The sequence below is a fragment of the Rutidosis leptorrhynchoides genome, chromosome 10, assembly GCF_046630445.1.
Source record: "Rutidosis leptorrhynchoides isolate AG116_Rl617_1_P2 chromosome 10, CSIRO_AGI_Rlap_v1, whole genome shotgun sequence".
Taxonomy (NCBI): domain Eukaryota; kingdom Viridiplantae; phylum Streptophyta; class Magnoliopsida; order Asterales; family Asteraceae; genus Rutidosis; species Rutidosis leptorrhynchoides.
In genome coordinates, this window is record NC_092342.1 from 49,910,363 (window position 1) to 49,982,451 (window position 72,089).

The 72,089-nt window shown below is 32.9% G+C and overlaps 2 protein-coding genes across 5 annotated transcripts; one reads left to right on the top strand and one right to left on the bottom strand.

Moving 5' to 3' along the window:
* Positions 1-5,881: 5,881 nt before the first annotated feature.
* On the top strand, positions 5,882-10,545 carry LOC139872139 (uncharacterized). 4 transcript variants are annotated; one of them, XM_071859959.1, is made up of 8 exons: positions 5,888-5,936; positions 6,067-6,127; positions 6,218-6,537; positions 7,584-7,787; positions 7,896-8,102; positions 8,749-9,550; positions 9,841-9,892; positions 10,306-10,545. In XM_071859959.1, exons 1-8 carry the CDS (start codon positions 5,907-5,909, stop codon positions 10,316-10,318), a joined length of 1,689 nt encoding a protein of 562 aa, XP_071716060.1. In that variant the 5' UTR covers positions 5,888-5,906; the 3' UTR covers positions 10,319-10,545. The 4 variants fall into 4 exon arrangements, with proteins under 4 accessions (XP_071716061.1, XP_071716060.1, XP_071716059.1 ...); XM_071859960.1 differs by lacking the exon at positions 10,306-10,545 and having other exon boundaries at positions 5,882-5,936; positions 6,067-6,102; positions 9,841-10,155; XM_071859958.1 differs by lacking the exon at positions 10,306-10,545 and having other exon boundaries at positions 9,841-10,155.
* A 951-nt stretch (positions 10,546-11,496) lies between these two features.
* LOC139871749 (major pollen allergen Ole e 10) lies at positions 11,497-31,762 on the bottom strand. The gene is made up of 3 exons (XM_071859482.1): positions 31,351-31,762; positions 11,839-11,869; positions 11,497-11,731 (listed from the first exon to the last, which is right to left on the bottom strand). The coding sequence occupies exons 1-3, from the start codon at positions 31,760-31,762 to the stop codon at positions 11,578-11,580; spliced, it is 597 nt and encodes a 198-aa protein (XP_071715583.1). The 3' UTR covers positions 11,497-11,577.
* Between the last annotated feature and the right edge of the window lie 40,327 nt (positions 31,763-72,089).

Here is a 72,089-nt window from a genome sequence, read left to right on the forward strand (position 1 = left end):
GTTTTTGCTTCCCCCCGATTGGTTACTTCCCTCTTGATCCTACCACTATATATATATATATATATATATATATATATATATATATATATATATATATATATATATGGAATAACCAACCATGGTTGCTACTGTGAAGTCGAAATGTTATGCACTGTCGGTACTGGGTAGTATTTTGTTTGTGTAAGGATTTATTAAATTTCTTTTATGTTAATGTTGAGGCCTGTATGGTTTAGAAACCAAGTGGACATGTTTGTGTAAATCCAACTTACATAATTTAGTGTTTGTATCAATTCTTTCACTGTTTTGTGAAAGATTGTTATTATAAAAAAAATCTGCCCAAGCCAATTAATTCACCTGAAAATCTTTGAAACTAGTCCGGTCCGGCCTGCGAGATGCGGCGGGTCTTTCGGCCCGCGTATTAATATTTAACGCAGTTTTATTTACAGGAGGAAAAACGGCTCATGTGTTATGCATCGTTGTTGATGTCGTCGTCTTTAGTGTTTTTTAAAATTTGTTCGGTTCAAACGTAGTTAGTTTCTTTTTGTTGATAAAATTATTTCGAGCCTGATGGTGTTGGCGAAAAAGTTTAACTCGCGGGGAGCAGGAAGATACGGGCTGTCGTTGTGTTTGGCGTTTTTTAAAAGTGTCAGTTTCGAACGTAGTTAGTATCGTTTTGTTCATAAAATTATTTCGAGTCTGACGGTGCTGTCGGAAAAAAATTTAACTCGCAGCGAGCGGGAAGATACGGGTTGTCGTTGTGTTAGCGTTTTTTTAAAAAGTGCCCGTTTTGAACGTAGTTAGTTTCGTTTTGTTTGTGGAAATATTTCGAGTTTAACTGAGTGTTTGGTGAAATTTAAATCGGAGTGAGGAGAAAGATACAGGCTGTCGAAGGGTTCGGGTGAACTTTGTATTTTAAGTTAGAGAATTGACAGTTTACTCCCCTGGAGTACAGGGTATTTTTTGTAAGTGTGCAAAAGTTGGGGGTGTTTTTCCTTTTTTGGGTTTGATTTTGGTTGATTGTAGTTTCATATGGTGGGGTGGCTAAAACGACCACAAACCCCACCACAATTAGTATATGTATGGTGTCGTCGTTTGTAGTGTTTTTTAAAATCTGTTTGCTTCAAACGTAGTTAGTTTTTTTGTTGATAACATTATTTCGAGCCTCATGGTGTTGGCGAAAAAATTTAACTCGCGGGGAGCAGGAAGATACGGGCTGTCGTTGTGTTTAGCGTTTTTTTAAAAAGTGTCTGTTTCGAACGTAGTTAGTATCGTTTTGTTCATAAAATTATTTCGAGTCTGACGGTGCTGTCGGAAAAATTTAACTCGCGGCGAGCGGGAAGATACGGGCTGTCGTTGTGTTAGCATTTTTTTTTAAAAAGTGTTCGTTTTGAACGTAGTTAGTTTCGTTTTGTTCGTGAAAATATTTCGAGTTTAACGGAGTGTTTGGTGAAAATTTAAATCGGAGCGAGGAGAAAGATACGGACTGTCGAAGGGTTCGGGTGAACTTTGTATTTTAAGTTAGGGAATTGACAGTTTACTCCCCTGGAGTACAGGATATTTTTTGTAAGTGTGTAAAAGTTTGGGGGTGTTTTGCCTTTTTTGAGTTTGATTTTAGTTGATTGTCGTTTGATATGGTGGGGGCGGCAAAACGACCACAAACTTCACCATTTTGAGTTTAACGGAGTGTTTGGCGAAATTTAAATCGGAGCGAGGAGAAAGATACGGGCTGTCGAAGAGTTCGGGTGAACTTTGTATTTTAAGTTAGGGAATTGACAGTTTACTCCCCTTGAGTACAGGATATTTTTTGTAAGTGTGCAAAAGTTGAGGGGTGTTTTGTCTTTTTTGAGTTTGGTTTTAGTTGATTGTCGTTTCATATGGTGGGGTGGCCAAAACGACCAGAAACTTCACCGCACTTGGTATATGTATAATAAATAAATAAATTACGGAGTAAATATAAATATAAATAGAGACATAAATTGATGTTCAAGGGTAAGTCCCCATAAACTCTATTGAGTAAAAGTCTAGGTAGATTTTTTTTCCAAGGCGTGTCCCATCAATTAAATTCCTCAGTGTTTATTTTTTGTTGTTGTTAAAATAAAAATACTACAGTATTAAAATTAAAAAATTTATATAAATTAGAGATGATTCTCAAACACCACTTTTTAATCAATGTACACTTTTGTCTCATAAATTTACAGTTATGGTCCTTAAAAATTTAGGAAGTTGAACTTATATTATTATTATTATAAGTATAATTAAGTGTAAAATAGGTAATTAAGTGTACATGAATCAAAAAATAGTGTGCGAGGATCACATCCCTTCATCAGTAGATGAATGATCCTATGAACCGATACAATCAAACCAATCAAAAGACGTCTCGTTAAAAGTAAACATGCTAGAACCACAAACGATATCTAGGTTTAGCTAACTCTAACCGAACCACACGAAACAACAACAACAACAAAACTCAATACCACAATGAGTGGTGTATGGGGGAAGTGAGATGTAAACAATCCTTCATCTATCCTAGAATAAAGACAAGTCATTTCCCCACCCAGAGTGAAAACACTCTCAAGAGTAGAGAAAGTCATCCCTCTCTTTATTGGACGGATAAAGAGATTACTTCCGAGAGGACCTCCGGCCTTTAAATAGGAAAAAGTTTAAAAAAAAAACAAAAATACTAAAATAAAAATAATAATAATTGACGCCATGAAAATGGTAGAATCAAATTTCCATGGGTTTTAAATCCTGCCTGGAATTTAATTTAGGCTCTAAGAGTCAGTCAAGTCGCCAATAAATCGACGATTGTTGTCGACTCAATAGAGCCGGGCAACCGAACCACACGAAAATAACCCCTATACCAAAACGAATGACGAGCAAATTACTAAGTGATGATCTTAAATTCGAAATGAGGGCACATAACAACTCAATAATCATAACTATAAGCCAAAAAAAAAAAAATAACCATAAACCATATGACTAAATTAAGCGGCCTTGGTACCACGATTTGGATTTCTTTCGTCTGGTCACGACGACATTCTATCAACATTATCAATCCGAAGTTCCAAACACCTATTTAACAAATGGTTACATGAATTAAATTAGCAAAGCAATAAATAAAAGCAAATAATACATCCACCATTAATGAAATTAGTAACAAATCACTATTAGGCCAGTTTTAACCATGCATGTAATGTGAATGCTAAAAGAGTACTTTATGGTCAAAAAAATGTAAATCTGTGACAAAGTCATTATTTTACCATGAATAACCCCAAATGTTGAATGTTTGTGTTAAATGGGGGCTTGATTACTCGAAGTTTACGCTCTATGGCGGTCAATGTACTCGTTCATAGGGGGTTTCCTCGTTAATTAAAAACAAAAATAAAAAATTTGTATGTTCCACACATTTTTTGATTTTTTTTTATTTTGTATAAATATATAATAAAAAGAATACATTAAATAAATAAAATACATATTAAATATAACAAAGACATAAATTAATATTTCATTAAAATTAATCATTGCGTAAAAATAGAAATAGTAAGCTATATAAATAATTTTAGATTAATTTAAATAATAATTAAAATATAATAAAATCATACTACTCCATCCGTCCATAATTTTTGTCAATCATTCCATTTCGAGATGTCTTAAATTAATTGTTCATTTCCATAAATAAAAAGGGAAGCTTAAATCAATTATGACTTTAATATACGTGGATATGATTAAAAAAAAAAGGTAAAGGTATAGCTAAAAGTAAACCGTATAGTACAGTATTTATATGACATTTTCCTAAACTGCGTTTTTTTTGTTTGAGGACGATTAATATGAAATGAAGGAGTATTAAAAATAAATAATGTGTTAAATAAAATAAAAATATTGGCCTAAAGAGTTGTTTTCGACAATAAAAAGATGAGCCGTGTCTTTTAACCAACATTCTTCTTCTTCTTCTTTACACTTTAATCCTATAACTCTTCTTCATCTTTTTTTAAGTTGTAGCCTCCATTTTATTCTAAAAAAACTATAATTCAAAGTCCAAACAACAAAGGTCAGAAATGCTCAACAAATCAAAAGGCCACGTTGCCATAACGATATTTATTTTTTCATCGGACGGTTGACTGACGCTAACGCACTGTCGGCATCATGAATGACGCTGCGTTAGCAGTGTTTCTCGACGCCAAAATCGCCACATTACCGTTAATTTTTGATTTTAACGCTGCGTTATTTTCAGTCTTATGACGAGAATGAGCCTGATTTGTCAAAGAGCTTAGCAAATTTTTTATTTATCTTTTAATTAAAGTTACCGACAATCCTTATTATAAAGAGAAATAGTGTAATTTGTCAATTTGAGTAATTTTCTCCTTTAATAATCTCTTTAAGTCTCTTTTGTGATGGACAAGTTGTATTGTATGGTATTCGCTAGTGACATAGCATTATTAAAGTATTTTTATTTAATGTACATATTATTGTTGCAAAATATGTGTATCGGAAGGGACATGTTAGCTCTGTGTTGACTTTGTCAACCCATCCAGCGGCCCCCGGTAGCCCACTGGAGCCTGGCGAAACACCATCACCAATTACCCCACAGCATGCCAGGCCCGAAATTCGAACCTGCATTGTTATTGTTGCAATCTTCGCATGCGTGGGACGAATGGATCATTTAGGCCCGGTAAAAATAGTTTTTGATCCAATTATTTGAAAAATCCTCACTTAGTGGGAATCGAACCCTCACTTCACCTAAGTGAGTGAGTCATTTACCAATTAGGCTATTGGCCATCCTATTTAATGTACATATATTTGTGTACATGTCGAAATTTTTACTACTATGAACTTAGCATATTGGGTCCACAATATCAGTCAAAAACAGTCCACGTGAACTAAACGACAAAAAGTTTCCCCTAAACAAATCATTACAACACCGCCATTCTGCTCTGCTAGTCCTTTTTACTTTTTTCAGCTAGCCGTAGACCGTACTAGTAGTAGTAATCCCCCGACCACCATAAATCAACCTCCACATTTTTTCCCAAATTTTCAAACCCTAAATTACTCTCTGTTTCCAACCGTACAAATTCTTCATCTCCTTACACAATTTCGCGCTAAAATCACAGGTATCATGATCATCTTCATCCAATTGTGATCATTTATATCATTTTTTTTCTCGTTTTATGATTGAAGTTTATTTCGGTAGCGCTAAATTGATTATTGTTTATTGCTTAGCGTATTATTTTTCTTCATCAGATATGTTACCTAAAACTATTTTGTGTTAACTGTCCATAATAGTAGAAATTTTTATTTATTACAGTAAAATTCTAGTAATATAAGTTAAAATTATTGCATGTATTGAACAATATGTACGTATTTATTTATGTATTAATCTATTTATTATGTTGAGATCAATGGTTGATGATCTTTTGTAGATTTTAGGTTTATGCAGTACTGGTTCCTAATCTGTGGATATTCATTTTTAGGAAACTATTATTACAGATGTACTATTTTCCTTGTAAAGGATATGACACGGTACAAAATTTTTAAAAGAATTTACCTTTGTCATTTTCGGTAACGTGATTCGTTTTAAATGTTCGTGTTAGAACCTGCTTTGACACTTAGTTAGCGTTTGTTGACATTCATGGTAGTGGACTAGTTAGTTCTGTTACTAATTGGAGTAATAATTGTGTGAATCTGCGAATTAGGAGTACCTTTTGATGTAGGACGATGAAAGTATAGTATTTTTTTACATTTAGTATGATGAAGCTTTCCAAAGTTCTTACACTGTTCAGTTAACGAATATAGATTCCGAAAACAAGTAATACCTTCATTTTTGGTTTTCTTTATCAGATGAGCTTCTTAGTTAATCTTTAAGCATTGCATTTTTTCTTTTTTGAGATCGTTTTAGGAAAAAGCTATGGATGACCTCTGGGACCCGCCTAATTATCAGGGTTTGTATCTACCTTTATCAAGTTCATTATGTTTGTTCTGTTAAGGTTTCTGTCTATTGAAGTGATCATAATATGATATTTTTCATCATTTCATACTGATGTATCATGTAAATTTTTCGTTGTTTTTCAGAAACTGAAGAGCCTAATTCATTCTGTCTTGCTTATGGTGATTCACTGTCTCATCACACTATGTATTTTTTTTTTTTTTTTTAAATTTCATGAAATTAGTGATTTGAAATCAATAGTTCCACATATTACAAACATCTTCAATGAACTTGTAGATATTTTAGAAGAGACGGCTTTAAATGAGACGAGCTGCATACAAGTTCTCAGTATTTTGATGGGCAAAGCAGATGATGACGTCATCGAACTTGAAGAAGAGCTTATGGAGCTAGTGACCCAACTAGCATGCGCAGATGAAGAATTTTCAGATATGTTCTGTACATCGCTAAGAGTGAAGAGTGATTTCCTTGATCAATCAATAAGGAAACTAAAAGATGGTGCTCATGATTTTTCATTATCAAGCAGGGAACCAGCTGAAAGCTTAGATGATATGCTGAAGTCTCTTTTCTGCTGTTACTCACAAAAGAAAGATCAACAGGTCAAGAATTTGGAACTTACTAAATCTATTGCTCTTCTATCTTTCAATGGACCTCAACCTTTTTTTTTTCTTTGCACTCTGCAGTGTCTCAATACCATTAATTAATTGCATATTATAATTTACTCTGTATATAGTCTATTCCTAGATTTATTCCTTGGGCACGTGGAGTAGGTTAGGTAAATGATAGGTCAGAACAAGTACTGGCTGGAACATGTAGGGTTGGTTGACATGTGAATTCTTCTGTCCATTTTTAGCAATAGTTTATGCATTTATTACAATTAGAAAACTGTCAGTACGTTTACTACACACAAATGAATCAGGAGACCGTATGTAGCGACATTACATTTTGAGCAGAGTTGACCCATCTTAACCTTTAGGAATAAACCATAACAAAATGAGACATTTATAAGTTAATGGGTTGAAGTTTTTTTATATTTATTGTTGGAGTCAAGAATACTTACATATTAGAGGATACCCCAATCCTTACTTTGTTATTTTTTCTTTTTGTGAGTAGCTTTGAGCACTGCCATATAAACTTCACTAGGGCCATAACTTTTAAAAGGTCGGAAATTAATGGAATTACGTGGTAAAATTTTATAGTGTGTTACATATGTATGTGTAACACATGCATACACGGTATCATTGTTCCTTGTGCTATATATACATTAAGGCTTGCATCATATAGAAGAGAAACACAATATTTGTTTCTGTTACTATTTCTCTATACTCTGGTAGACAAGTTGCACTGAATCAACACATTTGTGCAAATATTCTCTCTCTTCGCATGCATAGCTGCTAGCTAACAAACTTACTTTTTCTCATGAAATAGCTTTATATGCACAAACTTACTATAGTAGTCATGTTTTCAAAATCTTTATAAGACAAGTTACATGATGCCATCTTCCCTTTCTAGATGTAGTAGGTTATTGTATAAAGGATCTTTTTTTATAACGATTGCACATTAGCTATTCTTGGTCGATATCACCTATATTAAATGCTTTTATCTTGAAGAGATTTCGTTCTTTATGTTTTCCCTTCAATATCAGAAGTTTGCAGATAATACCTCTGTTGCTTCATGTTCCTACCATCAAGTGCACTCAGACGAACTATCCAGGAACAATAAACAAAACAGTGGTTCTTCAAACGCCAATCGTATGGGGAAAAGCACAAACTTGGCTGTCACTCCATTGGAGAAACGTATACTTTCACAGGCCAAAGTTAAGGTTGAAGAACCGAATGCTGATTACCCTGTAAGGGAACTTTCTCGTTTAATAATGCTTTTTCTCATGCTGAACCTTTATTCCTTCTCCCTTAGTTGATACTGCGTTTGTCATTTTTGATGTGATTCTTATATGCAGCGTATGACTCCCGTGTCCGAATATACTTCTGGACATTTTAAGCGCTCCATGCTGGACAAGAACTCAAAATGGAACATAGTTAAAATAAAGAGCCCTATTATTACGACCGATGTTCCAATAAATATGACTGGTAGATGCAAATCTATCTGCCAGAAGTCAAAAACCAAGGGAAATTGGAACGATCAGCTAAAGATGGTCAAGTCCCAGGTAGTTCTTTGTTTTAATTTTATAAGTTATAGATAAATGCAATGAAACTATGCTCTAGAATAAGCTGGAGGATTATACAATGTAAATTACAAATACACCCCTGCATTATAGGCCAACCAGAAAGCTTAGTTCAGTGATCCTTTTTGCTATTGGTCTTAATTAATCACATTTTGCACGGACTTTATACCTAAAAGCTACCAACATTAGTGAACTTTCTTGGCATAAGACCCTTTAGTTAAGGCTATCAGGTTATTTAGGTCCAAATGTCCAATTACCATCTTCATTTTTTTTAATTTTAAGTTTTAAATACCATTTTTGTAATCTTCAGCTTCCTAATAAAGAAAACTTTATAGTGAACCTTATATTCTAATGATGCGTAATCAAACATGTGCTCTCAGCTCTATAGCAATTGGTAAAACTGCTTCAACGTCAACGTGTACTGTAATAAAAACAAATCAGTATCAGCACACAGTTCGACTTCTGATAATCTGTTCTGTCCTGTATAAGAAGCTGTACTTTAAGGACCTTAATTAGATATTACATATGTGCTACTAGTTTCACATTGCGTTATTATGTGGATTATAAAGATCTTAAGTAGATATTATGAATGTGTGAAAGTAATTCGTTTGATCTGATTGTGTGCCAGCCCGATGATGATGAAAATATAGACTACACATCCAATTGTTTGGTAGAAGTATCTCAAGAGACCAATGCGAAGCAAAATAATTCCGACGAACTCGGTTTTTATCATGGTAACCCTAATCCAGAAGATAACCAAGAACCAAAAACGTCATTCTCTCAAACTCTATGCTTGGTAGATCCATCTTCGAAACCCAAAACGAACCAAAATGGTACCAAAGAACCGGGTTTTTTTCATGGTAATTCTGACCCGGAAGACAACCGAGAACCAAAAGCAACATTTTCTCAGAGTCCATGCTTGGCAGATCCATCTATGAAACCCAAACCGAAGCCAAATGGTACCAAAGAACTGGGCTTTTTTCATGGTAAATCTGACCCAAATTACCAAGAATCAAAAACCTCACTATCAAAGAGTCTATCTTTACTAGAATCATCTCAAAAACCCAAATTGACAGACAATATTACCAAACAACTGGGTTTTTTTCATGGTAACTATAATTCAAAAAATCACCAAGAACCAAAAGTCTCACTTTCAGAGAGTTTATATTCTACCAAGACTTACAAGAGGCGTAAGCAGAGACTTAGTTCACCATTTCAGATAAGTTCAAGCTCAGTAATATTACTAGAAGAACCCAAACCATTGGCTATAATTGATGTTGATGTTGATGTTGATGTGAGTAACTTGCATGATATGGATTATTATACAGTAGAAGATATGAAGGTTATTGCTAGACAACGAAATTTGAGAGGTTATTCTAAGCTTCGCAAAGCAGAACTTGCACACGTACTAGGAATTAAGGTTACTGAAGGTATGTGCCAAGTTTTGATTTTGATGGAACTTTTTATTTTTTCTGTATAGTGTATATAGAATGAATGCTTTAAAACTTTATAAATAAAGCAATTTAAACTGTTTTATACAATAAAAATACATTTTGGGCAAGATTTTCACCTGTTCAACCTGTTATCCTTTTAGATCTATCAATTTTAACCTGTTAATGAGAACATAACCCAAATCAACCTGTTGATAAGTAAACAGGTTGAAGTTGCCACCTTAGATTTATTACATCATTATTAAGACTTGGTTTGCATTTTGATGCAGGAAGAAGGAGGCAGAAAAGAAAGGAGACACTGTCCAGTTCTAAAGATAAAGGGTGCGCCGTAGATATTGTTTCTTGATGTTATATACGCTTCTTTCATTAGTCCTGAAAATGCTTATACATACATACTGCTACACAACTGAAACAATGAATCAATACTACAATTGACATGATACATATTGCTTAAACTCATAGTTGTCAATATTACTCATTCTCTAATACAATATATATAGTTGCTATTATCAGACTGTAGTGCGCACAGATGATTATGTTTATGTGCAGTTGCTTTGTTTCCGCTCATGCATTTGTAGTTTGTACCATAAAAAGTTTCTATATTACGCGTTCTCGTTGTTTTGTTCAGAATATTATCAAGATTCTCTGATAGTAATGCACATTTGTATAGCTTATAAATGAATGGTACTTGCATGATATCTGAATTCACTGTGATTTATAGCACTTTTTTTCAGGTATAAGAACTAGCTGCTGGTGTTTTAAGTGGAAAGTAAAATTGTAGTGGCAATGAGCAGTGAAAATATTTTTGGGAAGTGACAAGAATGGTAGAAACTTTTTTTTTTTGGGTAGTATACAAGTGTGGTATTATAGAATATAGTAACACCCAAAGGTAATCTAGAATCAACTTGTGAACTAGATTAGTAAGGTTGTTAACTATTTCATTCCTTTTTGAACTATGAAACTAAACTTTTGTTTCAAAGGGTAAGAATATCAACTTTCTTTTCTCTTTTGACTGGCATCCCTTTGTCTCCCTTTTAATTTTCTCCTAGCTTTTTCGTAGCTTACAATATATTTTCTTGTAAATAAAGTTTCATCTAATACTTATTTTAGTTAGTTGCGATTTACTTAAAATCAAGAGTTATCTAGTTACATTTAATAACGGGTTTGAAAAAGTATGAAGTTGACGCTCGTAAAAGTTAACCAGACATTATCCTGGATATAGCGATATAGCGGAGTAACTAGGGTCCCGCTCCAAATGAGCAGGCGGGGGTCAAGGAGAAGTCACCCCTCGTAGAAAAACACACATTCTCTAATATTCTAATTTGTGGTTTTAATACCAAAAACACAAATTGTCATTCCTCCTGAACTATCCCCGTGAAGATTTCATAGTACCTTGACAATTGTTGAGTTAAAATACTAAAGGTGTTTAAGGGATCAATCTTTTCATACCATGTTTTCTAACAAAAGTTTCTTTCTTTGTTCATGAACATCAAGTTTCTTTCTTTGTTCATGAACATCACTTTTCAAATGCATCGGAATCATATATCGTATTGAAATGTTTTCTCATCATATATCGTATTGAAATGTTTTCTCCCATTAAATATAAAAAGATGTAAAATTTGTCTAAAGACATAAGTTTAAATTGCTAATGATTTAACAGACGCAAAATAATTGATGAAAAATTGCAACACAATACACTTGTCATGTACATTTTTATCTGTTTGTTAGGCATATTTAACATTTAACATTACCCTTTATAATTAAACAAAATACTAGTTAAACTAATACTGATATATGTTGACCGATTGCTAATGAGTGTACTTACGATATCAAACTTCATACGTCCAGTCTAAATATTCGATTAAAATTAGATGCTACAGTTGAAGTATACGTATAATCTACTTACAACTACATCTACATGGGTATAATCTACTTACAACTACATCTACATGGTATAATACATACATATCATATGTTTCTAAAAGACATTCAATTAAGCACGTGTTTTAGAAAACAGTACATATGAATAAAATTTGGATGTTTATAAGAGTTACAATTGATAAATGGGCAGGGGATATAACACTTGAAGGGACGGAGGGTCCGGACCCGAAAACTGTAGCTCCACTTGAATTTGTGGTATTTAAAATGGATGTGCTTGTGCTGCAATATATTAATTATTAAGCATAATTATTATAATTAATATAATAATTACTCGAATTTTGACATTTATGTTCCCTTTTTATGTAAATAATGTTAGAGAAGTTTACCTGGTTGCCAGGAATTGACATGTAGTAGAACCTGCGTCAAAGTAAAGTAAATATTTTATAAATAAAGCCAGTGATAAACTAGTAATTGTTATAATAATAATAATAATATAGATATGGATAGTCAATTTTGGTGTATACATATAGTCAATTTTGGTACACAAAGTATGTATTTTTATATTGAGATTTTAGGCTATAAATACTCATGAATGCAAGCATTAAACTTGCACCATTTCTCACACTTACAAAGTGTTTCTTTCTTTCTCTCCATTATCATCTTTGTTCTTACACTTCATTATTAGTATTCTAAATCAAGAATCAAATCACTAAAGGTAGTTATAAGCCTACTGAATTATAACATCAAGAATCAAACCACTAAAGGTAGTTATAAGCCTACTGAATTATAACATCAAGAATCAAACCACTAAAGGTAGTTATAAGCCTACTGAATTATAACACGTTATCAGCACGATAATCTTAATACTAAATATGGTTGGCTCTGCCACCAAAATGATATATGGTCGGTTATACCACCAAAATGATATATGGTCGGTTATACCACCAGAATGATATAGGTCGGTTATACCACCTGAAAAAATATATGGTCGACACTGTCGCCAAATTTTCATTTATGTTTACTAATATTTATATTTTTGTTATATAACATTTATTTATGATTGCTTACACATGGTCGACACTGTCACCTACTTATCATTTATGTTATATTAAATTTATGTTTAATGTTTATATACTTATGAATATAAATTGACTCTAATTTATCATGATGTTTGTTTTAATTTTTGATAATAGAAAATGTCGAATCTGGAAAAGCTTAAATTTACTCCTTTAGAATCAACTGGAAACAACTACATGCCATGGGTTATAAAAGTAAAAATGCATCTTAAATCAATGGGCATTCTTGAAACCATAAATGAAAACAACACTTGTTCTGAAAAAGAACAAGCTACGGCATGTTGCTTTATTCATCAACATATTGATGAATGCTTACAAAATAATTATGTGACTGTAGAAGATCCCCATGTTTTATGGGAAGGTCTCAAAAGCAGATTCAATAATCAAAGAGAAATTTTACTTCCAGCTGCAATGGAACAATGGAGAACATTAAGGTTCCAAGACTTTAAGAAAGTAAATGAATACAGCTCAGCTCTGTATAATACATGTTCACAACTTAAATTCTGTGGACATGAAATTAGTGATGCAGACATGATGGAGAAAACTTTCTCCACAATGAATGCTGCAAACATCACAGTGCAAAGAAATTTGAGAATGCTAAAGTTCAAAACATATCCTGAACTTAATTCATATCTCTTAGTTGCAGAGCAAAATGATGAGCTATTAATGAAAAATCAGCAATCCCGTCCTACTGGTACACTTGCAATCCCTGAAGCAAATACTGCAAATAATTATAAACAGGGACAAGGACGCGGGCAAGGTCGTGGTTATAATAACCATCACCATCATCATGCCAAAAGCCATAACTATGGTAGAAACCATCCTTATGGTAATGGTAATGGGCGTGGACGTGGTCGTGGTCGTGGCCGTGGTGGTCAAAGAAATAGTAATCCACGAAAATATAAATATCAACCACAAAACAAGCCCATTAAACAAGATGTTGAAGAAAATTCTTCTAAAAATTCTGAAGAATCTTGCTACAGATGTGGTAGAATGGGCCACTGGGCTAATACTTGCCGAACATCTAAACATCTTGTTAAGATGTATCAGGATTCGCTGAAAGGTAAAGAAAAGGAAGTAAATTTTGTGGATAATATTGATCCAACAGTCACTGAGAAACCATCTGATTTATATGAAGATTTCTTGAATGTTTAAGTTGTGTGTCTTTTGAAAAATAAACGATTTAATATCGTCTGTCTTTGTCATTATGTTTGCTAAATGTTTCAGTACTATCTATTTGCGTTTAAAATATTGTGTAATATTAATGTACTCACTATTTATTTCTTATATATGAAGTTCAATATGAATTTTGCTGGAATACAACATCAATCAAGTGGTGGAGATCTCTGTATAGCAGACAGTGGAACTACACACACTATACTTAAATCCGAGAAATATTTTATTGATCTAAAACCAACGGAAGGAACTATACATACAATATCAGGACCTGCTAACTTGATAAAAGGGATAGGAAAGGCAAATTTCATACTACCAAATGGTACAAAATTTTTAATAAATGATGCCTTATTTTCTCCCAAGTCAAGCAGAAATTTATTGAGTTTCTCCGACATATACCTTAACGGGTATGATTATCAGTCAGTGACAACAGAAAATGAGAAATATTTAAGTATCACTGACAAGAGTCATGTGGTTGAAAAACTGCCAAGACTTAGTTCTGGATTACATTATACACATATAAATGTACCAGAAATACATATGGTAGTTAACGAAAAATATATTGATCCTGGTGTATTCAGTTTATGGCATAACAGATTAGGCCATCCAGGATCAACAATGATGAAAAGGATTATTGAATGTACTCATGGACATCCACTAAAGGATAGAAAAATCCATCATGATACAATGGTTCCATGTACATCTTGCTCTCTTGGAAAATTGATAACTAGACCCTCACCACTTAAGGTTGAGAAAGAATCACCAATGTTTCTTGAAAGAATTCAAGGTGATATATGTGGACCAATTCATCCACCATGTGGACCATTTAGATATTTCATGGTTCTAATAGACGCATCTAGCAGATGGTCTCATGTTTGTCTGTTATCAAGCCGTAATGTGGCATTTGCAAAATTTCTTGCCCAAATTATTAAATTGAGAGCTCATTTTCCTGATTACACCATTAAAAGGGTGAGACTTGATAATGCTGGTGAATTTACATCTCAAGCATTTAATGACTATTGCATGTCTATAGGAATTGTTGTTGAACATTCTGTTGCTCATGTGCATACACAAAATGGTTTAGCCGAGTCATTGATTAAACGTTTACAGTTAATCGCTAGACCATTGATAATGAGAACAAAACTCCCTGTATCTATATGGGGTCATGCAATTTTACATGCTGCTGCATTGATTCGCATCAGACCAAGTGCAAGTCATAAATATTCCCCCCTACAACTTGCTTTTGGTCAAGAGCCAAATATTTCCCATCTTAGAACATTTGGTTGTGCAGTGTATGTTCCAATTGCGACACCACAACGTACAAAAATGGGTCCTCAAAGGAGGTTGGGAATATATGTTGGATATGAAACATCTTCAATATTAAGGTATATTGAACCTATGACAGGTGACGTTTTTACAGCACGTTTTGCTGATTGTCATTTTAATGAAACATTGTTCCCTAGATTAGGGGGAGAAATGAAAAATAAAGAAAATGATGTTTCATGGTGTGAACCTCAATTAAAGTATCTTGATCCTCGCACAAAAGAATGCGAGACAGAAGTTCAAAAGATAATGCATATACAAGAACTTGCAAATCAATTGCCTGATGCATTTACAGATACAAAAACGGTGACAAAATCATATATACCAGCAGTAAATACTCCAGCTCGAATTGAAATTCCAAAAGCTGGCAATAACGTCACTCATGAATCTTTGCCACGTCAGAAACGTGGAAGACCAATCGGTTCAAAGGATAAAAATCCTCGAAAAAGAAAATCAGCTGATAATGAAGTAAAAGAAAGTGTTCAAGAAGAACCACAAATCAGTACTCCTACTGCAGAGGAGATTGATGATGTCAATACAGAAATTGCAATCAATTATGCATATTCAAAAATATTATGGAACCGAAATGAAATGAAAAATCTTGATGAGAAATTTTCATTTAATGTTGCATATGACATCATGAATAATGATGATGATCCAGAACCAACATCTATGGTTGAATGTCAAAATAGACATGATTGGGCTCAATGGAAAGAAGCAATACGAGCTGAATTAGAATCACTCAATAAAAGAAAAGTTTTCGGATCCATCATTCTCACTCCTAAAGATGTGAAACCTGTAGGATACAGATGGATTTTTGTCCGAAAAAGAAATGAGAAAAATGAAGTTACAAGGTATAAAGCTAGACTTGTAGCTCAAGGTTTTTCTCAAAGACCGGGAATTGATTATGAAGAAACTTATTCTCCTGTTATGGATGCAATTACTTTTAGGTACTTAATCAGTCTGGCAGTTTCTAAAAATTTAGAAATGCATCTCATGGATGTTGTGACTGCTTATCTATATGGATCACTTGATAGTGATATATATATGAAGATACCTGAAGGATTTAAGGTACCAGAAGCATCAAATGCAAAACCCAAAGAAATGTATTCGATTAAATTACAAAGATCTTTATATGGGTTAAAACAATCGGGACGTATGTGGTATAACCGATTAAGTGATTACTTGATAAGCAAAGGGTATACAAATAATCTTACTTGCCCTTGTGTTTTCATTAAGAAAACAACATCCGGATATGTGATCATAGCTGTTTATGTTGATGATCTTAACATCATAGGTACAAATAAAGAGATCCATGAAGCCATTCAACTTCTAAAGAAAGAATTTGAAATGAAAGATCTCGGAAAAACCAAGTATTGCCTTGGTTTACAAATTGAGCATATGCCTAATGGTTTACTTGTACATCAAACAACATATACTGAAAAGATTTTGAAACGTTTCAATATGGACAAGGCAAAACCATTAAGTACTCCTATGGTTGTTAGATCACTCAATGTTGAAGCTGATCCATTTCGTCCATGTGAAGATCAAGAAGACATTCTTGGACCAGAAGTACCATATCTTAGTGCAATTGGAGCTCTTATGTATCTTACAAATTGTACAAGACCTGACATTTCTTTTGCAGTTAATTTGTTGGCAAGGTTCAGCTCTGCTCCTACCAAAAGACACTGGAATGGGATCAAACACATATTTCGATACCTTCGAGGAACTACTGATTTAGGATTATTTTATTCTAACGAATCAAAACAAGATTTGGTTGGTTATGCAGATGCAGGTTATTTATCTGATCCACATAAAGCTAAATCTCAAACTGGATATGTATTCCTAAATGGAGGTACTGCAATATCATGACGTTCTCAAAAACAAACACTTGTTGCTACATCGTCAAATCATGCCGAAGTGATTGCATTACATGAAGCTACTCGAGAATGTTTTTGGTTGAGATCAATGACACAACTCATTACTGATTCTTGTGGACTAGAACGCGATAAAAGTCCAACAACTATCTATGAAGATAATGCAGCTTGCATAGTACAGATGAAAGAAGGGTATATCAAAAGTGACCGAACAAAACACATACCACCTAGATTCTTCTCATACACTCAAAATCTCATTAAGGACAACCAGATTGAAATGAGATATGTGCAATCTAGCAAAAACTCTGCTGATCTTTTCACGAAAGCACTTCCAACTGCTATTTTCAGAACACACGTTCATAACATTGGCATGAGACATGTTCAAAAGATGTAACAGCTGAAGCGATGTCTACTTGAGGGGGAGTCAACTCCATGCTGCACTCTTTTTCCCTTAGCTAAAGTTTTTTCCCACTGGGTTTTCTTTAGCAAGGTTTTTAACGAGGCAGTAATTTATAGTTGATCTTCAACAAAATAAAATTGCTATCCAAGGGGGAGTGTTATAATAATAATAATAATATAGATATGGATAGTCAATTTTGGTGTATACATATAGTCAATTTTGGTACACAAAGTATGTATTTTTATATTGAGATTTTAGGCTATAAATACTCATGAATGCAAGCATTAAACTTGCACCATTTCTCACACTTACAAAGTGTTTCTTTCTTTCTCTCCATTATCATCTTTGTTCTTACACTTCATTATTAGTATTCTAAATCAAGAATCAAATCACTAAAGGTAGTTATAAGCCTACTGAATTATAACATCAAGAATCAAACCACTAAAGGTAGTTATAAGCCTACTGAATTATAACATCAAGAATCAAACCACTAAAGGTAGTTATAAGCCTACTGAATTATAACAGTAATGATGTATTTCAATGAAATGAATGAATAAATTCTAGGCTAATAATCATCGATAAACAAATTACGGAGTAAGATTATACCGAGGTGATCAAATTCATTTTTAATAGATCAACCAATATTTAATGATAAATATCATCAAATAAGTTTCAGCATAAAACTTATATATGCTATCTGTAACATCCCGCCTTTTTCCGTTTACTTTTCCGTATACTAATATAAAGTCCGTTATATGTTTATAACATCTCCCGTTGATACGCGTTTTAAATTATCTCGTTTAGGTAATTCCCGCACCCGAACGAAAGTTGAGGGACTAAACTTGACAAGGGATCAAACCCTTGACTAGGTCAAAGGGTCAAACCCCTTTCACCCATTCATTTCCACCTCCATCTCTCTCTCTTTCTCTCTAGCAAGAACACACACTCAAAACCAAATTCATTCAATCATCATCTAAATTCGATCTAGGAGGCTTACAACAAAATAAACTACATATTTGTGATCCTCTCTTCATCCTCTTCATTTTGGTACCAACTTCATCTCGTTTGGGTAACTTTCTAAAATCACTAGATTTTGTGTTCTTGATGTTTTTAACTTATAAAAGTGTTAATTAGTGTCTATGGCTCAAGTCTAACATGAATATATGATTTATATGCTCGATCTCGTTGTTTTAGTATAACTAGCATGAACTTGAATTTTGGTGTGTTGTTCTTGAATTTTGGATGATCATATGTTGTTAGATGTTAAAAGTTGATGCTTTAATTGTGTTACTAGCATCTCTAGCTTCAATTTGATGTGTAGGTTGCCTTAGAAAACTTCATGAACTTGATTATTGATTTTGGTGAATTTGGGTTAGGGTTTGATGAACTTGAAATGGACTTTTGATGCATTGAATGCCATGGATTATTATTGGTAAGTGTTTAGTTGGATTGTATGCTTGATTACCTTCGAAACGGCATATCATTCATGTAAATTGATTGCCCGAATCATTGAATTGCATTTATGAACTTGTATGCGGTTAATAATGTTAAGCATTAGATGCGGTTTTGGTTGTTGTAATAGGTAGATTGATTGATGAAATGTGTTTAGTTGTTTTCCTCGTCAAATTACCTTCCCAACGGTATAAGATACTCGTCTTGATTGTTTGCGGATCATAAATGGTGATTGTTTGAAGTTAGGTTCGTGCATAAAACTTAAAAACTGCCAGAATTCTCTGCACAGGTATTGGCGCGGCGCGCCATATACCCGCGCGGCGCGCCGTTTGGGTCTGTCCAACTTGGTCAATTTTCGAATAATGTTTGCTATGCTACGCACCTCCGATTCACATGTAACCTGTCCTAGCATGTTCATACATGATTAAAAACCTCAGAAAAATAGTTCGGGACACGACCCGAACGTGTTGACTTTTTCGTTGACTTTGACCGACCAAAGTTTGACTTTTTGTCAAACTTAACCAAATGATTTTGCAACCTTCCTAACTTGTTTATATACTTGTATCTTGCATGAAAATTGACAATTTGATTTCACATGCTAAATAATCGAGTCGTAACGAGCCATAGGACTAATTGAACATCTTTGACCTATCGTGTTTACCGTTATTGATACGACCTATTTGTTTAGGTCAAGACTAGCACTATCCTTCGCACACGTTATTTTGTGAAGTACTTTACTACTCGTGCACTCAAGGTGAGATCATAGTCCCACTTTTACTCTTTTTGAACTTACATTTGGGATGAGAAAACATAAACATTTCTTTACTAAGTGAACACAAGTACAGGAAAACAAACATTCTACATACGAGTTTAGAACAAAATCCTCAATTCGATTATCATTAGTTACACTTGCCGGGTGTAAGCGAGAACTTATGTTATATGGATCCATATGGGTTTGACAAACCCTCATTCAAACGGTTCGCTACCGTTTACGAATGAAATATATTTTCGAGAAACAGTGTATGTTCTAGCACTAAGTGATGGGGTTCAATGGAAGGAAACGTTAAGCATTGATAATTGGGTGCTCGTGAAACAAACTTTTGGAATGTATTACTATTATTTCATTGATGCAAATCTTGTGGTTCACTTGTACTTACTTACTTAAACCTATGATTTCACCAACGTTTTCGTTGACAGATTTCTATGTTTTTCTCAGGTCCTTGAACGATACATGATACATGCTTCCGCTCATTATTTTGATACTTGCATTGGATGTCGAGTATATATGCATACATGGAGCGTCTTTTGGATACTTTTAAATTGTGTCGCATAAGTTTCATTTGTACTTAAAACTTTGTATCGTAACTTGTGGTGGAACTATTCTTGTAAACTTGGACAACCTTTACATTTGAAATGAATGCGACATATCTTTTGGTCAAACGTTGTTTTAAAGACTTATGACCACGTAACGGGACCTAAGTAGACGGCGCCGTCAATGACGATTTGGTCGGGTCGCTACAGATGGTATCAGAGCGTTGGTTGTAGGGATTTAGAGTTCATTAGTGTCAACCCCGAGTCATAGGGTACATTGGTGAGTCTAGACTACAACCGGCATATAGACTTGAAGTAGGAATTACTTGACTACTTGTGCATTTATACTCGAACGCTTCTACTCATATCTACTCTTAGTTCATCTTAATCTCACGTTGTTTAATTTGATTGACACGCCACCTTGACTATATGAAATGATGTCGAATGCACATATGGATCAGGGTAATATAATTTCCGGGATTATATTACGGTGACTCATATGAACGTTCCGACATTATGACATAAAGAATTTAAGGCGAGTCGAGGAAAAACTTCTCTTTATCTTTATTCTATATCACGGTTAGTATTATTGAGAATACTAATCAATGATATTCTTGTGTCTTGAAGGAACAATGGCTCCTCGTCGTGTACGCCGCAATGAAACTCCCGAACAAGCTCTCGAACGGATGATAGCTACCGCCGTAGATGCGGCCATGGCCGGTCACTCATCCAACAACAATAATAATAACAACCACAACAACAACAACAACAACAACAACAACAATGGAGCCGGAAACTCAAACGAGGGATGCTCCTATAAAGCTTTCATGGGGTGCAAACCTCACACTTTTGATGGAACCGGGGGACCGGTCGTGCTCACCCGATGGTTTGAGCAAACGGAAGCCGTCTTTAGCATAAGCGGTTGTCGGGACCAAGACAAGGTCAAATACTCCACTCACACTTTCTCCGGAATTGCTCTAACATGGTGGAACACCTATGTTCAATCGGTGGGTACCGATGAAGCTCATGCCCTCTCTTGGGCCGATCTAAAGGAAAAGATGATTGTTGAGTATTTTCCGCGCGAAGAAACCCGAAAGCTTGAGGAAGAACTAAGAGCTTTGAAAGCGGTCGGAAACGATCTTAAAGCTTATAATCAACGCTTCGCCGAACTATCCTTGATGTGTCCTAATCTTGTTAACCCCGAATCTCAAAGGATTGAGCTCTACATGCTCGGTCTTCCAAAAAGCATCAAACAAGGGGTGATGTCATCCAAACCCACTACTCATCAAGCCGCTATGAACATGGCTCGCCAACTAATTGAAACGGTTGACGAAATCGTAGTTCCGGCACCTAAGGCCGAGGATAAATCGGGCGGCAACAAAAGAAAGTGGGAACCCTCCCAATCAAGCAACAACAACTTTGCCAAGAAATCTTTCACTTTCGACGGCAAGAAGGGTTATGCCGGGAATCTACCTTTTTGCAACAAATGCAACAAACATCACTTTGGCGAATGTAGTAAGCTAATTTGCCATCGGTGCCAAGGAATTGGTCATAAGGCCAACGATTGTAAAAGTGCCACTCCCGTCGCTCGAAAGTGGCCCAATGCACCAAAGACGGGCACTTGTTACGAATGTGGCCAAACGGGTCATTATAGAAATGCATGCCCAAAGAAGAAAGATAACCCCAATACGCGCGGCCGAGCTTTTAACATCAACACCGAGGAAGCCCGGGATGACACTGAACTAGTCACGGGTACGTTTCTTCTCAACAATTCTTATGTCTCTTGCTTATTCGATTCAGGTGCCGATAAATGCTTTGTATCCAAGACTTTGACTCATTCTTTTAGCACTCCACCTCTTCCATTAGATACCCCTTATACCATTGAAGTGGCTAACGGGAAACTATTAAGTGCCGACACATATTACCGGGGGTGTGCGTTAAACATTTTGGGTAAGGAATTTGAAATTGACTTGATACCCATGGAACTAGGAAGCTTTGATGTAATAATCGGTATGAATTGGTTAGTCAAAACGAAATCTCACATCCTTTGTGATCTTAACGCAATCCGAATTCCTATCGAGAATGGTGAACCTTTGATTGTTTATGGCGATAAGAGTTGCACCAGACTCAATCTCGTTTCGTGCCTTAAAGTTAGAAAACTACTCCGTAAGGGTTGTTTTGCGATCCTTGCCCACGTTAAGAAAGTCGAGTCCGATGAGAAGCATATCGATGATGTGCCAATTGTTAGTGACTTTTCCGATGTATTTCCCGACGAATTGCCGGGTCTTCCACCTCATCGACCGGTTGAATTCCAAATCGATCTTATTCCGGGGGCCGCACCCGTAGCACGTGCACCATATAGACTCGCCCCATCCGAAATGCAAGAATTGCAAAGTCAAATCCAAGAACTACTTGATCGTGGTTTTATCCAACCTAGCCATTCACCTTGGGGCGCTCCGATTTTGTTTGTTAAAAAGAAAGACGGATCCCTACGAATGTGCATTGATTATCGTGAACTAAATAAATTGACGGTTAAGAACCGATATCCTCTTCCTCGCATCGATGACCTCTTTGATCAATTACAAGGGTCTTGTGTATATTCGAAAATCGATCTCCGCTCGGGTTATCACCAATTAAGGGTTAAGGGGGAAGATGTCTCCAAAACCGCTTTCCGGACTCGCTATGGTAGTTATGAATTCCTCGTCATGCCATTTGGTCTCACTAACGCACCGGCGGTGTTCATGGATCTTATGAACCGCGTGTGCAAACCGTATCTCGATAAATTCGTTATTGTGTTCATCGATGATATATTGATCTATTCTAAAAATGAAGAAGAGCACGAACAACATCTCCGACTTGTGCTTGAACTCTTGAGACAAGAACGACTTTATGCCAAATTCTCCAAGTGTGAATTTTGGTTGAAGGAAGTTCAATTTCTTGGTCATGTTGTAAGTGATCAAGGCATTAAAGTCGATCCCACAAAGATCGAAGCCATTAGTAAATGGGAGACTCCTACTACTCCTACTCACATTCGTCAATTTTTGGGTCTCGCCGGGTACTATCGTAGATTCATCGAAAACTTCTCTTTGGTTGCACGTCCTCTAACCGCATTGACTCACAAGGGAAAGAAATTCATTTGGGCGACCGAACATGAATCCGCATTCCAAATCTTGAAAACGAAGCTAACCACCGCTCCTATCTTGTCACTTCCCGAAGGCAATGATGACTTTGTTGTGTATTGCGATGCCTCAAAACATGGTTTCGGGTGTGTATTGATGCAACGAACGAAAGTCATTGCTTATGCTTCTCGACAACTCAAAATTCATGAACGAAACTATACGACACATGATCTCGAACTCGGAGCCGTTGTCTTTGCACTTAAAATGTGGAGACACTATCTCTATGGAACCAAGAGTACTATCTTCACCGATCACAAAAGCCTTCAACACATTTTCGATCAAAAGCAACTAAACATGAGACAACGAAGGTGGATTGAAACCTTAAACGATTACGATTGCGAGCTTCGTTACCATCCCGGGAAGGCAAATGTAGTAGCCGATGCCTTAAGTCGAAAAGAAAGAGCGGTGCCTCTTCGTGTCCGAGCCTTAAACATCACCATCCACACAAACCTTAATAGCCAAATTCGGGTAGCCCAAGATGAGGCTCTCAAGGATGAAAACATCTCTCTCGAACACTTGAACGTCCTCACCTTTCGATTCGAAGTCAAAGAAACCGGACTCCGATATTTCGCCGGAAGAATTTGGGTGCCTAGTTATGGGGATCTACGAAGCCTTATCTTAGACGAAGCCCATAAGTCACGATACTCGATTCACCCCGGTGCCAATAAGATGTACCACGACCTTAAACAACTATATTGGTGGCCGAACATCAAAAGGGACGTAGCTACTTATGTTTCCAAGTGTTTGACATGTTCCAAAGTCAAAGCCGAACACCAAAGACCGTCCGGACTACTTCGACAACCCGAGATCCCGCAATGGAAGTGGGAAAGAATAACGATGGATTTTATCACCAAACTACCAAAAACGACGGGCGGTTATGATACCATTTGGGTTATTGTTGACCGTCTCACCAAATCCGCACACTTCCTTGCCATGAAAGAAACGGACAAAATGGAGAAACTTGCACAACTTTACATTAAGGAGATCGTAGCCCGACACGGTGTACCTTTATCGATTATCTCCGACCGAGATGGCCGTTTCGTTTCTAGATTTTGGCGTACATTGCAAGAAGCGTTGGGAACGCGTTTAGACATGAGCACCGCATATCATCCTCAAACCGATGGACAAAGCGAACGTACAATTCAAACCTTAGAGGACATGTTACGAGCTTGCGTGGTTGATTTCGGAAAAGCTTGGGACAAGCACTTACCTCTCGCCGAGTTCTCTTACAACAATAGTTATCACGCGAGTATTAAAGCCGCACCTTTTGAAGCGCTATATGGCCGCAAATGTCGTTCACCTCTTTGTTGGGCCGAGGTAGGCGACGTGCAAATCACCGGACCCGAACTCATTCACGAAACCACCGAGAAAATCGTTCAAATCCGAGATAGGCTTAGGACGGCCCGAAGTCGTCAAAAGAGCTATACCGACAAACGACGCAACGATCTTGAATTTCAAGTCGGTGACCGAGTAATGTTAAAAGTCGCGCCTTGGAAGGGTGTAATCCGTTTTGGGAAATGCGGGAAGCTAAATCCGCGGTATATTGGTCCTTTCGAAATCTTGGAGCGTATTGGAACCGTTGCTTATCGTTTAGATCTTCCGCCTCAATTGAACTCCGTTCATCCTACCTTCCATGTATCTAACTTGAAAAAGTGTCTTGCCGAACCCGATATCGTCATCCCTCTCGAAGAACTTACTATTGATGACAAACTTCATTTCGTGGAAGAACCGGTTGAAATTGTGGACACCTCCGTCAAGACATTGAAACAAAGTCGAATCCCGATTGTTAAAGTCCGTTGGAACGCCAAAAGAGGACCCGAGTTTACTTGGGAAAGACAAGATCAAATGCAAAGGAAGTATCCTCATCTATTCGTGAATTCGGAAACGCAAGATCTCGAGGAAGAAACAACGACTACTACGCCTACTTAAATTTCGGGACGAAATTTCTTTTAAGGAGTAGGTAATGTAACATCCCGCCTTTTTCCGTTTACTTTTCCGTATACTAATATAAAGTCCGTTATATGTTTATAACATCTCCCGTTGATACGCGTTTTAAATTATCTCGTTTAGGTAATTCCCGCACCCGAACGAAAGTTGAGGGACTAAACTTGACAAGGGATCAAACCCTTGACTAGGTCAAAGGGTCAAACCCCTTTCACCCATTCATTTCCACCTCCATCTCTCTCTCTTTCTCTCTAGCAAGAACACACACTCAAAACCAAATTCATTCAATCATCATCTAAATTCGATCTAGGAGGCTTACAACAAAATAAACTACATATTTGTGATCCTCTCTTCATCCTCTTCATTTTGGTACCAACTTCATCTCGTTTGGGTAACTTTCTAAAATCACTAGATTTTGTGTTCTTGATGTTTTTAACTTATAAAAGTGTTAATTAGTGTCTATGGCTCAAGTCTAACATGAATATATGATTTATATGCTCGATCTCGTTGTTTTAGTATAACTAGCATGAACTTGAATTTTGGTGTGTTGTTCTTGAATTTTGGATGATCATATGTTGTTAGATGTTAAAAGTTGATGCTTTAATTGTGTTACTAGCATCTCTAGCTTCAATTTGATGTGTAGGTTGCCTTAGAAAACTTCATGAACTTGATTATTGATTTTGGTGAATTTGGGTTAGGGTTTGATGAACTTGAAATGGACTTTTGATGCATTGAATGCCATGGATTATTATTGGTAAGTGTTTAGTTGGATTGTATGCTTGATTACCTTCGAAACGGCATATCATTCATGTAAATTGATTGCCCGAATCATTGAATTGCATTTATGAACTTGTATGCGGTTAATAATGTTAAGCATTAGATGCGGTTTTGGTTGTTGTAATAGGTAGATTGATTGATGAAATGTGTTTAGTTGTTTTCCTCGTCAAATTACCTTCCCAACGGTATAAGATACTCGTCTTGATTGTTTGCGGATCATAAATGGTGATTGTTTGAAGTTAGGTTCGTGCATAAAACTTAAAAACTGCCAGAATTCTCTGCACAGGTATTGGCGCGGCGCGCCATATACCCGCGCGGCGCGCCGTTTGGGTCTGTCCAACTTGGTCAATTTTCGAATAATGTTTGCTATGCTACGCACCTCCGATTCACATGTAACCTGTCCTAGCATGTTCATACATGATTAAAAACCTCAGAAAAATAGTTCGGGACACGACCCGAACGTGTTGACTTTTTCGTTGACTTTGACCGACCAAAGTTTGACTTTTTGTCAAACTTAACCAAATGATTTTGCAACCTTCCTAACTTGTTTATATACTTGTATCTTGCATGAAAATTGACAATTTGATTTCACATGCTAAATAATCGAGTCGTAACGAGCCATAGGACTAATTGAACATCTTTGACCTATCGTGTTTACCGTTATTGATACGACCTATTTGTTTAGGTCAAGACTAGCACTATCCTTCGCACACGTTATTTTGTGAAGTACTTTACTACTCGTGCACTCAAGGTGAGATCATAGTCCCACTTTTACTCTTTTTGAACTTACATTTGGGATGAGAAAACATAAACATTTCTTTACTAAGTGAACACAAGTACAGGAAAACAAACATTCTACATACGAGTTTAGAACAAAATCCTCAATTCGATTATCATTAGTTACACTTGCCGGGTGTAAGCGAGAACTTATGTTATATGGATCCATATGGGTTTGACAAACCCTCATTCAAACGGTTCGCTACCGTTTACGAATGAAATATATTTTCGAGAAACAGTGTATGTTCTAGCACTAAGTGATGGGGTTCAATGGAAGGAAACGTTAAGCATTGATAATTGGGTGCTCGTGAAACAAACTTTTGGAATGTATTACTATTATTTCATTGATGCAAATCTTGTGGTTCACTTGTACTTACTTACTTAAACCTATGATTTCACCAACGTTTTCGTTGACAGATTTCTATGTTTTTCTCAGGTCCTTGAACGATACATGATACATGCTTCCGCTCATTATTTTGATACTTGCATTGGATGTCGAGTATATATGCATACATGGAGCGTCTTTTGGATACTTTTAAATTGTGTCGCATAAGTTTCATTTGTACTTAAAACTTTGTATCGTAACTTGTGGTGGAACTATTCTTGTAAACTTGGACAACCTTTACATTTGAAATGAATGCGACATATCTTTTGGTCAAACGTTGTTTTAAAGACTTATGACCACGTAACGGGACCTAAGTAGACGGCGCCGTCAATGACGATTTGGTCGGGTCGCTACACTATCATTTAAGAGTATTCAAGTAAACTTAGATAGATCTAACAAAAATAATGTTGAAATAGTATACACTCACAGTGTATACTCAAATTCACATCACAAACTTGCACAAGTAAAAAGTTCTCTTAGTTCTGTCTCCGGTTCTTCACCCTAAAAAATTAAATATAACTAACATTCTAAGTTTAAAAATCTAACCACTCTTAAATCATTTAGATCTGAAACTATTTCAACATTTAGTAGTTCAATTTTATCAAACACAATTTTTTCTTATTTTAATTATCATTTGATATATTCATTTACATATAAACTTTTCCAAACACTATACTTCAAATTTAGGACTTACATACAGGGCCATTATGTCAATATTAAGGGTCTTGTTCAATAAATAAAAAGTGGGTCTTTATACAAGAAAGTTATTTTTCATATATATTAGTCGGTTCAAAAATACAATAAAAACGTCATGATTACTAGCATCAATTAAAATAACAGTTGCAAAAAAGTACTATTAAATCAAATAGTTATATATTTCTCTTATTTTATTAATTTTAAATCAATAAATAACTGTGCTGAATATCGGGCCGTGCACACTTTGCATGCCCTAATATCCGACCTGGTAACTTATAAAAGTATGCAAATAAATTATTTAGCATAAGCCTATAAAACACCCTTTAATGGAAGCACTCAGAGGGAAACACTTTTTTGGGAGGAAGTAAATTTTTTTCGTTTTTCTTGAATTTTTTATCCAGACATTAAGATCACATGAAAATATGAACATATAAAAAAGACACTTTGTAATAAATATTATTATTTTGGCAGGAAAATGCTCGAAGAGAAAAATGAAAACATGCATCATGTGTAATATTATGCTTCTGAGTTTTTTTTTTTTTTTTTTTTTTAGGGTTTAAAAATTAGGGTTTAGTAATTAGGGTTTAAAAATTACGTGGTTAAAAATTAGTGTTTAGCTATTAGGGTTTAGGGTATAGAAATTAGGGTTTAGATTGAATTTTTAACACGAATGATTTAGATTAGTGTTTTGGGTTTACGGAATAAACCAAAAACACTAAACCCTAAACCCTGAACCATAAACTCTAAATCGGACTAAATTTTGGAAAAAAACTTCATATAAGATGAAAGAAAACAACGTTCCAAAAATATTATTAGGAATAACATTACTAATGATGAATGTTATCAATTATTTCTTTGACCGCTTTCCCGCATAAATAATAACATTTATCACAAAGTGTTTTTTTTAAATGTTCATATTTTCACCTCAACTTGATGTCTGAAAAAAAAATTCAAAAAAAACGAAAAAAAATTAATTCCTTCAAAAAAGTGACCTTATATATTATAAGATAACATTTAGTGTATAATAATGAAAAGTTCTTTTAAGTCCGCGAGCTTGTTCGAACTCGAACTATGAAAATATCAACACTTATATGTTAAAAGGAGATAATTATAGTAAAGAAAATAAAAATTTCTCGTTTTGAAAGAAAAATTCTTTTTTTTTTTTTTTGAAAAGCAATAAAATGCTTTTAAATTTATGAAAATCAAAGTGTGTACTTTTAATGAAATTCTAATCAATAGTCTAAGCAGTTAACGTAAAAGTCACATCCTATATATTAATTAAACTAGTGAAATGACCTGTGAAACTACAGGTTTTTTTAAACGAAATAGTTTAATGATATGTATTAGGTATTAAGTGAACGTAAATGTTAAAGTCATTTAGTTTAATGACCCATGAAATCACAGATTCCGACTAAAAAACTTGTTGTTGTTTTTACAAACATAGTGTTATACTTAACTTTGTCAGAATAAATGAACTATATTTATTCTCTCACCATTTTTTTTCCAATTTTCATCACAATTATTATTTATCTTGTCATAGAATTACAATATTTTATTGAGACATGTATTTCGCATACATATTTTACGTAATTAATCCCGTAAAGAGAACTCATATATTTGAATAATAATAATATAATAATAATAAAGTTTGCTCTAAAATTGATATTTATATTTTTTTAATAATAATTATTAGTAATAACAATTGCCTCTTTAATTTTTTTTAAACTAAAATTCGATTATTATATGAAAGTCGTATAATATGCTTCAAAGTTTGTACATGTCTTCATGTGGTATTTTGTAAAATATTGTACAATTTGTTTTAAAGTTTATACATATGATCATGTAGGTGTTTTATTATAAGGTTGTACATAATGTTTCAAATAATGTACATATGGTTATGAGAGTGTTTTACCATAAGGTTATACATAATGCTTAAAATATTATACATATGATCATGAGAGTATTTTATCATAAGGTTGTATATAATGCTTTATATATTATACAATTAATATGTTATATTTTTATTAAAAATAATTAATTATTTTAATGACATCATTATGAGGAGTTTAGAATTTTTTTTTTTTTTGAATTTTTATTAAGCTTGAATAATGTTTATTTATGACATTATCATTTTACAAATTTATATTATACTATAGATATAATATATATGTTGTAAAAATAATATTAAGCTTTTTTAACACTCAAAAATCAGCTTATGTTAAGTAAGGACTCTATAGTCTCTAACTTTAAAAAGCTACACTTGGAACATGGAACCAACTTAATGCTGTTGGATTAAAGTTAAGCTCGGTAAAGCCGGGTGTCACGGCCATTTTGGTTCAAAGTTAACAACTTAACGCTATGCTAACTTTTATCTAGCCCCAAATGAATATTTTAACTTTTACAACCGCCAATATACGTTAATACTCAATTAACGGCAATCATCTTACATATGAGTTATATTTATCCCATTTCTCAAAAAATAATGCTCCATCAATCCCAAATTAATACTTTGGGAATTATTATTATTGTTACATTGTATCGTTTTGTTTAATTTACAGTTTTACCTCATACAAAAGAATTTTACCTTTTTATTCTTATCTTATCTACTTATAAAAATGAACTATTAAATCCGAAAAATTCAAAAATAAAATTAATGAATTATTAGTATGAGATGGAGATGATATATTATTTTAATATACACATTAAATTACACAAAATTTAAGCGGTAAACACCTCTCCACACTCACTGACTATGTTCCACCGCGTATATAACCTTTAAGAAAATTAGTTTGAGAATGATAATCCTAGATTATTATTGAATTTTGAACATTTACTCAAATAAAATATTTCGACAATATATCTTATTGAGTTCATGAAATCCATAATGATACAAGAAAAGAATAGTAATTCGTATATATAGGCAATAAGATATGCAATAAGATGACAAACTAGAATATTAGAGAATTTTGTATGAAAATCTAAATGTTCTTCTATAAGAAGATTTCTTATTTCAAGAAATAAATCGATTATTGTAGGTCGGAAAGAAAAGGTGCGACCTTTCATTATGACGGAAAATACTTCTGAGTATTTTTGGTGGGAAAATTAGTTGACGTGAAATACCTTTTAACTACATATATTAAATATACTCGCTTATTATCTCGAAGTTGATGCTATCTCATTGACTCTGCTATTTTCGAGACAATCTCAAGTAAACTTAAACAAGTATACACTCTCTATTTTTCAAATTCGTATTGATCAAACATAACTAGAGAACGCTTTACTTTATTAATCAAAATGATGTCTATGGATAACACTAAAATCACTAATATAACCTAGCCACCTATGGTAAACAAACCAAAAGTATATCTATTAAAGACTCTATTTGTTCATTTTAGAAGGAAGCACGTTAATATCTACTTCAGGCAAGTATAAATATATAAACAGCATCGTATGTTTGAGTATTCATTTCCTCGTTCATAGATTAAAAGAAGTAATAATTAAAAAGAACACTATAAGATGACTAACTTGGATCCGTGCTGGTCGTAATCGCAGTGCCACCGAAGTTACAACTACTAGGAATCGGGTTCTTTTGATAATAATTATTGAATGCATAAGAAGCATGGTGGTGAAGTGTGTTCGGATTATAACACTCACCACCTTGTTGAATCATAGAACAATCTGCACCACCAAAACCACAAGCATAATCTAAAGCAACTTGTAATGCATTTTGTGAAGCAGATGGACTTGCAACACACCAACTTCCACCCGAAAATGGTAATGGGGACGTCGCTGTGGTTTTCGGTTGTGTGATAAACGGGCTCGAGTTCCCGTTGGTTATAGTTGGAGTGGTTACTTCTTTTTCTCCAACCGAAATTTTTTCGGTTACTGAATAAGAAGTTAAAGTGAATATGAAGAAGAGAGGAATATGAATATTCATTATTTTGTGGGTGTGTTTTGTATGTAGGTAGTGATTGTTGAATGATGGGGGGTGATCGTTAGTACTTTGTTTCACACGTTGTGTGGAATTTGGGAAAAAAAAGGTGTAAATTAGAATTAAAGTGTCATCATGAGGTTTTTGAAAATGTGAGGTGGAAAAGGAAAGTAAGGGGAGGAATGGGAGAAAAAGAAAGTGATGTGGATGAAGGAGAAACAAAGTGACCAAAGTCATGTTGATCATTGTCAAACTTAATGATGATAGGTTATCAGCTTTATAATGTTATCATTATTATTAATAAATTATTATACTATAATTATTAAATATAGGGGATGATTCTCACCCACACTTTTTTGATCCTCACACACCAATTGAGCATTATTAGAAGAGCAAAAGGTTAAAATAGGTGTGTGAGGATCAAAAAAGTGTGTGTGAGAATCATCCCCCTTAAATATATTTTAGATATTATTATTATTAAATACAAAAAAAAGTCCATAAAAGTATTTTTTTTTTTCAAAAAAACAAGAATAAAAATAAAAATTAAGATAGATAAGAGAATCTAGTAAAACAACTATATTATATTTTCTTATCTATTTTAATTTCAATTTTAATTCATGTTATTAGTAAAAAATATAAAAATCGGTAATCTATGGGTGGAAAATTTTTTCTTGACTCATGGTTAGAGAAATGACTTCTCTTATACGCTACGGTAGAGGAAGTATTGTCTACATCTCACCTCCCTATACTCCGCATGTGCGGGATTAGGTATTGTTGTTGTTTCTTTTAGTTATCTAATAATAATAATATTTATATATCTAATAATCTAACAATAATAATAATGATAATAATAATAGTTATAAAACAGAAATTATTATTAATATTACTATTAAAAATATAAAAATCGGTAATCTACATTTACAAAAAGTTAATAAATTAATACAGTTATATTAGGGAAACGAAACAAAATAGACAGAAAAATTCATGTGATTGATGGATATATAATATCACTTTCTTTTTTCAACTTTTTTCCCCCCCTTTAAGATCCACATATGAAATAGGATTTTACTACCGACAACTTTTAAAGATATCGTTAACATGCATTTAATCATTGTACGTGATGCTTATCAACTACTCAGTATTTTTTATATGGCGGATATCAAAATGTGTAATGCTTTAAAGTGTGTTAACGATAATCTTTAGTGGCGCCGTTAGCAAATGCAAAATAATATTACGAGTAAATATTTAATTTCATCTCCACGTTATTACGAAAAAAGAGCTAAATGCATGTAGTCATGTAGAAGATCCCACTTATGGTATCAACTTACCACGAGTTTTATGACAAGTCATGTATCTACGAAGTTTATTTACCAAATACATCTCTTAAAAAACATATCCATAATTCTTATTTTTCATTATCAATATATCTAATCTATATCTATCTTTCTTTCCTTTTTTCTAACCACACGTCATTTTGTATGTCAAGAAAGTGTAAATATGAAGCTTGGCTTTATCAATTTCATTGGCTTTATCAATTTCATATATACGATAGAGTACATATTTAGTCTGTAATAATGTTCAAGCAACATGCGTGAGTATATAATAACATTACTTTTTCTTCATCTTTAGACCATATATATTCTTGTTTATAGTTTATTGGAGTAAGTGCCAAATAAGTAATTATTCATTTTACCAACCGATTATATTTTGATATTTTGTTCAATAAATTAGCATTGTAATCTTATGACAGTGATAAATTAGCATTATGTTTTTTCTCACAAAAGAAAAATAAATAAATAAATTAAATAAATAATAATAACAGTGATAAATTTCTAGTAATAGATACATTAAAATAACCAATTACGAAGTTCTACTATATATAACTATATATAATATAATGTATAGTTTCGGTACCTTAAACAGGGCATGGAACTCGACCGGACCAAACTAATTTGGTTCGGTTCCGTCTCGAATCCCATTTTATAACAAAAAGTCACACCGATGATCGTAATATCGGTTCGGTTCGGTTCGGTTCCCAAAAATTTAGTTCGGTTTTTGGAAAACGAATCATCCCATTTCATAGTCATCTAATATTATATATATACATGTTATCATAATATAAGCACATATGTTTATATATTGTAAATAGTAATTTGTTAATTTTTTCGTTCAAAATCTATTCTTCAGTATTTCATTTTGAGTTGTCTTAAAGTAATTGTCTACTTTCATAAATAGATAAGAATAAAGATGTAAAGTTCTTTTATGCCCTTAAATGATATATATAAAACAAACATATAGGTAAAAAGTAACGTGCAAAACTGGAAAGTAACAAAAAGTACTCCCTACGTCCCAAATCGATTGTCCCAAACAAAAAACACACAGTTTAAGAAAAAAATACCTGCCACATGTACCTTTTTGTTAACTTTTCATTCTTATCCCTTACTTTTTATCTATATTTTTGTCCTAAATGAATAAAGTATAGTATTACAAAAGTTACTTATCACATTATTCATAACCATCTATGAAAAGTGAACAAATTAATTTGGGTAATCTCAAAATGTGATAGTATACAATAGATTTGGAACATATGGAGTACACATAATGTACAATGTAATAATGATATTTTAAATTTTTTTTTTTTTTTTTTTTTTTTGGGGTACGGGGACAACATATTTGGGACGTAGGGAGTATTATATTGTAGCTAGAAATTTTACTGCATCACAACGTTTTATATAGCATGTTGTAAACTTTGTTACGATTTTATGCGATTTCTATTTTAATATCGAATAAAGAGTCATTAGTACAAATCAAATAGTAGGTAAAACTGACCGAAAGCCCCTTGAAAATAGGGATTCCAACCCCTGGTTAAGGACCTTAGTCTAGCTTTTTAGTTTTCCTCTTTACTTGATTTCTATTCACCCATCACCTCCTAGAATGACAAAATGGTTGGGGAGGCGAGAATCACTCACATGATCTTTGCCGATATATAGGAACATTCGATGGAACCGGTGAATTACACTAACTAGGTTGATTATAAGTGCTAAATAGATTAATGGTGTTATATACACGTAACAACAATGTATAACTTGCTACTATATTACTCTATATATATAAATGTTATAGCCAAAATGAATAGTAAACTTCCAACCCTTCATAAATGCACAACAAACTTTTTATTTTTTACAATTCACCCACACCCTTTCTAATAATTAACTTTATAGATTTTACTAATTCACCACAAACTTTATATATCTAAATGTTATAGCCAAAATGAATAGTAAACTTCCAACCCTTCATAAATGCACAATAAACTTTTTATTTTTTACAATTAACCCACACTCTTTCTAATAATTAACTTTATAGATTTTACTAATTCACCGCAAACTTTTCACACTTTATAATTTGACCATCAAACTTCTCATCCTTCATAAATTGACCACATAATTTTCACTACTCCATAACTACTCTACTCATTATCATTATTTTTATTTTTTACGATTCATCTATACCCTTTATAATAGTTACCTTTATAGCTTTTACAAAATCACCACAAACTTTTCACACTTCATAATTTGACCATTAAACTTCTCATCCATTATAAATTGACCACATATTTTTTACTACTCCATAACTAATCATTTTTATTATTATTATTATTAAATCAATCACATAATTTTTCACTTGATTATTGTTTAAATTTTTTTTGTTATTATAAATTAACTACGTAACTCATTGTTTAATAACTGTTTTATTGTTATTATATATAGTTTTTCCTATTTTATTAAATAGTTTGTACTAATCATTTATGTACGTCTCACTTTATTGATTGATCATTTGGGTCTTTTCTCTCGACAAGACGAAAAGTAAAACAAAAAATGATGAATAATTACTTCACGCTTATTACAAATCAACCACATAACTATTTTTAGTCCTTCCACAATAAAACGAAAAATAACAAAATGATAAATAATTACTTCTCAATAATCAGCTATGTAATTAATGTTAATTAAGGGTGAAGAACCGGCGCAATGCCAGGTCACCCAACTAGTAATGTGCTATATGCTTACATATGTATACAATTGAACTATTAAGACCATTTATAGTGGGGAGGGGCGTTGCTGGGTGGTGTTGGTTGTTTTTTTGCATTTTTTTGATGACTAAGATGTGTGGATTTTTAATGTGGAGTATTGGTGTTGTTCGTTTATAGTGTGAGTTAGAAGTGTTGTGATGATGTGTTAAAATATAACTGATAAAGTAATAAAAAGGGTTTTAAAATAATATTTTAAAATATTATAAAATTATTAAATATAGAACCACGTCCGTTACTTTTCCCGTGGATATGCCACCCACGCTTGGATACTTGATAAAATGGCATTGAATTTTTGACACCTCAATTCTTACGGGCGTTGCCCTATCCCTATCCCGATACAAGTGGTCTAAAACGTTACATGTAGTAGTGTTAATTTTCATTAGATTTAGACTAGTTATATTGCGATGTATATCTTCTAAAAGATACTTTCATATATATATATATATATATATATATATATATATATATATATATATATATATATATATATATATATATATATATATATATATATATATATATATATATATATATATATATATATATATATTCTAAAAGATCCTTGAATAAGATTATACACATTGGTTATTTATATATTTTGGTCCAGTTCGCTATTACTTTTTTCGGATTCGGTCCGTCCGTACCGAGGACCGAAAAACATGAAAAATTGACCATGGACCATATCGAACGTCTTTGGTAATGCTCGGTTCCATTTTTGTTCGGTCCGGTCCTCGGGTTTTTTCAATTTTTTCGCACCATGCACACCCTTAATGGTCAACCTATAGCTTGAAGCAGGGTCTGTGATACCTGTTTGGACAAAAATGTAGTGACCCGTCCTAATCCACCTGGACGAAGTCTTCAACAGATGGTCCCATTGCGAGGTTCTGACCTCTATATGCAATGAACGACTCCATGTAATATCTCTAAAATGAGCAAATGCACAGCGGAAGATTTCATTCATACCTGAGAATAAACATGCTTAAAAGTGTCAACCAAAAGGTTGGTGAGTTCATAGGTTTATCATAAACAATAAAATTCATAATTTTGATAGACCACAAGATTTAAATGTGCATGGTACAAATGGGTCCGAATCCTATACCCACTTGTAATGTACATGCGATTTCTTTTAAATACAGTACACCTTTCTCGTGTACGAAACCATTTTTCATAAATCTTAGTAACCGGACACATATCTCGTGTACAAAATAACATACACATAACCTGTGTATAAAATCATTCTCTCGATACATAACATTCGGTTTTCTTTTGTGACAACCCGGAAATTTCCGACCAAATTTAAACTTTAATCTTTATATATTCCTGACACGATAAGCAAAGTTGTAAGTTGAATCTCAAAGATTTTTTTTTTAAACTGTGTTCATACATTCATTTAAATCTCGACCAAGTTTCTATGATTCACGAACCATTATATGAACAAATATGATTATATATGTATATGTGTATATATTATAACTTGAAAACATTAACAAGTATTAGACGTATAATACTTTACATAAACGTTGTTGTTTTAAAATATATTTAAAATAATTATCGACGGGATTAAATGATAATATTAAATGATTGAATTATTAGATACATTGAATTACGATTACGAGTCTCTGTTAAGAGGTCCACTTTGAATTAGAAAACTTTTTCTTTTTAACGGTATCCGGAATATTTGGTAAAAGTGATTTACAAAAGTGTCATTAACGAGAGTTAGTCAAAAGTTAGTAATCATTTCCGTTTAAATTTCAAAAGTGTACTTTACTTTGATTAACTAGTGTCCCTTGATAAATCAACCATTTAGTTTTTCATATTAAAAACATTGTTTGGTAGAATAACTACTAATATTTAAAAAGAGTTAAATTATATAAAACGAACTTTAAAATATAATTGGTTTTGAAAGACTAAATATTATATCATTAGATAAATATTACGAACATATATATTATGTACAAATTTACAATTTTAAATAAATAAATATATATATATATATATATATATATATATATATATATATATATATATATATATATATATATATATATATATATATATATATATATATATATATATATATATATATATATTAACTTAGTCATAAAACGACCTGATTTAAAATAAAATATTTTCACAAACAACGAGCCACTGATTTATAGAAGCAAATGACCACAACACTTAATTATATAAGCTACATTTTTTTATAAAGTAATTTGTTGATGAAAAATTCAAATTATTAATAAAGGTACACGTCTGTGACGATCGCTCCAAATCCATTTGGCCGAATACGTCATTCATTGATTTCATTGCGAGGTATTTGACCTCTATATGATACGTTTTATAAACATTGCATTCTTTTGAAAAGGCACACCATAAATGAATATTAAATCAAAGGTTTTCGACATCTGATGATTTCTACATATAAACAATCACCTTATATAATAGTTTACAATAGTATTTCCGTTGACAATGAAGTCTAAATAAGGTACATGGTGATGAATTGGTGAATGCAACGTTTTCTTGAAAAATATGCCATGTAAGATTCCATGCACATAGCTTGTCTATCATATAAGCAAACAGCGGAAGACTTCTTGGGAACCTGAGAATAAACATGCTAACAAGTGTCAACACAAAGGTTGGTGAGTTCATAGTTTTAATATTACACATAATCCGTATATCAATGTGGATTACAAAAGTTCAGTTGTTTTATTCAAAAAGTTTATCAATAGGTTTTACATAAAAGGGGGATCACAAGATTTCAGTTGTTTCATCCGAAACGTTTATCAATTGGTTCTACAAAGTTGAGCACCCTGGTAACTAAACTTTAACGTATATATAATTTGTACCCTTTGTATAATCATCTTAATAATACACGCAAACCAACGTGTACGCTTATCAAATAGCATACGTCCGTTAAAAGGCTAGCGCTCTAGCTCGGACGGGGATGTCAAGCCCTATGGATCCATATACTGTTATTCGCGCCCACCAGTCCATATCCTATGTACTGGCAGCTACTAGTTACCAAAACTAAGGGATTTTCGGTTCAAACTCAGTGTAGAATTTAGTATGTACTTGTATCCATTGCGTTTAAAATAAAGTGCATGTATTCTCAGCCCAAAAATATAGATTGCAAAAGCAATTAAAAAGGGAGCAATGAAACTCACGCATATAAATATAGTATTTTCAGTATTTATAAACAGTCGCATGTATTCTCAGCCCAAAAATATATCGAGTAAAAGGGATCATATGAAACTCACAGTTTAATATTGATATACAATATTGCAGGAAAGCACGTAGACGCATTGGAGATAATAAGCACGAGGTTTGATTCACAAAAATACCCCCGAATATTACCCATAACCTCCTTGGCAATAACCCATATTTTCCTTAGCTCTAGCTTTCTCGGAAACTCGTTTTGAAAAATTACTTGGACAGCACTCCGTCGTAATATTTTATGTACATTATTATTTTTGTATCGCAAAAATAATAACACTAATAATAAAAATAATAAGATTAATAATAATCTTATTATTAATAATAATAATAATAATAATAATAATAATAATAATAATAATAATAATAATAATAAAATAAATAAATACGGAGTAATATGTATGTGTGTGTGTTAATGTGTCGAGCAAAATGCCATTTTATAGCATCAGGCCAGACTTTTGCCTCCATGCGATCGCATGGATTTATAGGCTTGTGGCCATGCGATCGCATGGCCTCAGATTCCAGCTCACAAATTTTTGTTTTCTTGTTTGTCGACATAATATTAAATTAATATAAATATAATATATATAATTTATATAATTAATTATATATTATATTAAATTCACGTGCATAGTTGACTTGTAATTTTAGTTCCGATAAGTCGTACGTCATCACTCGACTTATGTCCCGGTTCCGGTTTTTCGAACGTATTTTCGTACGTTTAGAAAACTTGCATTTTACGTTTCGTGACACGTACCTTTGTCAAAATATAGACTTAAACTATCCATAAACTATGTCACTCAAAGTGTATCTTATACGTTTGAGTGTTTTGGTCATTTACTTCTATAAATCATCGTTTCACTATTTGTTAAAATACATTTTTAAAATAGTGTTTTACTGTAGCAATTCACTGTAGCAAAGTCAATTTTACTGTAGCAAATAGTGATTTTCGAAAACACTGTAGCATTTTGGGTACTGTAGAAATTTGAAAATACTTTAGCAAATTAGTGTTTTACTGGTTCATCTTAAACGTTTTAGTTAACTTATCTAAATATCAATTGAATCAATAATCGAATGTTATTATCATTTACTAAATAACTTGAGATCATATATATTCAAATAGATATATAAACCAATAAGTTTAATGTACGGTATCATTTTCATAACACTTTGTTACGTTTTCAAGTTATAGCATATGTATCTATTTACATATAATTGTTCGCGAATCGTCGAAAATAACCGAAGGGTATTTAAATATATAAAAGTAGTTCAAAAATTTTGAGATTCAGTTTTACAGACTTTGCTTATCGTGTCGAAAATGTTAATCATACAAAGATTAAGTTTAAATTTGGTCAGAAATTTCCGGGTCATCACAGTACCTACCCGTTAAAGAAATTTCGTCCCGAAATTTGAGTGACATCGTCATGGCTAACAATAAAAATGTTTTAATGACGAATATGAGTTGATAATAGAGTTTTATCTATGTTTGAATAATATGGATAAAATAATCCAATTACTCGAAGCGTATGAGAGAAGTTATCGTAATCAAGTGAAATGGAGAATAGAGATGCGTCTTATCTCTTGATGTAGTAACGATTGATTTCCGGATTTTAAGGAATAGAAAATCTTCATAATTTAAATAAGATTTGATTTTTCGGAATTTGCGGAAATTAGGATTTTCTTTGATTAAATGCGTAATCTGACTCTATTACTGCGTCCGATATTTTGCTATAAATTGACCTCTTCCATTTCATTTATTTTCAACACTCCTATAATTTTCGTTATTATTTCATACATCCCAATAGATTGTGAAAATGCTTAATCCAGTTCTGATTCTTGATATTTTCCTGGCTATCGTATCCTTCATTCTTCTTTTTCACCTGCCACCAGAGGAAGTTATTTTCTTCTACTATTACCTTGGGGTTATAGTGTTTTTCATTCTCCCGTGTCTTTATATTGCTATACGCATTGATATACACGGTTTGTAATTTCGGGGTTGTTTTCGGGCTTTATATTTTCCATTATATTTCGGAGCTTCATGCTTTCGTTTTCTCTTCCCGACTTTAAGTCAAGCGAATAATGGTCCAAAATTCGTAGGTATGGATTTTGAAATGAACATAATTAATGTTCTAAGAAAGAAATGGTAATGGCACAATTTGACTTGTCAAATTACCAGAATACCTCGAAAAAGACCGAATCATCAAGAAAAATATTTTCTTGATATGTTTAGAGGTTAAATAGAATGAAAGAGTTATGTAACCTGGTTCATGATGAGGGTATGATCTGTGAACCTTTATCACGTTCCATTAGAAACTCAGCATGACTTACTGTAATATAATCACGTTGATCAAGTGTCATTATATTATACTAATTCATGCTTCAATTCCCAACATTACTTCAAAACATTTATATTTTAAACTTGAAAGTTTCAGAATTTAGAAACTAAAATAGTTTCTTTTATGGTGTAACACAGATATCGTAAAGAGAAAATTGATTTTCGATAAGAATGATTATGAAATTATCTCCAAAAATATGGAGGATATTTATAATGAAAGATACGATGATATCTTAGAATTTCTAATACCAGAGGATGATGAAGAATATTGTCCGCAAGGGTTTAGATTCGGAAGCAAGGTATTCGTTAATGGCTTCAACAGATACTGAATCATTTGGATTCTTTGAAGACAGGTTTCGTCCTTGTGATTTATCCACAGCCTCTTTCATACTTTGCTCAATCCGTTTTCCAGTTCCAAACTTTCTCTTTTTCTCAGCTTTACTACCATACTATTCTTTATCATCAAACTTTTGACTGTTAAGGTCATTTTCAGTTTTTGCTGCTTCATCAACATTTTTCCAAAATTCGGAGAACTAGTTTCGTAGTTTGGGGTGTTTTTCGGAAACTTCACATTCAAAGTATGTAAGTCCAAGAGGTAGACGTTATATGTACACATATAACTGTTGGCGTAGACGTGCTACAAGATTTCAAAATACTGATTGCTAATTCCTGATAGTTGGTATGGCAATTGCCGTTACAAGATGTGGATGAGTACATGATACGGTTTCAATGAGTATAAGGATTTTTCGGAAGGTCAAAGATCAATGAAGTTGTTGGTAAATTTACTGCTAATGTGGTGGAACATGAAAGGTTCCCCAGTAACAAAAATGTATATGCCAAAGTTACAAGTCTGAAGGTCGTCGTTGACTGGTTGAACGGTTGATAATACTGGATACTTTTGGAAAGGAATTGCAAGGTTATTTTCAGTAATAATAATGCCGAAGGATTTATCACAGATACGTGTTAAAGTTTTACTTAGGTTTCGAGAGCTTTCCAGATATATGATTATAAGTACAAATCTTTCTTCTCGTAGATATCGTGTAGTTGGTTTGTCTTCTCGTTTGTTCATTAGTTGAAGTGTTTCCAAGAATTTCGATGGATTTGAACGCAAAATGTAATCATATGATGTTCTAGTACTGTTCTGAATTCAAAGCATGGTTTTCGAAGCATGGTTTTGAAAGATGTAGGAATCTAAGAGTGATGTTTTTCATTTAATCTTGACTTGTATTCTGATCTATCGAAATCAGAATATGAAATTGAATGAAAATGGTTATTCTGCGATGAACAGATACGTATATCTATAGGTTTGAGCAGTATGATTGCTGAATCAGAATTGAAGAATGTATAGTGTAACATATTAATGTGGAATTTATATATTTCTAAGGTATTACCTACCCGTTAAAATATTCTCATCATTAACAGTTTGTACAAAAGGATTTTCAATTACAATCTTTATGAAAATATATGTATGTATATTTCCTTCAGATGTAATATAGATTTAATGAGTTATTAAACTCATTTGGTTTTCGGTTGGAACTAGAAACGAATAATCTCTTCTATATTAAAGATTACATAATCGTCGCAGGATATTTCTCCAATGAAGTTATGAATTAATACTTCATCGTTTATGGTTATTAGTATTTTCTGGTTTATTTTCGGGTTTTTTCGGGTTTATTTTCGCTGTATGTTTGAGTTGTGGTGTGGACTGATCAGTTCAGCTCGATTTTATTTTTTTTCTGTATTTTGGTCCTCCCGCGAGTCGCGGGGTTTGGTAGCCTCAAACACCGCGAGTCGTGGTGTTTGGTTTTTTTTTTATAAATAAAATCTTAACTTAATAAACAAATATAAAATAAATTTAAAATTTTGTTTTCCTTTGTTATTTAGGACGAGGTCGTTTCGGATCGATGTCCTAGTCCGTCCTTCGACAAAATTTTAAAATTTGTCTTTTTGTAGCGATTGTTTTAAAAGCTAAGATTTTTTGATTTTTTAATTTTTTTGGCATACTTTAATTCAATAAGAGTAAAAATAATGATAATAAAAGTTCTCGTCCCTCCCTCGGGTAAAGCAATTTCGGTTCAAAGACTTAGTCTTCAACTTACGACGAATTTTTAAAAAATCATATTTTTAACTTAATGAGATAAAGTAAATTTTTGTTTTTAAATTCACACAACTTAAATATAAAATTCAAAATTAATATTAAAAATTCACACCAAACTTAAAATTTGAAATGCATAAAATTAAAAATTCATATTTTAAAAATTAAAAATTCACACCAAACTTAATTTAAAAATTCATATTATAAATTCACACCAAACTTATATTATATTTTTCAAATATTTACAATTTTAAATATATTGATTTTACAAAGTTTACAATATTAATTTAAGATTTATATATTAATTTTAAAAATATGGTAAAAATAAAATTAAAAATCTTTTTTTGGCTTTTATCCCACTTTAATCAATCAAATATTATCAAAAATATGCGCCCCTCTTTTCGGTAAAGTAATTTCGGTTCCAAGACCTAATTTAACTCATGACGAATTTTTGAAATATTTTGGGTTGATTGATTAAAGATATTTATACCTTAAGAATAAACGTTAAATTTCGCATTGATGTAATAAATTTTTGAATGATATCAATAATTTCGGTCGCCAAACCTAATATTCAATACCAATTTAATACTTTATAGCGAACAAATTAGCGTTTATTATCAAAAGGTTAAAAATAAAAATAAAAAATAAAAACTGTACAGACTTACCTGTGAGATAGTATTCTTAGTTATATGATCTATCCCATTCATAAGATAGTCGGTTTAATTGGTTTTCCATAGCTACATAGGCGTAACCTCGAGCATTCAGTGTCTTTTCTTCTAAACATATGAACGGTCCGTCTCTGCATAAAGTAACAAATTCGGTATTTGAATAGGTTTGATTATTTAAACATTTACCTCCATGTGACCATTTTCCGCATTTGTGACATCTTTCTAGGTGTCGTGCTCTTCTTTTCACTGCGGATTTTGATTTTCCTTTACCAAATTGTAACTTATTATCTTCGCATCTGGATTCTTTTCTTACTCCGTCCAATCTTTCTCTGATTACTGATACTATTTCACTCGGAAGTTTGTCATTATTACGTTTAGTGATCAAAGCGTGTAGCATTAGACCATGGTTTAGTTCACAGGCAGTCTTCATTTCCTAAAAAAAATAAAAATTCAGAATGGGGGGAGAAGACTAGTTCTTTAGGGTCTGCTAGGGAAAGACCATTCGGGTTCCATTTTCGAGAACTACACGAAAACATACAATCTAACTCTAACAGAAATACATATTATCCTTAAAAGACTTGATTCTCCCCACACTTAGTTAGCTGTGGTATTGAAATTGTGATTAACTTCATTGTCAACTTCCATCGCACCATGTATGTAATGTTTAACTCTGTGACCATTAACTTTAAATTCAATCCCATTTGAATTTATTAATTCTATCCTTCCGTATGGAAAAACTCTTTTAACTATGAATGGTCCAGACCATCTTGATTTCAATTTTCCAGGAAATAGCTTGAATCGTGAATTGAAAAGAAGAACTCTGTCTCCTTCTTTAAATTCTTTTGAACTTCTGATTCTTTTATCATGCCATTTCTTCGTTCTTTCTTTATAGATTAACGAATTTTCGTATGCTTCATGTCTTAATTCTTCTAATTCGTTTAGTTGACTTAATCGTAGACGTCCGGCTTCATGCAAATCAAGATTACATGTCTTCAAAGCCCAAAATGCTTTGTGTTCAATTTCTACTGGAAGATGACATGCTTTTCCATAAACAAGTCTAAAAGGTGTGGTTCCAATTGGAGTTTTGTAGGCTGTTCTAAAAGCCCAGAGTGCATCCTCCAATTTAATGGACCATTCCTTCGGATTTGATCCTACGGTTTTCTCTAGAATACGTTTTAAAGCTCGGTTGGTATTTTCAACTTGTCCACTTGTTTGTGGATGATATGCTGTGGAGATTTTATGAGTTACTCCATATCTTTTAAGAACTTTCTCAAGTTGATTATTACAGAAATGAGTACCCCGATCACTTATTAAAGCTTTCGGTGTTCCAAACCTTGCAAAAAGACGTTTTAAAAAGTTGACTACAACTCGTGCATCGTTAGTTGGGAGAGCTTGTGCTTCCGCCCATTTAGATACATAATCAATGGCTACGAGAATATAGAGATTATTATGAGATTTTGGAAATGGACCCATAAAGTCAATACCCCAAATGTCAAATACTTCGCATACTTGAATGACATTTTGTGGCATTTCATCACGTTGACTTATTTTTCCGACCCTTTGACAAACATCACAGGATTTGCAAAGAAGGTGTGCGTCTTTGTAAATTGTAGGCCAATAGAATCCAGCTTCATAAACTTTTCTTGCTGTTAATTGAGGCCCATAATGCCCTCCTGTTAGTCCTGTGTGACAATGGTTTAATATTTTACTGGCTTCATCTTCAAATACACATCGGCGTATTATTCCATCTGGACAACTTTTAAACAAATGTGGATCTTCCCAGAAATAGTGTTTTATATCACTGAAGAATTTCTTTCGTTTTTGGTACGATAATCTTTTTTCAAGGAATCCACATACTAAGTAGTTTGCATAGTCTGCAAACCATGGTATTTCAATATAATATATCTTCAATAGATATTCATCAGGAAAGTTGTCTTGTATGGCCGATTCATTTAGAACTTCTAACTCAGGATTTTCAAGACGAGAAAGATGATCAGCGGCGAGATTTTCTGCTCCTTTTTTATCTCGGATTTCAATATCGAACTCTTGTAAGAGTAAGATCCAACGAATTAATCGTGGTTTAGCATCTTGTTTCGAAAATAGGTATCTAAGAGCAGAATGGTCGGTATAGACCACCGTTTTTGCTAGAACGAGATATGATCGAAATTTGTCAAAAGCAAAGACAATAGCAAGGAGTTCTTTTTCAGTAGTTGTATAGTTCGTTTGTGCTCCTTGTAACGTCTTACTAGCATAATATATAGGTTGAAATCGTTTTTCAATCCTTTGTCCTAAAACGGCTCCCATTGCAAAATCACTTACATCGCACATTAATTCAAACGATAGATTCCAATTTGGTGTTATCATGATCGGCGCATTAGTGAGTTTCTCTTTAAGAATATTAAAAGATTTGATACATTCATCTGAAAAGATGAATGGAGCATCCTTTTCTAGGAGTTTATTCATAGGAGTGGCAATTTTAGAAAAATCTTTTATGAAACGTCGGTAAAAACCGGCATGTCCTAGAAAACTCCTAACTCCTCTAATATTGGTGGGATGTGGAAGTTTAGCAATTACATCTACTTTAGCTCTATCCACTTCAATTCCTTCTTTTGAAATTTTATGTCCAAGAACGATGCCTTCTTTAACCATGAAATGGCATTTCTCCCAATTAAGTACTAGATTTGATTGTTCGCATCTAATAAGCATTCGTTCAAGATTAGCTAGACATGATTCAAATGTATCACCGAAGACTGAAAAGTCATTCATGAAAACTTCCATGCATTCTTCTATCATGTCGTGAAAAATCGCCATCATACACCTTTGAAAGGTTGCAGGGGCGTTGCAAAGTCCAAATGGCATGTGTTTGTAAGCAAAAGTACCATAAGGGCACGTGAATGTGGTTTTCTCTTGATCTTCGGGTGCTATTGGAATTTGAAAATATCCGGAAAATCCATCTAGAAAACAATAGTAACTATTTCCGGCTAATCTTTCCAACATTTGATCAATGAAAGGTAAGGGAAAGTGATCTTTTCTGGTGGCGTCATTTAATTTTCTATAATCAATACATACACGCCATCCTGTTACAGTCCTAGTAGGAATAAGCTCATTTTTCTCATTTGTAATGACAGTCATGCCACCCTTCTTAGGCACGCATTGAACTGGGCTTACCCATGGACTATCAGAAATTGGATAAATTAGACCTGCGTCTAGCAGTTTAATAATTTCTTTTTTAATTACATCTTGCATATTAGGATTTAGTCTTCGTTGGCGTTGCACATACGTTTTATGACCTTCTTCCATAAGGATTTTATGTGTGCAATACGAAGGACTTATTCCTTTAATATCATGAATGTTCCATGCAATGGCTGGTTTATGAGCTTCCAACACAGAAATGAGTTGTGATTTCTCATTTTCAGTAAGAGAAGACGATATTATTACAGGTAATTCAGATTCACCATGTAAATAAGCGTATTCCAAATAGTTTGGAAGTGGCTTTAACTCTAATTTCGGAGGTTCTTCTATCGATGATTTATATCGATATCTGTCTTCTTCTTTTAGCATTTGAATTTCTTCTGTTGTTGGTTCATATCCATTAGCTATTAGTGTAGCTAACATTTCAGCTTCATCAATTTGTTCTGTTCCTTCTCCTAAAGAACATTCTCCTGTTCCTTGTAATTCTGTAAATTCTTCTAACAATTCTGCATGTGCATCTATAGTTTGAATATAATAACATGTATCATCTGCAGATTGTAGTTGTTGCATTGCTCTATCAACTGAAAAGGTAACACTCTCATCCTCTATACTTAGGGTCAATTTCTTACCGAACACGTCTATCATTGCTTTAGCCGTGTTTAAAAATGGTCTTCCTAATATGAGAGGAACTTGAGAATCTTCTTCCATGTCCAGAACAACAAAATCTACTGGAAATACTAAAGTACCAACTTTAACTAGCATGTTCTCCATTATCCCTCTAGGATATTTTATTGATCGATCGGCTAGTTGTATACTTATTCTGGTTGGTTTCAACTCTCCAAGGTCTAGTTTAGCGTATAGTGAATACGGCATTAAATTTATACTAGCACCTAAGTCTGCCAATGCTTCTATTGAACTAAGACTACCCAGAAAACATGGAATTGTGAAACTTCCTGGATCAGATAATTTTTCTGGTATCTTATTCAACAGCACTGATGAACAATTAGCGTTCATAGTAACAGCCGAGAGTTCTTCCATTTTCTTTCTATTCGTGATATGATCTTTCAAGAATTTAGCATATCTAGGCATTCCTGAAATCACATCAATGAAAGGAAGATTTACATTTATCTGTTTAAACATATCCAAGAATTTGGATTGCTCGGCTTCAAGTTTCTCTTTCTTCATTTTACTCGGGTAAGGAAGTGGTGGTTGGTATGGTTTAACATAAGGTTTATCCTTAACTGTGTTATCTTCATTAACCTTTTCAACTACCGGTTCTTTTTCCTTATCTTGATCAGGTTGTGGTTCTTGTGGAGTAGGAATAGCTTCATCAGAAGTTACAGGTATTTCAGGTGGTTTAAGTGTTGTACCACTTCTTGTGGTAATGGCTTTAGCTGTTTCAATCCGGGGGTTAGCATTTGTATCACTAGGTAAACTTCCCGGTTTTCTTTCACCTATTAACCTTGCTAGGTTACTTACTTCTTGTTCCAGATTTTGAATAGAAGCTTGTTGATTTCTAAATGCTTGAGCATTTTGTTCATTAGTTTGTTTTTGAGATGTGAAAAACTGCGTTTGAGTTTCAACTAGCTTCGTCATCATATCTTCTAAATTCGGCTTTTTATCATCGGTTTGTTGTGGTGGTTTATTTTGAAAATTAGGTCTTTGCTGATTGTAAGTATTATTGGATACTTGTTGATTGCTAGGACCTTGTTGGTTGTTGTATGGAATATTTCGGTTATAGTTCTGGTTTTGATTGTAGATCGGTCTTGGCGGTTGATAATTATTCTGATAATTATTTCCAGGCCTTTGGTTTATGTATGAAATATTCTCTCTTTGTTCCATTGTTAGTTCAATACTGAGATAATCTTTTGTCAAATGTGGTCCTCCACACTGCTCATAACTAATTCGTATTGAGTGAATATCTTTAGTCATCTTTTCCATTCGTCTCTCGACAGCATCTATCTTTGCGGAAATGGAATCTAAGTCATGGCTAGAATCGGCTCTAGCTGCTTTAGATGATCTAACGATATCTTTTTCTTGGTGCCACTCATGTGAGTGGGAAGCAGTGTTATCAATAATTTTGTAAGCATCAGTTTCGGTTTTCTTCATAATAGAACCACCAGCTGCTATATCTATGTCTTTCCTTGTAGTGATGTCGCATCCTTGGTAGAATATTTGTACTATTTGGCAGGTATCTAAACCATGTTGCGGACATCCTCTTAATAACTTTCCAAATCTTGTCCATGCCTCATATAGAGTTTCATTTGGCTTCTGTGTGAACGTAACAATTACTCCTTGAAGTCTTACGGCTTTAGATGCAGGAAAGAATTGTTTAAGAAAATTTTCAACTAAAACGTCCCATGTATCAATCGCCCCTTCAGGTAGCGATTCCAACCAATCTTTGGCTTCTCCCTTTAAAGTCCAGGGAAATAACATGAGATATATCTGTTCATCTTCTACTTCTCGGATTTTAAATAGTGTGCAGATCCGATTAAAGGTACGTAGATGTTCATTTGGATCTTCCTTCGGCGCACCACTAAATTGGCATTGATTAGTCACCATGTGTAGAATTTGTCCTTTGATTTCATAATCTGGCGCATTAATGTCTGGATGAGTAATTGCGTGACCTTGGCCAGTGCGTTTAGCTCTCATTTGGTCTTCCATACTTAATGGTTCTGTTAATTCCATAATTGAATTTGTTGAATCGGAATCACTAGAGGATTCTGATTTAATGGTTCGTTCCTCAACAATCTCTGTTTGAATGATTGGTGGTTTCGGAGGAAAGTTTAGTGGTTCCGGATCTACGAATCGTCCCTGAATATTCTCCGGATTCTCAATTGTGAGGTCGGGTTCAAAAAATGGATTATCAACGGCGACAATATTTGTTAGATGTCTTGATCTAGTTACAGGTGGTGAACGTACAAAAGGTGATGAACGTCTTGCTCGGTGCATTCCCTGAATATCCTATTAGTTTTTAAAAGGAATTATCCAATCAATAGACTTTTCTGATTTTGCCCACGTTTCGAATAACCAAAAGATGCAGCAGAAGGGCAGGATTCGTTTGGTCTCAATATAATTGAGGACTGTTTGGCTCCAATAACCCGATCCACGTACAAATCCAACTATTACTACGAACCAGAAAATTTTGATGTCTATCAATTTAACCACTTAAAATAAATTTTTGTAATTTTAAGAAATTTAGATAAGAAGTAGAATAAAAATCTATGTCCTAAAAACTAGAATAGCGAGAAACAAGAAAGAAAAAGAGCGCGTCGGAAAAAGATCGAAAAATAAAAATAAGAAAGAAAAAGAGTGACTTATTGAACTTAAAAACACTCGACTAACCCAACCTTATTACTATCACTAACTTAAAATTATAATCGCAAATTAAGATTACTAATTAGAATGATAATTGATACATAGTAAAAGGTGTCTAAAAATATTAAAGCTTACAAGAAAAACTATATCCCAAATGGCAATAACTTAAAAAGAAACTAAAACTTAAAAAGGCGTCGCAAAATTCCAAAGTACCTAAATCTTAGTCTAAAGAAAAGGCACTTAAGAGATTTTACGGCAAAGCCTAAAAATCTATAAATAAAAAAAATAACTATGGCAAAAACTATGAATTAAAACTAAATACGAGCGAAAAATACAAAAGTTACGCTAAAACTATTAAAAAGGGACAAAATATAAAAATATACAAAAAGTTGTAAAAAGTACAATTTTTATAAAAATATTATTTTATATTAGTTATTTTTTAAAACTATTAATTTTACAATTTAATTAAACTAAATAAACTAAATTTACAAATTAAATAAATAAACTAAACTTAATAATAAATTAACAAAACTAATTAGGGTTTAATTAAAAATTAATAATAATAATTATAAAATCCGTAATTAATGCGAAATTAGGGTTCTGTCACGTGTGTCAGAGTGTCTCCGCGAGTCGCGGTATTCGAGGCTGCAAACTCCGCGAGTCGCGGGGTTCCAATTTTCAACTCAGGTACAGTTTAAAATTCGACGCTTTTTTTTTATTTTATATTTTTTTTTCTGTTTTCTGCTTTAAAATCTAAAATATTTATATAATAAAAACTTATATTTTAAAACTAAAATAAAAATAGAAAAAAATATCTTAAAAATAGATTTATATATATTTTTTTTTTCGGTTTTTGTTTTTATGTTTTAAATAAAAACAAAATACTTAAATAAAACTTATATTTTTATAAAATAAAAATAAAGAAACTTTATAAAACTTAAATATTTAACAAAATCTTAAAAATATATAAATTTTTGTTTTTCTTTTTATATTTTTGAATATTTAAAACGTAATTTTACAAAAGTGAATTTTAATAAAAGTAAACTAAAAATAAAAATCTTTTTTTTTGTAGCGTTGCGCTTCCGGCTTTTAAGCTATCTTTTCCCCAGCAGCGGCGCCAAAAATAACTTGATGTCGTACGAGGTGTATATAAAATAGCTTTATATTTTACAAGGATATACTATTAAATACGATACAATTTTATACAAGATATTTATTTATTTATAGAATGGATATACTTAAACCTTGCTACAACACTTATAGGCAGTGTACCTAATCGTACAGTAGTGTAGTTTTTAGTAAGTCCGGTTCATTCCACAGGGAAAATCTTTAAACAAATCTTAACGCTATATTAGTTTACTTTTATAAAAATACAAATATATATAAGTAATATTATTATTATAAAGGGGGATTTTTACCATTTAATGACCGGTTTGTCGATTTTAAAACTTTAGTCGCAGTTAAAACTAAATGTAAAATATTAAAAATAAATACAAGACTTAAATTAAAGCGTAAAGTAAATAACGATAATGAAATTGCGATAAATAAAAGTGCGATAAAATAAACTTGCGATAATTAAAAAGTACGAAAATTAAATTGCAATTAAATACAATAACAATAAATAAAATGCAATAATTAGAAGTGCAATTAAATATAAAATAAAGGAAATAAAATATGAAATAAAAGAATTATGCTTATTTAAACTTCCGTAATCATGATGTTTGACGTGTTGATTTTAGTTTTATGCCCATGGGTTAATTGTTCTTTGTCCTGGATTATTTAATATGTCCATACGGATTTGTCCATAATAGTCCATCAGTCATAAATATAAAGAGCGAAAGCCTTCGTCAAATTATTCTTATTCCCGAAGTCAAATATTCCAACTAATTGGGGATTCGAATTGTAACAAGGTTTTAATACTTTGTTTAATGAATACACCAGGTTATCGACTGCGTGTAAATCAAGGTTTTACTACTTTGTTAACAATTACACCAATTACTCTTGAATGTAATTCACCCCTATTTCAACAAGTCTATTAACTATTAATCCAGTTCCGTGTCCGGTAAAATGAATAATTATTGGTATTTATAGATATCCCGCCCATCGTACCCAGTCAAGCGTATGTGGTTAAATATAAATACGTCGAATTATAAGTTTGTATATTAAATTAACAAGGTATTGTTTAGTTAATATAAAACCCATTAATAGCCCATAGTCTAATTTCTACAAGTGTCGTTCTTTTATCCAAACCCCAATTATGGTACAAAGCCCAATTACCCAATTTTAGTAATTAGCCCAACATCATGATTACTTCGGATTAAATAAGCATAATAATAACTTAGCTACGAGACATTAAATTAAAAAGGTTGAACATAAGTTACAATGATTAAAAATAGCGTAGCGTTACACGGACAGAATTTCGACTTACACCCTTACAACATTCGCTAACATACCCTTATTATTAGAATTATAATTAAAATTAAAATTAAAATATAAATATAAATATATTTACGTATACATATATAGAGAGAGATTTAATTATGGATGAAAAAATGATCAGAATTCGTTGGGCTTTATAGGGAGTTTCAGTTTTTGGGGCTCCGCGACTCGCGGCCCATTCCTTCTTCAAACTCCGCGAGTCGCGGAGTTTGTAATTACAGCTCACTCCATTTTGGCTCTTTGTTTACCGACGGTTTATTATATAAATATAATATATATATAATTTATATAATTAATTATATATTATATTATATTTATATACATAGTTAACTTGTAATTTTTAGTCCGTTGCGTCGAGCGTTGAGAGTTGACTCTGGTCCCGGTTCCGGATTTTCGAACGTCCTTGCGTACAATTTAATATCTTGTACTTTGCGTTTTGAATCTTGTACTCTTGTAATTTCGAGACGTTTCTTATCAATAATTGGAACCTCTTTGATTGTCTTTTGTACTTTTGAGCTTTTTGGTCGTTTGCGTCTTCAATTCGTCGAATCTGTCTTTTGTCTTCACCTTTTATTATTTAAACGAATATCACTTGTAAATAGAACAATTGCAACTAAAAGCTTGTCTTTATTGAGGAATAATGCTATGAAATATATGTTTGTTTTTAGCATTATCACCCGTTAAAGAAATTTCGTCCCGAAATTTGAGTGAGGTCGTCTTGGCTAACAATAAAAATGTTTTCATGACGAATATGAGTTGATAAATAGAGTTTTATCACCATTGAGTAATATGAATAAGACAATTCGATTACTCGAAGAGTACGAATGAAGCTATCACAAAAGAGTGAAATGTGGAGGATAAAGATTCGTCTTACTTTTGACGTAGTCTATGTTGATTTCCGGAATTCAAGGAATTTAGAGGAAATCTTCGTAATAAGATTTTTTTCTTCGGTAATTAAGGAAATTAGGATCCTCTTTGATTGAATGCGATGATCTGTCTCGATTACTTTGTCCGAGATTTCACTATAAATGAATTTCTTTCGTTCCATAAATCTCATCTTTTATACTTCAATTCATATTTCCAAAACATTTACCAAATTAACTGAAGTCACAGGAAAAGATAGAATTATCAAGAAAATATGTTCTTGATTTGTTTAGAGATTTAGTAGAATGTAAGAATCGTGTAACATGGCACATGATGACGGTATGGTCTGTGAATCGTCATGTTCTATTAGAAACTCAGCATGACTTACTGTAATATAATCATATTGATTAAGTGTCATTATATTATACTAACTCATGCTTCAGTTCCCAACACTTCTTCAAAAACATTCATATATTAAACTCAAATGTTTTCAGAATAAAGAAACTAAACAGTTTCCTTTATGATGTAATACAAATAGCGCAAAGAGATAATTGATTTCAGATAAGAATAGTTATGAAGATATCTTCAGAAATATCGAGGATATTTATAATGAAAGATACGATGATATCTTGGAATTTCTAATATCGATGGATGATGATGAAGATTTGTCCGTAAAAGTTTAGAGTCAGGAGCAAAGTATTCGTTAATGACTTCAGTAGATACTGAATCATTTGGATTCTTTAAAGGCAGGCTTAGTCTTTGTGATTTATCCACAGCCTCCTTCATAGTTTGCTCAATCCGTTTTCCAGTTCCAATATTTCTGAGCTTTGCCAACATACTATTCTTTATCTTTATACCTTCGACTGTTAAGGTCGTGTACAGTTTTTGCTGCTTCATTCAGCTTTTTTAGAATTTAGAGTATTGATTTGTAGACTGGATGCTTTTCAGAATTTCAGAATAGAAGATCATAATTCTAAGAGATAAATGTTATATGTATACATATAACTGTTGATGTAGAAACACTGCGAGATTCGAAATACTGATTGCTAATTTCCAGTAGTTGGTATGACAATTATTGTTACAAGATGTAGATGAGTACATGATAGAGTTTCAATGAATGTAATGATTTTTTAAAAAGTCAAAGATTCAATGAAGTTGTTGGTAAGTTTACTGCTAATGTGGCGGAATATAAAAGGTTCCCCGATAATAATGATGGAAAGGGTAATCGTATATATCAGGGTTATAATATAGTTACTTTGGCGGAAAAGTCGAAGTTGTCTTGTTAGAGCTATGACAAAATTTGCTACTTCGAAAGGGATTACCAAGTTATTTTGGGTAATAATAATACTTACAGGATCTGATACGGATTCGTGTTAAACTTTTACTTAGTTTCTGAGAGTTTTCCAGGTGCATGATTATTGTTTAAATCTTTCTTCTCGTAGATGAAGTGCGGTTGGTTCATCCCCTCGATTGAGGTGTTTTCAAGAATCATGAAAGGTTTGAACGCAGATTGTAATCGTTAAGATACAAATGAGGTTTAAGATGAAATCAAGTGGCAAACTTGAAGAAATGTTTAGTTTCATATGTTATAATCAATATTTTAATTCATTTTAATTGTCCAATGTTAGTAGTCCACAGTTAGTAATTCAATAATTCATATGTAGTTTAATATATAATATTCGAATTAATTAATACGTATCGTGACCCATTGTATACATGTCTCAGACTCGATCACAACTCAAAGTATATATATTATTTTAGAATCAACCTCGACTCTTTATATGCTAACTCGAGCATTACCGCATATAGAGTGACTTACGGTTATTCCAAATAATATATATAGATGACGTCAATATGATATGTCAAAACATTGTATACGTGTCCCGATTTATCTGACGATATTTAAAGTGCGTAAAATAAATAACAGAAATTAAATGACGATAAATAAAATTGCGAGAATTAAAATTGCGATAAATAAATTGCGATAAATAAATTGCGATAAATAAATTGCGATAAATAAAATGTAATAAGGAATTAACAGTTAGCCAAGAACAGTTAGCTAGGATTTTATTAGCGTGAATTCTTAACAAAATTTCTCATAGTTAATTTGTTTGTTTCTAACAAATTTTATTTTTGTCCAATGTTTTCTTCATTATGCCACTTGTTGGATTCTGATAGGAAAAAATCCAAATATAAAATTGAATGAAAATGGCTATTCTGCGGTGAACGGATACGTATATATGTGGATGTAAGAAGGATAGTAAATGACTGTTGAATCAGATTGGAAGAATGTACAGTGTAACTTATTAATGTGAAATCTAAATATTTCTCGGGTATTACCTACCCGTTAAAATATTCTCATCATTAACAGTTTGTACAAAAGAATTTTTAATCAATCTTTATGAAAACATATATATACATATATATTTTCTTCAGATGTAATCATGGATTTAATGAGTTAATATGATATTAATCTCATTTGCTTTTCGATTTGAGCTAGAATAAATAATCTCTAAGACTTTAGAGATGAAACGACACGTCTATATTACTATAAACGCAGTACGTTATTCATTGGTCCCATAGCGAGGTATTTAAACTCTATATGATACGTTTTAGAAAATATTGCATTCGTTTCATAAAAAGTACACCATTATTATACATAATGCATGTTTTAAACAATTGGGCGATTATTTAAGGAATAATCCCCATAATACGTCGGTTTTCAAATACTACACACGTGACATAACAGTCGAATATAATACATGACAAAGGTTTTATTGAATGCAACACTTTATTTAATTAAAAGCATGAGACTCCATGCACAGCTTGCTCAGATAATGGAATAGCGGAAGACTTTCTTAAGGACCTGAGAATAAACATACTTAAACAGTCAACATAAAGGTTAGTGAGATATATAGGTTTAGCATTGATATAAATATAGACCACAAGATTTCATAGTTATAAATATATGTACACTACAAGTTTATAAAAGTATTCTATAAGTTGTTGAGCGCTTCGGTAACCATACTTAACCATTAATGTAGCATATTCCCTTTATTATGAAATCTCCCTACACTGTACCAAGTGTAGTAAAAACGAAGTACTATGCAACCGTTTACGATACTAGAGCGACTAGCCCGGTTGGGGTTGTCAAACCCGATAAATCTATCAATAGGATTCGCGCTTACATGTTCTTACAACATGTAAATATTAGTTACCAAGCTATTAGGGAAGATATGCAAGGTGGTACAACTCAACGTAGAATATATTTTAAGTACTTGTGTCCATAATATAAAATGCATGTATTCTCACCCCAAAATATTTTAGAGTTTAAAAATGGGACTATATACTCACGGTAGTAAAAGTATATTAATAATAAGTTTTCAAATTATTAAAAATATGGCCGTCGTCCTTGGATTCACAAACCTGTAACAAATATATATGTATATCAAAATGTAATACAACTATTATTCATATCATATCTTCGATCACATGCGATTGTTTAAGTTCATATTTTTAATCACGTGTGATTGTTTAAGTTTTGTTTTCAATCACGTGTGATTGTTTAAGTTGTCAAGTTAGCAGTCCAACGTTAGTAGTCCACAATTAGTAGTCCGCAGTTAGTAGTCCACAGTTAGTAGTCCGTAGTTAGTAGTCCACATTTAGTAGTTGTAACGAGCCTGGTTTTTCCGCTAATATATTGAAGATTAATATTTACATAATTAAATGTTTCCAACATGATAAGCAATCAAACTTGTCAAGATATATATATTTGGAATGGATTTTATGCAAATGTTTGACCACCCAGTCTGTCTGACGATTCACGAACATCATAATTTGAAATAATTATATAATGATGTATATATGGATATATATATATACTTATGATTTGTTAAAATGATATTTAAGTATCTCATCTCATTATATATAATAACAATTGGTTATATACATAAAATGAGATTACTAACTTAAAGACTTCAAGACTATATACATATATATAACGATTAACGTTGTAATAAATTCTAAATTAAAATGTATGTATATGTATTGTATTAATATGTATTAATACACTTTTGAAAGACTTAATAATATATATCAATATATTTATACTCATTTTCTCATTCAATTTTATCAAGAATCCTATTCGTATTCATACGGTATTTATACCCGTATAATACCCAGCTTCTATACGTATTTACTATAGGTATATACATACCAAATCATTGATCTTAGTAGCCCTCAATCAGTTGTGAGACATGTATAAACATGATGTAGACTTGTGGGAACCATGGCTTGGAAACTAGTATGACTAAATGCATAAAATTACAAACCATGGAGCCATGTTGTTGTCCCCATTTTGATGCCAACATGTAGGATAAATAACCATCCATTTCATTCCAATTAACTACATCATTTTACTCTCTAAACACATACTCAAACACTCTCTCAAACCTCCATTCAATTCAGCAAGTATTGGTCTCATAATCCAAGTTATAATCATCATAACAAAGCTTGATCAAGAACACTTCAAGAATTCCAAGCCATCAAGGGTATCTTTGAACTCAAGATATTCTCCTTATTTCTCCAGCAACTTTACTCATTTGATTTGAGGTAGAAACCTTATTCATAATCTTATTCGATTCGTATTCATATAGCTATCTTATTTTGAGTTATAACTAATAACAACAAGAACATAGTTTAGATTATTTCTAAACTTGTTTGCAAATAAACTTAATCCTTCTAACTTTACTTTTAAAAAACTTCAACACATGTATTATGACAGTATGTCAAGCTAACATAAGGATATAAAACTTGTAAACACGAAGAACACCTTAAAATCGAATATACGCCGTCTTAGTCGAACGGGCGCTGTTTTGGGTTTAATTTTAAAAACCTATCTTAAACTTTGAATTAAAAGATTTCCTTTGGTGAAAAATCTTATTTTATATGGATATGAAATATATCCAAAATCCATGGTTAAACTCAAAGTGGAAGCATGTTTTTCAAAAGGGTCATCAAGATGTCGTTCTTACGACGTATATCACTATCTTCTCTTATTTGACACCTAAGCTTTATTTTTGACTATAAACCTATACTTTTTCTGTTAATATTAATAATGTTGAGTTCGATACAAAACCATGGCAACTCGAATCACTCAAAACGGATTTGTAACGAAGAAATTATGGGTAAAACAAAATTGGATATTTTTCTTAATTTTTAGCTACAGACATGATTTATAAAAATGGATGCTAACCTTATCCTAGCTAACTTACCTTGTATCCTACAGGTATTTATACATGTCTTATTCCCGAACTTATGGAAATACAATTTATAATAGTCGTGATTAAGTTCTACGACAATATATTATAGTCTTAATAAAGATCGTAAGGCACCATATATATATATATATATATATATATATATATATATATATATATATGACTTGATCACCGTGGATCCGTATACAGTGTTTTGACATATCATTTTGATTTCTTCTATATATATTATTGGAACGAACTATAAGACACCATTGGCAGTAATTTCGAGTTGGCTGTGGGTCGAAGTGGATTCCAAAATATTATATACTTTGAGTTGTGATCGAGCCTGAGACATGTATACAATGGGTCGCGGATTGCTTCAGACAATATACATATTATGTGTCTTATTATATTAAGACAATATATTATAGTGTTAGTGAATCCTAACATAATATACACATTTATATTTATATATATATTTATACTGTTGGACTATTGAACTATTGGACTACGAACGTTGGACTACTAACAATGGACAATTAAAATTATCACAAGTATCATAAGTATGGAATATTAATTATACATATATATATATCTTAACACAAGAATATTATTATTCGGTTCGTGAATTTTTCAAAAGGCCAAGTCTTATCACCATCTATTCGGAAATCATCACAAGTGAGTTATAGTCCCATTTTTACAATCTAAATTATTTTGGGATGAGAATACATGCAAATTTATAAATGTTTTACAAAATAAGCACAAGTTCATGAAACTACATTCTACGACTGTTTTGTTATACCGAATATCTGTACTTATTATTATTATGCTTGGTATCCTAAGAATTAGTAAAAAACACTAATTGACGCGAATCCTAAAGGTAGATCTACGGGCACCAACCACCCTCATTTTCGAATAGTGAAAATGCTTTAGTACTTCGAATGGTTTTTGTCATACATTTGAATAGTGGAATGTATGATGCCAGATATCTTAAGCACTCTATGTTAAGGTCGGTTACCAGGCGACTCATCGTATGAATGATTTTTGCAGTTGTAATGATCCTGTGCATTTAATTAAATGAAATCTTGTGGCTTATTAAATGTTATGATTGTTATATAGAAATTAAACCTATGACTCACCAACATTTTTGTTGACGTTTTAAGCATGTTTATTCTCAGGTGAATATTAAAAATGCTTCCGCTGTCGTATGCCAACCCAAGGTCAAGATTTGGAGTCGGCATAATTGTTTATATTGTTTAAACTTGCATTCGGAGTATTTGTTGTAATATATTTGATCATAATGTAATGAGTTGTGTAAAAACTTATTTATTTGAGGAGATTGTCTTTGATAGACAATCTAAATTATGTCATCAAGACCTTTATTCAATAACAAAGGTTATGATTGTTTTTAAAAACGAATGCAAGATTTGAAAAACGTCTCATATAGAGGTCAAAACCTCGCAAAGAAACCAATTAATATGAAACATTTATAATTAATATGAACGGGGCATTTCAGTTGGTATCCGGGCGTTGGTCTTTGAGAAACAGAAAATTTTTCATTAGTGTGTCTAACTGATTTTTGATACATTAGTGAGTCTGAACTTCGACCGTAATTATTTTAAAATTGATTGCTTAATATAATTGTTGGAAACATAAGATTATTAACATATAAATATTATAAGATATATGATTCTCTTAACGTGCCTGCTATTATGTGATAGATGACTTCATCCGATCATATAAGCATCTCTAGTGATTCAGATTTCATTTACTTATCAAGTGATTCGGAGGCTGAGTCAAAGCATACGACTTATGAACCAACAGAAAAGTTAACTTTTGGTGCTACCATTAAAGTGGAAAATTATTGGAAAAATTGGGAAGATTCACAATTGCCAGTAGAGATTCCAGAAGAAGATCCAGAAGAAGATCCCGAAGAGGAACCCGAAGAAGAGGATCCTGAAGAAGTTGTGGAAATTACCAAACCACAACGTGATTTGGGAAAATCTTTGGCTGTTATACCCGATCCCAAACCCGATGAACCTATTATGACCAAAAATGTTTGTGATCATCCACCTGAACCACCTAAGAGACCAGTTTATAAAATGACCGCTCGTATAATGACTGTTGGTTTTGCTCCCAAACAATTAGCCGAAAGAACCAATTGGGAGGAATTGGAAAAAGAACAATCCAAAAAAAAATCCAAACGTTTGGCCGAGAAAGAAACAACGTCAACATCTAAGAAATCTCGCCGTTCTTGAACCATCGGCAGCTATCCTGTATTCCATGCATTGTACAATATGTATTATATTGTGTGTTTAAGTTTGTAAGAAAATCCGCAATGTAATTTTCCTTATGATTGTATAATAATAAGAATAAGCATGGAAGGTTTATTATTATTATTACAACTTATTATTACGTAGTAACGTAATAACTTACCATAGTTTTTCAAATTAGAATTTTAGTAGTTAATTTGTGTGTTAGCTGCTAAGTATGAACATTATTATAGTTATAAAACGCTAATATGAAGAAAAGGCTTTTATAATAATAAGTTCATATTAAGCTACAAAATACTTTTTGGCTACTTCTAAAATTCTATATGATTAACTCAGTCGGCTATTTTTGAAGGGAATGGCTCCTCCAGCTACTAGATAACAACAATTGAACACAGAAGAACTTCAAGCTTTTGCTGAAAATATGGCTGTAGTGGTGAATGCAATGAACAACAATAACCAATCGGGTTCCAGCAGTGGAGGAAACAATGGCAACCGGGTAGGATGTTCCTACAAAGCTTTTATGGCCTACAAACCCAATGAGTTTGAAGGAACTGAAGGACCCGTTGGACTAAAGCGGTGGACAGAGAAGGTTGAAGCCGTGTTCGTAATCAGCAACTGCGCAGAAGAGGATAAAGTTAAGTATGCCACACATACTTTCAGGGGTACTGCTTTGACATAGTGGAATACCTACATGGATTACGTAGGACAGAATACCGCCTACGCACTTTCATGGTCCGCTTTCAAGCACATGATGACGGAAGAGTACCGTCCCAGAACCGAAATCAACAAGCTCAAGGCAGAGCTTAAAGCGCTGACAACCCAAGGGTTAGATGTCACTATCTACGAGCGACGTTTCAATGAACTGGCTTTAATGTGTCCTGGAGCATTTGAGGACGAAGAAGCAAAAATTGAAGCATTCATAAAAGGGTTGCCGGAACGAATCCAAGAGCATGTAGGTGCTAACGACCCTGCAACAATGCAGAAAGCGAGCCGTATAGCCCACAAATTGATAGGCTAAATTACAGGAATGATAAAGAAAGAAGCGGTCGAGGAGGCCATAATGAAACAGGGAAAAAGAAAGTGGGAGGAAAGAGTGATCAGGGTCACCAGTACAACAACAACAATCAAAACAACAACTACAACAACAATCGCAACCACCCCAACAACAACAATAATCGCAACAACAACTGCAACAATAACCGCAACAACCATCCCAATAATAATAACAACAACAACAATCCCAATCACAACAATAACAACAACAAACGACTCAACAACAATAACCCTAACAACAACAACAACAACAACAACAACAACGACAACAAAAGGTAAAGAACTATATGCCCCAGGTGTGATACATTTCATCCGAAATGGTTTTGTAGAGAATTATGTACCAAGTATAATAGGAATGGCCATATTGCGGCCAAGTGTGAAGTCTACGGACTAAATAGAAACAAAGGAGTAAATAATGCCGGAACAAATAATAACGGCGTTGTTTTCTATGGATGTGGAAAACCGAGCCATACCATAAACCAGTGCAGGAATGGAAATAGGCAAGGCCGTGGGAGAGCCTTCAACATTAATGGGGAGAAAGCACAGGAAGACCCGGAGCTTGTTACGGGTACGTTTCTTATCAACAATACACCTGCTTATGTTTTATTTGATTCGGGTGCCGATAGAAGTTATATGAGTAGAGAATTTTGTGCCAAATTAAATTGCCCGTTAACGCCTTTGGATAAAAAGTGTATAGTTGAAGTAGCAAACGGTAAACTAATTAAGGTTGATAAAATTTGCCGAAATCGAAAAATTAGTTTAGTTATCTAAATGTTTGCAATTGATTTAATACCGGTGGAATTGGGAAGCTTCGACGTAATTATTGGAATGGACTGGATGTCCAAGGTGAAAGCCGAAGTTGTTTCTCATGAGAAGGCGATTCGCATTCCGAGAGAAAACGGGTTACCCTTAATGGTGTACGGAGAAAAGGGTAATGCCAAATTAAATCTTATTAGTAGTTTGAAGGCCCGCAAACTAATAAGAAAAGGTTGCTATGCCATACTAGCACACGTCGAGAAAGTTGAAAAAGAAGAAAAGAAAATCGATGACGTTCCTGTTGCAAGAGAATTTCCTGAGGTGTTTCCGGACGAATTACCAGGACTACCTCCACACCGATCCGTTGAATTCCAAATAGATCTTGTACCAGAAGCCGCACCAATAGGTCGTGCTCCATATAGACTTGCGCCCAACGAAATGAAAGAATTACAAAGTTAGCAACAAGAATTATTAGAACGTGGTTTTATCCGACCGAGTACGTCACCATGGGGAGCTCCAATTTTGTTCGTTAAAAAAAAGATGGGTCTTTTTGCATGTGTATCGATTACCGTGAGCTGAACAAAGTAACCATCAAAAACCGATACCCTTTACCCCGAATCGACGTTCTATTTGATCAACTCCAAGGTTCGAGCGTATACTATAAAATCGACTTAAGGTCGGGTTATCATCAACTGAGGGTTAAAGAAACCGATATACTGAAAACAGCCTTCAGAACTCGTTATGGCCACTACGAATTCATGGTTATGCCATTCGGTTTAACCAATGCACCCGCAGTTTTCATGGACCTCATGCACCGAGTATGTAGTCCATATTTAGATAAGTTTGTTATTGTCTTTATTAATGACATCCTTATCTATTCAAAGAATAACCAAGAACACGAACAACACTTGAGACTTGTGATAGAGCTGTTAAGAAAAGAACAACTTTATGCTAAGTTCTCTAAATGTGATTTTTGGTTAAATGAAGTACAATTTCTTGGCCACGTAGTCAGTAGTAATGGAATCAAAGTTGATCCCGCCAAGATTGAAGCCATCAAAAATTGGGAGACCCCGAAAACTCCAACGCAAATACGTCAATTTTTGGGTTTAACCGGTTATTATAGGAGATTTATTCAAGATTTCTCCCGAGTAGCCAAACCTTTAACCGCATTGACACATAAGGGGAAGAAGTATGAATGGACTTCCGAACAAGAGGGTGCCTTCTAATTGTTGAAAAAGAAGTTGACTACGGCACCTATTTTATCGTTACCTAACGGAATGGAAGATTTTATTATCTACTGCGACGCATCAAGAATGGGTTTTGGGTGTGTTCTTATGCAACGGAAGAAGGTGATTGCATATGCTTCTCGACAACTCAAAATTCATGAACAAAACTACACCACATACGATCTGGAATTGGGCGCGGTTGTTTTTGCATTAAAGATGTGGAGACATTATCTATATGGGGTAAAGTTCATCATATACACTGACCACAAAAGTCTACAACATATTTTAAATCAAAAGCAACTAAATATGAGGCAGCGTAGGTGGGTTGAGCTGCTAAATGATTATGATTGTGAAATCTGTTACCACCCGGGGAAAGCAAATGTGGTAGCCGATGCCTTGAGTCGAAAGGAAAGAGAACCTATTCGAGTAAAAGCTATAAACATGATTATTCATACTAATCTTACTACTCGAATAAAAGAGGCACAACATGAGGTTTTGAAGGAAGGAATTTTTGGAAGGGAAATACCCAAAGGATTAGAAAAACAGCTTAATATTCGGGAAGACGGAACCAGGTATTTAGCTAAAAGAATTTGGGTACCAAGGAATGGGGATTTGAGGAAAGTGGTATTAGATGAAGCACATAAATCCAGATATTCAATACATCCCGAAGCGGGAAAAATGTACCAAGACCTCAAGAGAAACTTTTGGTGGCCAGGAATGAAGGCCGATATAGCCATATATGTAGGAGCATGTTTGACTTGTTCTAAAGTCAAAGCTGAGCATCAGAAACCATCGGGTCTACTCCAACAACCTGAAATCCCATAATGGAAATGGGAAAACATTACCATGGATTTCATTGCTAAGTTACCGAGAACCGCAGGTGGTTAAGATATGATTTGGGCAATAGTTGACCGTCTTACTAAGTCAGCACACTTTCTGCCAATAAAAGAAGAGGATGGTATATAGAAATTAGCACGATTATATCTGAAAGAAGTTGTTTCTAGACATTGTATACCAATCTCTATTATCTCTGATCGTGATAGCAGATTTACTTCTAGATTCTGGCAGGCATTACACAAAGCGTTGAGAACTCGTCTAGATTTAAGTACTGTCTATCATCCATAAACTAATGGGCAGAGTGAAAGGACGATTCAGATACTCGAAGACATGCTACGAGCATGTGTTATTGATTTTGGAAGCAGTTGGGATCGACATCTACCATTACCTGAGTTTTCCTACAACAACAGCTATCATTTTAGTATTGAGGCGGCACCATTCGAGGAACTTTATGGGAGGAAGTGTAGGTCTCCGATTTGTTAGAGTGATGTGGGGGAAAAACAGATTACAGGTCCGGATATTATCCAGGAATCTACCGACAAGGTCATTCAGATTCAGCAACGATTGAAAATAGCCCGGAGTCGGTAAAAGAGCTACGCGGATGTTAGAAGGAGACCTTTAGAGTTTGAGGAGGGTGATATGGTTATGCTTAAGGTATCACCTTAGAAAGGTGTTATTCATTTTGGAAAGCGAGGGAAATTGAGCCCAAGATACATTGGGCCATTCAAGATCGAAAAACGCATTGGGCTGGTGGCCTATCGACGATTCACGAACATCATAACTTGAAATAATTATATAATGATGTATATATGGATATATATATACTTATGATTTGTTAAAATGATATTTAAGTATCTCATTATATATAATTACAATTGGTTATATACATAAAATGAGATTACTAACTTAAAGACTTCAAGACTATATACATATATATAACGATTAACGTTGTAATGACTTCTAAATTAAAATGTATGTATATGTATTGTATTAATATGTATTAATACACTTTTGAAAGACTTAATAATATATATCAATATATTTATACTCAATAAAGATAGCTATACTCATTTTCTCATTCAATTTTATCAAGAATCCTATTCGTATTCATATGGTATTTATACCCGTATAATACCCAGCTTCTATACGTATTTACTATAGGTATATACATACTAAATCATTGATCTTAGCAGCCCTCAATCAGTTGTGACATGTATAAACATGATGTAGACTTGTGGGAACCATGGCTTGGAAACTAGTATGACTAAATGCATAAAATTACAAACCATGGAGCCATGTTGTTGTCCCCATTTTGATGCCAATATGTAGGATAAATAACCATCCATTTCATTTTAATTAAATACATAATTTTACTCTCTAAAAACATACTCAAACACTCTCTTAAACCTCCATTCAATTCAGCAAGTATTGGTCTCATAATCCAAGTTATAATCATCATAACAAAGCTTGATCAAGAACACTTCAAGAATTCCAAGCCATCAAGGGTATCTTTGAACTCAAGATATTCTCCTTATTTCTTCAGAAACTTTACTCATTTGATTTGAGGTAGTAACCTTATTCATAATCTTATTCGATTCGTATTCATATAGCTATCTTATTTTGAGTTATAACTAATAACAACAAGAACATAGTTTAGATTATTTCTAAACTTGTTTGCAAATAAACTTAATCCTTCTAACTTAACTTTTAAAATACTTCAACACATGTATTATGACAGTATGTCAAGCTAACATAAGGATATAAAACTTGTAAACACGAAGAACACCTTAAAATCGAATATACGCCAGCTTAGTCGAACGGGGGCTGTTTTGGGTTTAATTTTAAAAACCTATCTTAAACTTTGAATTAAAAGATTTCCTTTGGTGAAAAATCTTATTTTATATGGATATGAAATATATCCAAAATCCATGGTTAAAATCAAAGTGAAAGTATGTTTTTCAAAAGGGTCATCAAGATGTCGTTCTTACGACGGATATGACTATCTTCTCTTATTTGACACCTAAGCTGTATTTTTGACTATAAACCTATACTTTTTCTGTTAATATTAATAATATTGAGTTCGATATGAAACCATGGCAACTCGAATCACTCAAAACGGATTTGTAATGAAGAAATTATGGGTAAAACAAAATAGGATATTTTTCTTAACTTTTAGCTACGGACATGATTTATAAAAATGGATGCTAACCTTATCCTAGCTAACTTACCTTGTATCCTACATGTATTTATACATGTCTTGTTCCCGAACTTATGAAAATACAATTTATAATAGTCATGATTAAGTTCTACGACAATATATTATAGTCTTAATAAAGATCGTAAGGCACCATATATATATATGACTTGATCACCGTGGACTCGTATACAAAGTTTTGACATATCATTTTGACTTCTTCTATATATATATTATTGGAACGAACTATTAGACACCATTGGCAGTAATCTCGAGTTAGCTGTGGGTCAAAGTGGATTCCAAAATATTATATACTTTGAGTTGTGATCGAGCCTGAGACATGTATACAATGGGTCGCGGATTGCTTCAGAAAATATACATATTATGTGTCTTATTATATTTAGACAATATATTATAGTGTTAGTGAATTCTAACACAATATATGCATTTATATTTATATATATATTTATACTGTTGGACTATTGAACTACGAACGTTGGACTACAAACAATGGACAATTAAAATTATCACAAGTATCATAAGTATGGAATATTAATTTTATATATATATATATATATATATATATATATATATATATATATATATATATATATATATATATATATATCTTGACACAAGAATATTATTATTAGGTTCGTGAATTTTTCAAAAGGCCAAGTCTTATCACCATCTATTCGGAAATCATCACAAGTGAGTTATAGTCCCATTTTTACTATTTAAATTATTTTGGGATGAGAATACATGCAAAATTTATAAATGTTTTACAAAATAAGCACAAGTTCATGGAACTACATTCTACGATTGAATTGTTATACTGGATATCTGAACTTATTATTATTATGCTTGGTAACCTAAGAATTAGTGAAAAACACTAATTGACGCGAATCTTAAAGGTAGATCTATGGGCACCAACCACCCCCATTTTTGAATAGTGGAAATGCTTTAGTACTTCGAAGGGTTCTTGTCATACATTTGAATAGTGGAATGTATGATGCCTGATATCTTAAGCGCTCTATGTTAAGGTCGGTTACCAGGCGACTCATCGTATGAATGATTTTTGCAGTTGTAATGATCCTGCGCATTTAATTAAATGAAATCTTGTGGCTTATTAAATGTTATGATTATTATATAGAAATTAAACCTATGACTCACCAATATTTTGGTTGACGTTTTAAGCATGTTTATTCTCAGGTGAATATTAAAAACGCTTCCGCTGTCGTATGCCAACCCAAGGTCAAGATTTGGAGTCGGCATAATTGTTTATATTGTTTAAACTTGCTTTCGGAGTATTTGTTGTAATATATTTGATCATATTGTAATGGGTTGTGTAAAAACTTATTTATTTGAGGAGATTGTCTTTGATAGACAATCTAAATTATGTCATTAAGACCTTTATTCAATAATAAAGGTTATGGTTGTTTTTAAAAACGAATGCAAGATTTGAAAAACGTCTCATATAGAGGTCAAAACCTCGCAATGAAACCAATTAATATGAAACGTTTATAATTAATATGAACGGGGCATTTCAGTAGTCCACAATTAGTAGTACATAGTATACACGTGTTGTATAAGACTCAATCATGACCCAAAATACCGCTATTGTAGTTACACGTATTGTGTATGTGGTGTCTTTTCATTTATCTGACGTATTGTGTAACCATGACATGTTAGAATACATGTATAATACAAGAAAAGCTAGCTAGGATATGGTTAGTATAGATTTTATTGAATTAATCCCGTAATCAAATTATTCATTTCTAACCAATATTGTTTTGCCCATAATTTCTTCGTTATAAATCCGTTTTGAGTGAATCAAACTGCCATGGTTTCATAACGAACTGTAATTTGTGAAAATAAAATGAAAAAGTGGTGGTTTATAGTCGGAGTTACAAGTTATAATCCATATTTGAAAGAGGTAGTCATTTCCGTCGAAAGAACGACATCTTGATGACCATTTTGAAAAACATACTTCAATTTTGAGTTTAACCATGATTATTGTATATAGTATCATGTTCATATGAAATATGATTTTCCCAGAAGAACAACTTTTAAATCAAACATTATGATAGTTTTTAATTATCCAACCCAAAACAGCCCCCGATTTTACTACGACGGCGTATGTCCAGTTTTACGGTGTTCTTCGTGTTTCCAAGTTTTAACTCATTAAGTTAGTATATCATATAGATATAAAACATGTGTTAAGTTGTTTTTAAAAGTAAAGTTAGAAGGATTAACTTTGTTTGCGAACAAGTTTAGAATTAACTAAACTATGTTCTAGTTTATAAACTCTTATATAGATAGCTATAGACATATGAATTGAACAAGAGTTGAAGTAGAGTTTTTACCTCAAGTTTAGAATGTAAAGTTGCTGGAAAAAAAGTAGTAGAACAAAACTTGAGAGAGTTCTTGCAAGTGTGTGTGAAAATTGGAAGTAAAATTTGGAAAATGAATGTGTAAAAATGAGTTAGAAATGGTGCTTATTTATAGGCTTAAAAATTTGGTTTTTAGTGAAAATACCTAAGATAAGTTAAAATCTATTAAGTCATGGATAACATATTAAATTGATTAAATCATGGATGACATATTACACAAATAATTACAGATTTCTATTGGTATATACCAATAGTAAATACTTTTAGAAGCTGTGTATAATACGGGTAAAAAGTCCGTATGAATGCGAGTAGAATTCTTGAGGAAATTGAACGAAAATACTAGTATAGCTATCCTTTATATGTATTGGTATATTATAAAGTGTATTAAATACTTGTAAGGATGTATTTACACTCTTAATACATTATATGTAAATACATTTTAACATAAGTTAATTACGTCGTTTAAATAGTAACATATATATTGTTCAAAAACTCTTTAAATTAGTAGTATGAAAATATATATAATACTTTGTTAATATACATAATGAGATATTTAATTATCATATTTTCAAGTTAAATATATATAAATCCATATATGTACACAATAATTAAACAATTAAACAATTAAATCAAGTTATGACGTTCGTGAATCGTCAGAATAAAAGGGTGACCAAAAGCTTGTGTGAAACTCTTTCCGGAGCTTCAAGACTTATTAAAATTCATTGCTTATCAAGTTGGAATAATTAAATCATGTAAATAGTATAATCAAGTAGTCGGAAAAATTCGGGTCGTTACAGTATCTACCCGTTAAAGAAATTTCGTCCCAAAATTTGATCGAAATCGTCATGGCTGACAATAAGTATGTTTTCATGATGAATACGAGTTGAAAATTAGAGTTTTATTATCAGTGAGTAATATGGATAAAAAAATTCGATTATGTGAAGTGTATGAGTGAAGCTATCGCAAAATAGTGAAATGAGGAAAGTAAAGATTCGTCTTAACTTTTGACGTCGCCACGGTTGATTTCTGGATTAAAGAAAATCTTTGTAATCTTAATAAGATTTGATTCTTTGGTAATTAAGGAAATTATAATTTTCTTCTATTAGGTGCGTAATCTGCCTTGATTGCTATGTCTGATATTTCGCTATAAATTAACACCCCTTTGTTTCCTTATTTCTACATCTCTCATCTTCTATACTTTCTTCCTTAATTCATACTTCCAAAACATTCGTCAATATGCTCCATCCAGTTCTGATTCTTGATATACTCCTAACTTTCATATATGTCATTCTTCTTTTTCATCTACCACTGGAGGAATTTATTTACTTTTACTATTACCTTGGGGTTATAGTGTTTTTAATTCTCCCATGCCTTTACGTTGCAATACGTATTGATATGCACGGTTTGTAATTTATGTATTGTTGTCGGGATTTATATTTTCTTTTATATTTAAGAGTTCCATGCTTTTGTCTCCTCTTCCCGACTTCAAGTCAAGCGAGTAATGGTCCAGAATTCGTAGGTATGAAGTTTCGGATGAATAATACTAATGTTCTAAGAAAGAAATGGTAATAGCACGATCTGACTTGTTAAATTACGAGAAAATTACGAAAAAGATCGAATCATCAAGAAAAATATTTTCTTGATAATTCTAAAGGTTAAATAGAATAAAAAAGTTATGTAACATGGCACATGATGACGGTATGGTCTGTGAATCATCATGTTCCATTAGAAACTCAGCATGACTTACTGTAAGATAATCACGTTGATCAAGTGTCATTATATTATACTAACTCATACTTTAGTCCCCAACACTACTTCAAAAACATTCATATTTTAAATTCGATTTTTTTTTCCAGAATTTAGAAACTAAAACAGTTTCTTTTATGATATATCACAGATAGTGTGCAGAAATGAATAATTTCAGATAATAATAGTTACGAAAATATCTTCAGAAATATCGAGGATATTTATAATGAAAGATACGATGATATCTTAGAATTTCTAAGATTGAAAGGTGATGAAGAAGATTTGTCCGCAAAGGTTTAGAGTCAGGAGCAAGGTATTCGTTAATGACTTCAGCAGACACTGAATCATTTGGATTCTTTGAAGGCAGGTTTAGTCTTTGTGAT

Excerpts from the sequence above, each read along its gene's own strand:
- LOC139871749 (XM_071859482.1), bottom strand. The coding sequence starts at position 31,762 with ATGAATATTCATATTCCTCTCTTCTTCATATTCACTTTAACTTCTTAT. Across the intron at positions 11,870-31,350 it reads TACGACCAGCACGGATCCAA|GTTCTACTACATGTCAATTC; the intron begins GTTAGTCATCTT and ends ACTTTGACGCAG. Across the intron at positions 11,732-11,838 it reads TGTCAATTCCTGGCAACCAG|CACAAGCACATCCATTTTAA; the intron begins GTAAACTTCTCT and ends AATATATTGCAG.
- LOC139872139 (XM_071859958.1), top strand. The coding sequence starts at position 5,907 with ATGACCTCTGGGACCCGCCTAATTATCAGG. Across the intron at positions 8,103-8,748 it reads TAAAGATGGTCAAGTCCCAG|CCCGATGATGATGAAAATAT; the intron begins GTAGTTCTTTGT and ends ATTGTGTGCCAG. Across the intron at positions 9,551-9,840 it reads AGGAATTAAGGTTACTGAAG|GAAGAAGGAGGCAGAAAAGA; the intron begins GTATGTGCCAAG and ends ATTTTGATGCAG.